The sequence below is a fragment of the Parambassis ranga genome, chromosome 9, assembly GCF_900634625.1.
Source record: "Parambassis ranga chromosome 9, fParRan2.1, whole genome shotgun sequence".
Taxonomy (NCBI): Eukaryota; Metazoa; Chordata; class Actinopteri; family Ambassidae; genus Parambassis; species Parambassis ranga.
The window spans coordinates 11,484,089-11,556,177 of record NC_041030.1 but is presented as its reverse complement, the minus strand read 5'-3'; the positions used below and the strand labels follow the sequence as shown (position 1 = coordinate 11,556,177).

Genomic DNA, 72,089 nt, shown 5'->3' with positions numbered 1-72,089 from the left:
ACCAAGGCTTTGACAATAGCTGGCTTCCTCACACATGTAAGATTTATCTTTATTATATATTATTCTCTCAGCCCCCTCCTGACAGCAGAGCAAGAAAATAATCGTCATCACCATGTATTTTCTGTAGTGTCGTGTAATATGGGAGCAGTAAGAATAACTCTGTCTGGAGTATCCTGCAGGTATTTTAGATTCACATATTTGACACTCTTTATTGTGGCATTTTATTCAACAGCCTCTTGAGGATTTAATGCTACATTGATTTCCATCAAACTCAAGAAATTTACAAAAATTGAGGGTTGCTGTCTAAATTAACAAGTACAAATAACAAGCATTTTTGTCCATATCAGCAGGAGATGCTTGTGCACTGTTTGCAAATAAACTCCTTGTTGGCGGTAACTGAAAACAAAAATGACCCAATCACTTAAAAGCTGTTGTTTGTATACTTCATTCATTAATCTTATTCAAATGTCGGATCTTGTTCATGATCAAAATTATCCAAGCCAGTTGCAGTATGCTTAGAGGTTTGGGTGTGTATGAGACACGGCAGCATCAGCATCTTGTCATCTTTGGCAGCCTAAATACAGGGGCCAAGGTCGAGCGAGGCTGTCACATAAGCAGGCAGCTCACAAACAAAAACCCACCAGTCCCATCTCTCAGGTCTGTGCCTCCACCCAGCTGACAGAAGGTCATTGCCATAGATCTGTCTTTAGGCAATTATAGGCACAAAACCCTAAATTAGGATTTGGCACTAAACCACTTGGTTAGGTTTAGACTCAGGCATCTATGGTCACCCTAATGCTTGCTGTGGGATTTCAGGCTTTGAGACAGTTTTGATTGTTGTTGGCTGTTAATTGTCATATCAGAAGTGGCTCTTCTTTGTAAGATTAATGTGTAAAATAGGTCCTTTTTCAGAAATTTCTGTGTATTGATGCAGGAATGGTGGCAGGTTATCAGTGGTGGAGGAAGTACTGAAGCTTGGTACTTAAGTAAAAGCACAATTACCCAGCAAAATATATACTCAGGTAAAAGTAGAAGTGCTACATCAACAATCCTACTTAAGTAAAAGTCTTAAGTACTTTCTTTTAAATGTACTTAAAGTATTAAAAGTAAAAGTACTCATGCACCAAATATATATTATTGATTTCCATTGCGAAGGATATATGAACAGGTTATAATAATCAAAAAAATCTTCTTAAAATTAAAATGGACAATGTGTAGTTAATTTACATTTTCAGTACAGAAGCAGCTATGGACAGGCCTGTGTGTCATGAGGCAGGCTGTGGGCATCAAGTGAACAGAGAGGCTGGTGATAAAAAACAGGCATTCACCATTTTTACTGTGTAAGTATTCCTGCTTCAGATATATGTTATGAATCATGTTAATCAGACATTAATGGATGGACCTGTGTTAGCAGACAGCAGCTAACTAGTTAGCTAACTGAGCCAGAGCACCGGCATCATGACCGAGGCTCATTATAAAAACACAGCTCGCAGCGTGACACCACCTCCATGCAGAGTCTGACCTCACATCAGTCCAGCACTGTGTTCATATGTAACAATGTAACAAGTAACTACAAACACTGTAGAAATGTAGTGGAGTAGAAAGTACAGATAGTAGCTGCAAAATGTAATGGAGTAAAAGTATAAAGTATGCACTATTATTTTTACTTAAGTAAAGTATAAATACATAAAAAATTACTTAAGTACAGTAACGCAATATAAAAACCTAGTTACTTTCCACCACTGCAGGTTATGATCATCAATAAACACAACATGTAAATAAAATTTTAAAGCAATGCGACCAAATCCTAATCCCATTTCTCTGGGCAAACCTTGCACATGTTACATCACTAACACTCAAAGTAAATATAACTCCAAAACTATGGGATTAATATGACAGTAGACTTGGAGCTCATCTGTTGTTTAGGCCCTGCTGCTTATATGTGATGAAATTTGCCTGCAGTCATGGCCTGGGGCTATGGCTGCCCTAGGGACAAAAGGAGACGGACTGCCACCATCATGTTTAACCACCCCTGACACATCATCAGCCTTTTTGTGCCTCTCAATCTGAACACACACACACACACACACACACACACACACACACACACATATACTAGCAGCAGCAGCAGCAGCAGCAGTCCAGGGCAGCAGTGCTGGAGCACCATCTGTCAGCCTGGTGTCAAGTGGCCCTTGTCTCCAGTGATTATGAGAGCTCCTGCTGCCTCAGGTGGTCCATGGACCAGCTCACCCATCTAGAGGGGCTAGGCCAAGCCATATGGTCTGTGGGGCACAAGGGGGCACCCAGGGGAGGCAGCTCCCCTCCCCTGACACTGGACAGGACAGACAGCAGCACCGGCCTACGCCTGTGACTGTCTGCTGAAATGTCCCAGTCAGGGCTGAAATGAAAGTGAAGGACTTGACAGACATCATTCAGAGTTTCTGAGAGAGTGAGGGAGGAGCACAGAGTGAGAGGTCATTCAAGTCAAGGCCAGACTCCAACTATTATGGAAATGTAGAATGTTAATGAGGGTGTTTGGGATGTTGAAAGGAACATTGAAAAGGGCTATGTGTTTGAAACAGGATTATAATTAGGGCTGCACGTGCAAAATATGGTCAAGAAATAAGGATGCAGAAGAGCACTTCTTGGTTAGAATGCACTTCAGGCTGTGCAGGCTTTGCACATGTGGGTGCAGTTTAGTCTATTTTTTCTGGCACATCTCATGCTCCGTCAGACTAGATAGGAAGTGTCAATGACCACCTTCAGGTCTGTTGTGTGGGGTTTAGTCTGGGCTTTGGTGGGTCCACTCAAGGACAATCAGATGTGTCCTGAAGTCACTGCTGATGTGACTTGGCTGTAGGTCCTTGTCTCAGGTAGCTGCAGGGGCTAGTTTTCTCAAAGGACCACTCTGTATTTGACTGCATCATCCTTTCCTCATTTCAGATCTGTCTCCCTGTACTGGCAAAGAGAAAGCAGGAGGTAGCCAATTCAGCCTATCCACTCATTCTTTTTGGTTTTTAGCCAAATTCAGGTTTGAAACATATACTGACAAGGTAAACAGTGGCAAAACAAACAAATACTTTAAACAGCAAAGATGTACATGCAGAATTTCAGTATCTCTGTGTTTACGTTCCTAAACAGACTTCCTCTCTCAGATCATAAAGACATTCAATAATGCATCACAGTACCAACAATGACCTCAGTCTGTCAAAGCTCGTTGTTTACAACGTCTAGACATCTCCTATACTGGGCAGATCCCTGCGAATCAATATTTCATCACTGTAACCAACAAACAATCAGGCTTGGCACATCCAAAAATTACACACTGTAGCTAAACAGAGTAAGCACACTGATATCCCCAGTGCAGGAGAGGCTGTACACAAGCCTGTTGTTTATAGAGATGCTTGATTCTTAGTCCAATGGGTGGCATCATGACATAAAATGGAGTCAAATCTGTTTTGCTCATCAGATTAGAAGAGATTTACTCAGGCAGTAAATAGAGAGGATGGATGGATGCAGAGTGTGTTTGAGCAGGTTTGATGCCCTTTTGGGGGTGTGTGTGTGTGGGGGGGGGGGTGTCAGTGTGTGTGTGTGTCAGTCAGGCGGGGGTGAGGGGAGGTGGCTAGCTGTGTGTCAGTCAGGCTAAAAGACTGACGTGACACCCTCCACTTAGCCTAGAATCCACAGACAGGTCAGAGATGCCCTGACGAGAATTAACCCAGTCCCCATCCTGTATGTATCAGAGCTACAGAACGTCACAGCATCTCCGTTCTCATCAAGGGCCTTATGGCAGTAGATTACAGATGTTTGCAGTAAAGCTAAAGGGACTACGTCTTATAGTTGCATAGTATATCATTGGTGTTATACTATAATAAAAATCATCATCATCATTACCAACAATTATATCCTTTGCTTACCATAGAGAGTGCAAGAACTAATGTATTTTTAATAATTAAATGTTAACCACAGATATTAGACATTAACCCAAATTTAAATCGATAACAAGCAAAAGAAAATTTCATGAGAATATGTTAAACTGAAAAACAACAGGGGACATTCAGTACAAGTGTGAAGAAAACAGCGACCCTACTGTTGTAAAGCAAAACCGTTTCTAAGAGGTCCAGGTTAATGGAAAGCTGCAGGTTTCAGGTCATTATTTTCCATGGTGGAAAACAGTCATGCAGTTCAATACATAAGTGATATGTAAAGAGTGAAAGAGAGAGTTCTGCCCGCCATCCATTAAAGTCTGCATTCCCAAACCAGCAGTGAGATCTCATCACACGTCTCCTGCTAAAAGGTTTAAACATGAGGGTAATGTTTATTCAAACTGCCACCTCACTCCATAAATGATCCAAATGTTTATATGTTTATTAATCCAGAAATTCCCCTAATGCAGCACTTACAATAATGGAGAAGACACCTCCCAGGAAGTCCTGTGCTGTATTATGAAGGATGTGAGTGCTCACATTTGGAAATGTAGATGTCAGAGTTTGGTGTCCCCGTTTTATTCTGACATCTACATGTGGAACTGCTTAAGAATTTTACAACACAGTTGCAGAAAGAAGTGCAATAAGAAATGCAAATGAATAATGTAAACTCTATATTACAGTGGACAGTGTAACAGGCTGATGTTAAACAAAAAACCTTTATCCTACTTTTATAATTATAATAAGCAAAAGAAGAAATTTGGTTTATAGATTTGTAAAGAAGTACATAACATGGAGATAAACATAATGATTTCAAGCAGTGTTCAATTTACCCTAGATGGGAAAGTCACCCTTGTAGTCAGACACTTTTTATGAATGTGAGATACAATTATTAAATTTTACATGATCATTGGGGGGTCGACAACAATGTGAATTCCTGTTCCTTTCTAACATTCACTGAAATTATGAGTGAGGGAAGGCAGCAAAGATGACTGTGACAGGAACATAATCTTCATACCTGCTAACTGCTCCACAGCCTCCAACAGCTTCATCAACACACGTGTTTCATGACAAATACCACCACATCCACCTGTAACCTTCACTTTGTGTTATTATTTACACCATGGGCTAGGTTGACATTGCAAAGTATACAAATATCAGCTAAGAACTCTTCCTTAACCAGTACAGGTTAAGGTTTGTTGTGTGCAGCTGCCAGCCAGCCTGACCGTCCCACTGTAACTACATTCCATTCAAACCATTGAACATACTCCATGCATTGTATTGTAACAGTTTAAATTTCCATTCTTTTTGGCTTTGATTTTTCACATTTTATTACAGTGTTATATATTCTTGAATATATTCTTTTTGCTGTCCCCACACCAAAACAGCAGTGTGAATCTGTGTGGGTAACATTAAACTGTCCCCATGCGCTCCTCTAATAGCAGTATTACATCTTTTCAGTGACAGCAAAAAGTGATACAGTGAAAACTGTAATTATAATGTCTAATTGGCATATTTTAATAGAATGAAGTAAATTACTACAGCCTCGTGAAATAATTGAAAAACAAAGCAATTATGGCCTACAGGCACCATTCAGTATGATAATTGCAGTGCGGCTGGATCTGACAGCAAACAGAATTAGACTGGGAGGAGCTGGAGGTTTCACTTCCTGTCTTTTCAGGCAACTTCTCACAGTCTGTTTCTTTTATCTGACAACCAATGACAGAGAAAAAAACTGAGATTAAGTTATTTCCAAAACACAGCATTATGCAGATGTTGTCTACATGAGACATAGTCACAGTATTTTTTGGATTTTTTTGGATTTGATAAATAAATAACTATGTATGAGATTCTGAGGATAGTTTCATTCGTCACTTTCAGCACCAGAGACACAACACTGCCAATTAAAGCTGAGGCTGACTGCTGTGGGAGGGCAAGGGCAAAATACCTTCACTGACCCTTTAAAACTGCAGTACCTGTGCAATACTGTGCAAAACGGTAAAAGCGTTTAAGTGTTAACGCGTGTTCACATTTACTATATTTATTGTGTTTTCGTGTTTCACATTGGTGAAACTGATGTTCCTGCTGCCACCATGGTCTGAAGGAGCTGCTGTCATCCTGTCCAAAGGCCTTAAACCATCAATGTGCCTATGTTTTAATTAGCTACCGCTCCCTAAATATGGTGTAAAAAAATTATTTTTATTTTTATACAATTTAAATGTTGGATTGAGGGCAGACTAGATGCTACAACGCTAAAACCACCTTATAGGTACAAAGTGATACCAGAGATAGAGGTATGTTTGCATATTAAGTTCAGCTCAGGTCTTTGAATCACAGTACACAGACACATTTTACCTATCTGTTATCATTTTATATTATTAGTGCCCCTATCATTTCTTCTATGTTAAATAAATCAGGAAAGAACAGCTACAGCTTGAGGTAACACCTTATTCCTCACATGGATCCTGATCCAAATGTGCAGCTAAAAACAAGAAAGCATACGAGTTTGAATAATGGCTCTGATATTTGTGTGACTCAGACCACACAGAGCCAATATACAGTGTTATTTTGGCCTGTGGCAAATTAAAAAAGAATCAACATTAAATAACAACAATGAAAGAGACACTCTGTCAGCTAAAATAAGAACCCGAGGTGTTAATCAGCCCGGATATATTACATAACAGAATGTCTGAATCAGACCAAACACCAAATTCCCACACAGGACTCTCAACCAACTGACCCAGGTTTGATTCGTGTGCTGTTACAAATTTTGAACTTGTATTTTAGAAACAATAACTCATTCCATTTATTCTTGGAACAGATTGGGGTCTGAGTGAGTTCTGTAACAGAAATATTACAGTATGAGATTTGTTTTATTGTTAACGATTATATCCTTGGAATGTATTTTCTGTTAGAATTTTTCCTTTTTTCCAAAAGAAGAAAAGCTGTGCCTCCTGTTGGTCTCTGGAGGTTTTCACCGGTCCACTGAGAGGTCTGTAATGCGTGTGACCAGAGGAGACCTTTATGTAGGTCAGATGTTTTCCAGGCATCTCTGCCCGTTTTATCCACCTAGTGGGACCTTCAGTGGAAAAGTCTTTGCTTGTTTGTCTCCCTCAAAACCTGCAGTGCCCTTTCAGGGTAAGGTGACAACAGCTCTGCCTAATTGTTTGGAAGGGAGCTGTGAGGCAGGCTACCCTGCCATGTTGGGGTCACGGTGAGGACAACAGGGTCAGAGCCCTCATCAAATGTTTCAGTGTGGAGTGTGACTGGTGACAGGAAACTGAATAGTTCTTCACTTTTTGATGGTTTTTAGTTGAAACTCAGTTTCGTTTGCTCTGATTTTTCCACCAGTGTTTTTTTTTCCATGGATGGATTTTACTCCAGTGAAAATACTCACCATGGTAATATTAATTTAGGTACAGTGAAATTTAAATGATGGCTGGCTGAGAGTACAGTGCATCTGCTAAACCCCTGTGTAGGACCACTTTGCCCCTGTACATGTAGTCCACTATGTATCACAATAAAACAAAAGTGTGAATATCTGGCAGCTTGTGGCTTAAATAATGTCTATGGATACTACTAGACCTACAGACAGGTCTGTAAACCCACCCAGATAGACATGTCTCTTTCAGCACAGGTCCTAATGAGTGATCTAAGCAGGACAGGATTTAGTAGCAGGTTATGGTCTGGATCTAATTGACTGTTGTAAAACAGAGTCTGGTTAGTGAGCGACAAGTGCTTCAGGCAGCAGCAGCAGCAGCAGCATCCTATAACTTACTGACTGCTGGTACTTAATATATAATGCAATATGCTACACTGTGCCATTTGTCATTTGAAGCGAGACACAGATTATGGCTCAGGGCAGTGCATCTGTCCTAGAGGCTGCTGGGAAATGGACTAAAAGCTCCTCCAGCTGAGCGGAGCCAATCACATGCTGAACCCTGGATCACCCTCACTCCTCCTCTTGAGCACTTTAGCCTCACACACACAAACACACTTTCTTGCCATCTTTCAGTCTCACACACATTCTTCTTACTTTCAGCCTGGCTTCCTTGTTTCCCCCCTTCTTTTTCTCTTTTAAACACACACACACATGCACAGAAAGAGAGAGAGAAAGAGAGAGAGAGCTGTTCCTTTCAGGGTTATCCCTCTATATATAAGAGTTAGTCATTTCCCTTTTTTGCAGCATTAGCCTGTACAGAGACCAGCAGCAGTGCCTGCCTGGCTCAGCCCACAGTTCCCTACTGGTCTCTGTAGCATCTCCTCTCTGCAGGCAGTCTAAGCCTGGTGGGAGTCTAAATGAACCATATTGACATCCTACTGGGGGCAGTCTAGTTGCTTTGACAAATCCTCCCTGGCATTTATCAATCAAGTCGTCCTCAGTGGAGTGAAGGACCTCTAAACCCAGCCTCCCCACCTAGTGAGAGGCAGAGCATTTAGAGCTGAAAACACGATTCAATTTGTGCCGGGCATCGCTGCCACTCCCCTTTGTAACAATTTATGCACACGTGCCACAAATTAAAATGAGGGGGAGGTTAGGGAATTGTCAGCCTTCAAATGGCTGACATAAGTTACAAGCAAAATTTTAATTAGCCAGGAGGAGTGGGGTGATAATTCAGAGGGGCCCTGTTCTGTCAGGGGGCTTGTCTACATTGTGTTTCTCCTTTCAGCAGGCATCTGGAGACTCCAGTGGGGCCCCAAAAAAAGGTCTACTGAGGATAAAACTACTTGTGATACACAATGAAAGGTAGGGACCCCCTCCACATTAACACCCTCGGCTAAAGTGATACTGAGGATGCTTGTCTGGGAGCTACTGACTTCCCTGCATGTTTCTGCCCATTAACCACACATACATTTTATGTCATCTGCTTCTGACACAGTGGCTGTTGATTTGCATTTTTTGATTGCAACTAAGATGACTTCACTGTGGAAGCAAGTGTTGGAAGCAACAGCTGACTCAGGAAATGTTTTTATATTTCTTACTCCTGTCAGTGTGTGACATCCTCTCCTCTCTGTGTATTCAAAAAATACCCATTTGTCATAGGAAGTCTTTTGGTGGGAAGGCGCAGCTCTCATGTAAACCGTGGGCTTGACGGCTGAGAATCACCACAGCCGTTTCTGTCATGAAGCATTTCATGAAGGCCGTGTCACCACGGCAGAAAGTAATCAGGATCATTAATATTTTAAAGTCTGCCACGCCTTCCCGACTGCTATCCAATCTCAGCTCTTGTTCCACACTGCACTTTATGCCGCCATTATTTATTTACTGATAAAATAGTTGGCAGGGTAAACACCCTGCTGGGGGAGGCTGGACGTGGGGGTGGGGGGGGGCGGTGGGGGTGGCAGGGAGGGGCTGGCAGAGGGGGGAGGACAGAGGGGTATTAGAGATCTGCCCTCTGCCCTCCCTCACTGCTGGCTATCCGAGGTGGGGGGTGGGAGTGTGTGCAGGAGGAGACTAAATACAATATCCAGTGAAGCACAAGTGTAACACTGTGGCAACAATGCAAACAAATGTTGCTTTTCTTCCTAAAAGATGACTTAAATCTATGTCAGTATTTTATGCTCATTCTTTAAATGACCTCCATAGTAAAGGCATCAGGTCTCACAGAATCATCAGGACAGCACCAGCGTTCAGCTCTCCAACACCAGAATGAATCACATATCTGATCAGTGTTTATTGTAAAGTCTATTTTATGAGAAAAGTTGTAGGGCAGGCCTTATTTCAAAATGTGAACGTTTATTTTCTACATAGTTTTTTTTTTTATCTTATCAGGTTTTTTTGTGGTCTAAATTTATGAGTTATTGTGTAAAATGTCTCCACTTGTTGTCCACCATAGTCCCCTGTTGGTGGATGTGTCACTTTATGTTTCCACAACATTTTGCATACTGTTTCCAGTTAGAATTTTTTTTTTGATAACTAAATATACAACATCTACATCAAATGCTCCTTATTCTTTTCAACATTTCTGTTAAAACTCCAGCTTCAGTGTTTGGAAGAAAGATCAAAGACTGGACTCTCCAGCACTGCTCTTATTTTCTTTAGCATTCCTTTTGCTGCCAGTGATTAGAAATGTATTTAAAATAATTACTTTATATCCATTTTAAGAGCTCTGTGTCATTCTGCATGCTCTATACTATTTTAAGTCATGTGTATAACCTGTTGTTGAATTTCTTTGTCAGTGTCTTTCCTCTGTATTTGTGTGTTAGTCTGACTTGTAGCAGCAACACACAGATTTCACACAGAATAACCATGAGGTAGAGCAATACCACCTCTATGTTTGAGAACTGAGATATTATTCTGTCCCACTCTGTTTGTATTGTTTCTTAATGTTGCATGTTAGTCATGTTCACAGGAAAGAAAGGCACTGTGAAAAGGACAGTGTGCATTTGACAGCATCTGCTGTTAAGCAGCCTACAAGGATCAAACCCAGGATAATCCTCAGATCCTCAGTGACATGGAAACTCTGCTGGAAAAACCCATCAATTTAAGAACATGCATGTAGTGTTATGAACAGACAGCTTCAAGAAAAGTTACAGATTAAAATGGTTTATTGCATCCTGAAACCTCTCTAAATTAAAGTGGTAGTTTTAGTTCAGTTCTTCAGTGGTCACTAAATGTACTGTTGCATTTCAGCAGGTTGATGAACAGTTACTTTGCAGCGGTAGGTGCTGGAGCAGCAGATAATGTGAGGGTGACCCTTGTTATCTGACGACAGAAAGTTGCTGCCAAAAGGTTTGCTACTTTATACGAACACAAAATTACCCATCCGAATGCATAAATGCTTCTGCTTATCTTAATTCCAGATAAATCACATACTTTTGTCCAGGTTTTAAAACAATATTGCTACATAAATGAAAGTTCAACAAAGTAAAATCGTCTGCATTTCCATAAATTTCCCTAATGGAGTAATCCCTCTCAGACAAAGGACAAAATTTGCAGCATACTGTTGCGTTTCTGCCTTTCATCCCAAGCTCCCTGATTTTCATATAAAAGTCTTTTTTGGAAGCACTCAGTGACTTGGCAGACAATACAATGCTAGTCAAGAGCAATGCTGACTATGGATATTCATTTATGGCAGCACTTGGAAAACAATAAAATATTCATCATCAGAATACAGACAGGCCGGCTGGAGAACGGCTGCTGAATGGAACTGTAGGTAAGACGCTCTGTGTTTGCTCTCTTTTTATATCAAAAAGTACAAAATGTCTCCAAATCCTGTTTGTCTGATACTTGGAGGACTAAAAGGTCTGCTGCTATGCAATGCACACTGCAGGTATATTCATAGTTTGTTTTCATTATTTGTTGATTATCAACAAAACAATAATGTAAAGCAAAGGACACCAAACTGACTGAAATGTGAGTAAAATTAAAATTTAAACTTGAATATAAAGTTACAACTTAAGTTAAGCACCTCACAACTTCAGATTTTCTAGTATGTCAATGGTCAAAATCATTAACTATTTAATAGCAAGGGGCCCGTTTTACCCATTTTATGATAATGGTACATACACATCTGACTATAGACATCATTAAGTCACTAAATGAAATTTTTTTTTTAATCAAGAAATATCTCAGTATATAACTAAACCTGCATACATTTAGAGAATTCAATGATAACAGTGTTTTTGAAATATGCCAGATAACATATTTAAAATAGGAAAATCTATATAATATTTAATATTCATATATAAAAATCTATAAATGGTCTTATTAGACAAAAAGGACAAGTATCCAGGAAGATTCAGTGGCCTAAGGACATATTTATTGTTTAAAGAAAGAAGGGATAATGTTATGGTGATATGTTAGAAAAATGTGAATATGATTTCTAAACAAAAAAAAAAACTCAATCACAGTTTACATGCCTTATTAATTTAGACTTAGACTCTTCTTTTAAATGTACATTTTTTTTCTCAAAATGAACAAAAGCTCCTAAATCAGGAGTTTAATTTAATTATTTAAATAATTTAAATTTCTTACAAACTCAAAAGGAAATCATGACCATGAACACATCACAGTGCCACTTAGCAGAATCTGATGAAATATTGGCCTGCCATGAACAGAAGAGACCATAAAAAGGGGGTCGATCTAATTATGTATTCTCTGGGGATGCTGGGAGCATGGTGGTAGGGGTGGTGGGGGGGTTCTGGTTAACTAGATTGGGGTAACAGTGAGGGAGGGGGGGGGGGGGGGGGTCCAGCTGAAAACAAAACAGATATATGCCCACAAAATAACAGGTGCCCCCCCTCGCTGCCCCCCCTCAACCTCAGCTGGTGCCACTATGAACCCTGAACCCTGACTTTGACCTTGTCTATAAAGGCCTCTCTCTCTCTCTGTCTACAGAGGTCCCTCGCCCCTCCCCCTTTATTTTCCTCCCGCTGTCGCTCAGCTTCCTCTCAGCAAGTCTTCTTTAAAGCGCCGAGCAGCACTTCAGGGCAGCCCCGAGACAGAAATGAGAGGAGGGGAGGTACAAATGTTACTGTACTTGCTGTGGCGGAAACAATTTGAAAATGAATGATGCTTTTTGAGTCCCTTGAGGCACTTGGGTCTTTCTCACTTCTCCCTCTCTCTCTCCCTGCTTCTCCCTGTTTGTGAGGGAGGTGTGGGGTGAGGCTGAATTAGCATAAAGGAACAAGCACAACAACAGCGGACTCTGAAAGAGCTAACCAGTGGGTGGATTAAGTATGTCATTGAATGGGTTCTGTTGTAAATGATGGGGTGGGGTGGGACCTCATCCCCATCTGGTCTTTTTAAAGAATACCTTGTGGTAATTACCCCCCAGACAGCATTGTGGAGCGCCCGGGCTGTCCGGCCAGGTGCCTGCGAGCCTGGCCATTCACTGGCACTGCACGCTGCCCTGCAGAAAATGGAGTTAAGGTCACCACCTGATTTTGCAGGATTCCCGTTTTACAAGGTTTTAAATATATATGTATGTATAAACCAGTGCAGTCTGGAGAATAAAACTAGCATCAACATTTCTGAGGGGAGATTTTTGTTTGTGTTCATAAAACAGATTATCTAAAAAAAAATCTTGCTGCATAACTGTAGCAACAGTGATTATTTCTGGTATGACAATAAATCCTGGTCTCTTTAGACATTCCCTCTAGGTTCCCCGGGGAGCTCCCCTCTGTTAGCTGAGTTTGTCTGGCTGCTCTCATTCAGAAAGGAAAGTGTCTGTTCCCCACTCTTGACCCTCTTGAGGGACAAGACAAGTCCAGAAAAAGGTTTTGAGAAACCTCCTGAGGGGTTTCCTCTGCTTCTTTTATTTCCACAACTGCTGCTTATGGACAAGAGTGGGAATTGATTTTGTCTCAAGGTATGAGTGGGGATGGAGTTCCTCTCCTCTACATGTTGTTCAGAAGCCTTTCAAATACTTTCAAATACCCTTTGTGTGCTGACCTAACATTGTATACTACTGCTGCTTACATTTAAATCAATTAAATATTAGGAAATAACAGACGTTTGGGCTGGAAAAGACGATGACTGAGAATTTGGACCAAACTCCAAAAAAAAAAAAATTAGACATATGAAGTTTTTTGTTTATTTTTATATTTTTTTTATGTTTACTCTGTTTTCAGTGAAACAATATAGAGAAATATGTGTAAATATTCTACAACATGTCATGAGGAACAAAGCTTCAGAATCTACAGCAACACCGGGGTTGAAACATAGTAGATTGCTTTTTCAAAGTTAAGAAATTATTTAGATTAAATTGTTTATTTTATAGTTATAGAATTCAGAATGAAATACTAATAGTGTAATGTAATAGTATTATGATATATTTCTCTGAGTTTACATTTAAATAATCAACATTAAGAAAAAGAGATATCAATACCAGAAAAATGAGCAATTCAATAATTTCTAAAAACACATTTTTGTTGTTATTATATTAACAAGCTGTATATTTTACTATAACATATACATTATCAATCCCTAGATTTTTTATTTTTTTTTGGTACCAGCTTTGGTATCATGATCATAGTCCTAAGGTAAATAAAAAAACCTCTGAATACATAAAACTGGTGGTGTTTACTGGGACTGTTCAGGATTTGGTCTGCAGCCTCCCAGTGGTGAGGCAAGTGTTGTTCACCTGATTAACGGTGATCCAGTAAACAATTGGTGCTTGACCTTTGCCACAGACACATATAAGGTCCCTGAGCTCTCATCAGCTATTTAGCTGTATTCATGAAGCAAATACCAACAAATACACAGTAGCTGTAACTGCACTACACTGACACAGAATAAATTCATCCTCATGCTTAAAGCTCTGTTATTACGCATTGTTGCATCAAACATTTGTTTGCTCTCAACACATGGCACATTTGTCCATAATACATCCGCAAGATAAGACACATGGTTAAGTTTATGATAATGAGCATATGGATGCATTGCCTGCCAGTGTCATCCAAGGTATGGGGTACATGCAATGCAGAACACTTTTCAGACCACGAGCTGTTCTCTTGCAGTGTTATTTAAGTGTCGTTTTTTTATTGCAGTTAGAGTTAGAAATAAAAAAACAACTATTGGTTAGTGTTAGACATGAAACACGGGGTAAACTTTAAACACATTTTACAAGAAAAAACTATATGGAGGACACAGTTATAGAAACTGTGAGAGCTTTGTAACCCACATAATTTACCAATAAAGAATAACTAACAAAGCATGTTGTTGATGCAGCTGGTGTTACTGTGTAGTATAGTTAATCTGACCATATGACATGAGAGAACATGATGCCTCTTTATGCTATTTTTAGCCCGAATTTTGCCCAGGTTTAGTTTTTATTAACTCTTTAAAATGTATTAACCTATGGAGGCATACAGGGAAATAAGGTGCGTACATCCACGTCATGTTTCGCCAAGATTTTTGCATCTTTAAAGCTAACAACAATCACAGTTCTAGTCCACACAACACAAAAAGCAAGATATTTTATATGACATTAGAGTATTAGTGGGTTACACTGTCCAGTGCCAAATAGGCTATATAAAGCAATGTCTGTCTGGTCCTCAACAATTACCTTCAAACTTACAATAACACAACAGGAGCTTGGAAAATTCTAGGTGTTACTTCTTCAGGTTAAAATGTTGGTGCAGGATGATCCCCCTGGAGGTTTTCCAGGCACTTCCAGCTTGGTGGACAATTGACAGTTGACATATCAAGTCTCAGGTGGAAGCTCTTCAAGCAGGAGAGGAGGATCTCTGGGCTCTCTCAGCCTGCTGCATCCACAGCCCCGACCCAGATAAGCAGCAAACAGATGGATGGAGGCCATTATTGTGCGGATTTACAAATGCAGTAGTGGCAGTGTGTTTACTTAAGCCTAATACTGACATGAATGGTAACAGCATAGCTGTCTCCAAACAGACAGTGATCGGTCTATAGGCAGCCTCCTGTGAGGAGCAGCAACACTATTGATTCTTTATCAGCACAGCTGAGTTCACTGAGGCCGACTGCTCAGAGGTGTCATTTATCTGTTCTGACAAAGTACAGCCACTAAACACTGTCAGAGCCCTGCTGCTCCTCTTCACAAATACCTGACCCTGTGGCATTCAGCGTACATTCAGGAAGCAGCCAAGTGCAACATTGTACACGTTTACACCTCTGTGCCAGAATGGTCTATATAACCTGTGTGCTCCACCAGCCTGTTTAAAGGCCACACCAGAGGTAATACACAGATCTTATTGTAGGATTTATTTCAATATGGTGTTTATTTAAAACAGCCATGCCTCTTAGCAGCTTTGCAGTCCTTGCATAGAAAACCAAAGCTGATTCAACACAGAAAGACACAACCACATAAAAGGTCTGAACACAACAGACAAAAAGTAAATAAATAAATAAATACATATTCACATGGATACTCCAAGGAAGATAAAGTAGTTATAATAGTATATAATAATAATATAATAAAAAGCCATTTAAAGAAATGTGTATTTTAGTGAGGAGACAGAATTATTCACTGCAATAAATCAAACCGATATGATGCAGCGTTGCCCGAGAGGTAAGACCCAGGGCTAAAAAAGCCATTAAACCTCAGCTACACCTAAAAAATGCATCTGTTTATTAATGCAAGAGTCCAGAAGACTTCAAATTAGTTCAAAACTGTTTTTCTTTTTCTTTTCCGGATATTAAAGATGGAAGGTTAGACAACACTACTTTGAGACATTTTAGTATGGCACAATAAAAGGAAAGGGGGGGCAGTAAAGGGAAATCCTAAGCGGAAATTACACCCTCAGCTGTCAACGTCCTATCAGCATGCATAGCTTTCCAGTGATGTAGCCTTCTATTTGGAGGGTTGGACATGGTGCTGAGTAGAGGACAGGCTGACAGAATGAGTAAGTGACCTACTGTGGAGTGTCCTAACATCTGCCTGACAGCCCTCTGCGGGGTCCTGCTGATGATTATTGAATATTGACAATTGAGAGGCATTCCTCAAGGGACAAAAGAGCTGAACAGCGGGAAGGGAGGATCTGAGTGTCATAAATATGTCAGGCAGCCTAAAGTATGTGTAATTAGTACCCCTGAAACCATCATTAGTTTAGAAAACTTGTTGCAGTTTCACCATGGCTCTTTTATCCACATTTTAGTGTGGACTGATTTTATTTTGCTTTGTTTTGTTTTTTTTGTTTTTGTGAACTGAGCGTTCACTGAGACTAAAGGCTTATTCACATATAATATAAATGTAGATATGGATATGTTTTCAGACACAACAACAGTTGTGGTTGTTTATCATAGAGTAAAATTGTTTCACACTTAAAAATGCTATTCTGCTGGAAAGGTTATATTTGACAGAATTACACCACCCAAAAAAAAAATCAGACACATATTTCGCGCAGGGTTACATCGATCCATTAAAAGTTGGGTAAAAATGCAGTGGCCCACACAGGAGGAGAGAGTTGCGTATTAATGTCCAGGAAGCAGAGGGATGGTAGACTAGATATCTCAGTGCTACAGTTTTTTACAGAAAAAGGAAGCTTACAGGACAACTCATTAACAAATCAACAACACAAATATGATTGAATTTTTAGTAGTAAATATTATTTTTGCAAATTGTTTTGTTGTATTGTTGCGTTTTCGGGTGTGTGTGTGTTCATAGTGATAAAGATGCCCAGTGTAGCTCACAGCTTGTACAGAACCCATTCAAAACCCTGCAGGAAGGCACCTCTTAAATAAAAGTGAATGAGTGCAGTACACTCTGCAGAGTCTCCATCATACATCATGTAACAAATCATTTACTGCAGCCAGGGGTGAAATCCTGATTACACACTGACCATCAGCCATTTTAACCTCTGATCTCCACCCTAGTGGAGGCAGTGTGTAGGAAAGACTGAATCCATGAGCGCTAGATAGAAGTCACACACAGTGGCAGGGAAGGGAAGTAAAGGGACAAAAAGAAAGAAACATGCTGTTCCCTGGTCTTTATTGATTCTGGTAGGGTGTTGAAAAGGTCTTTGGTCATGCCCTTACCAAAGGATACTAATTTGCTCGATCAAGTCTGTTGGAATATCGACTGGGAGGAGGCTGAGCCCCTGCCATTGTGTTTCCTTCAGCAGGGAGCTGGTCTGTGAAACAGGATTACTAGAGGTCAGGCAGCCAGTGAAAGGATGTCCATCACTTTCTGGGGGCTAATACAAAGGGGCTGGGCCCGAGGGACATGATTGAGATGTTGAAGTCCAGAGGGGAGGGGAAGCTCCACCACAATCCACATGCAGATTTGCAGCCTGTTAATCTGTATGTTTCATGGTTACAGACACCCGCCACGCTTTGTTTTCAGCCACAAAAGATAATGAAAGGCTACGGGTTTCTCTTTTTTGAAGAAATAACTGTTATATACTGCTGCTGCTAAAGGCTGCTGAATGATCTCTCCCGTCCATCCAGTCTGTGACACTGCTGATAATGTAACACAGGGATTCTAATCACAGTGTGTAGCTGGGACTCTTTGAGAAAGATACTGTCAATGATTTCATTAATACACTCAAAAATAAGATCACATTACTATTTATACTCAAACATAACACATACAGTAACCAAGATATTCAGTTCTGTTACATAGTGTATTTTTACAGTTGAATTGTCTCCTGGCTCTTTACAGAAACCCAGAGTCAAAGCAACAAGCAGGAAACCTTGAGCAGAATCAGGTCGTCCACCTGCTGATGGGCACTCAGGTAAAGAAGGAGAGCAGGTAGGTAGGACAAAAGGAAAGGAAGCAAGGATGAGAAGAACACACAGGCAGTAGATAATACATGAATGAATGACAGTGGACAAAAACACAGCTGACGTTCAACATACAGGAACAATAATGATGGAACAGGGTATTCGTGCCTCACAGAACTGAAGTCAACCATCAAATTATCATAAGCAGTAGATTTTGACAGACATGGCTACAACTGATTTTTTTATTTATTTTGTTGATATATATTTAGTCATATATTTATTATCTATGCTTTTGGGTCATTATTAATAATTAAATATGTCATTATAAAAAATGATTAATAAATGCTGCATTTATCGGTACAATAAAATGTGTGAAATTATTCAAAGAAATGTTCTCTTAATACTTTTCAATACAAAAATGTCCAGCAAAAAAACAAAAATAAAAATGTAAAAAAATATTTTTAATTACTCTTTGTTTTTTTGAGCAAACATTTGTTCTACAATAAAGTCAATTAAAAAGTAACAAAACTATTTAAAAATGACATTTGTTTTTTTAACTATAACAACGTCTTGTGTATATAAATATTCAAGAAATGAATAGCAGTTCAGGCTGTGACATCATAGAGCTTATAGAGCTTTAAACCAATAATACATTGCTGATTAACTATACCTTGTTGTGTTACTGTTGTATTAACACACCTGTTACCAAGTGTTTACTTTTAAATTTGGCAGTAAAAAGGGATTTCTGATCACAGGAAATGGTTCACAGTGGAACATTCAACAAGGAATATAATGTTCAATGTTTCACTGAGTCATACGGATAAATACGAATAACAGAATCGTCATGAAATGTCTGGCATCAATGATGAACTCATAAAAAACAATAAATAGATCACTGAACTTGGAATTATCGCTTTAACTCGTCAGCTTGTTGTTACCAATTATGTCCTCTCACTCAGTCATCTCATGCTCGTCATACCACTGTACAAACATCTCCATTGCAAGGCAGCTTTTTGGGCACTGACAACCTCCAAACCACATGAAACCCTAGCCTGGCATCTGAAGAGACCACAGACCATCACAGACATGTCCCCTTTGTGAAAACAAGCCTTTCTTTCCATTCAGCAAACAGCCAATTAGCCATTATGGAGAATGACTGCGAGGATGTGTGTGTGACTGCTTTTTGAGTATGAGGTTGGAGCCTCTTACCTCTATAGGTGGGACATCTGCTGATGGTTTGTGTCCCTGGATAAGTACTAGCCGAGCACCAGCCCAGCACCTTTTCAACCTGATCACATAGGTATTTAGCTCTCAGGCCTGGCCAGTGTTTCTGTTTGTTCTATGTTCAGAGCAGGTGTTTTATAATCATTAGTGACTCCATTACGACCCCAGCTCTAAGTAGAAGACAAACAGCGGCCATGCATCTATTCTCAATGGAACCATCTGGTGGCAAGGAGGAAAAATGGCTGTGTTTGGCACCAGTGTTTGCCAATGGTCACATAATTGTGTTTCAGAGGAGAGGAGGCAGATAGCAGACAGAAAGAGCTGAAGTGCTGTGGGTTTTATAGAATGTTTCCAATGTCTTTGTCTGCTCAGCCAACATCCTGGTGTTTGTATTCATCCATTTACAGTAGGGCCTTCCTTCACTAAATGTCTTTTTTTTTATATTTTCCTAGAAATGTTTGTGTGGACAGTCAATAAATTTTTACATTCACAGGGCACACAGAGCTGCAGGGCCATTGAAATAAACCAGGCTGCACAATGCTCCCATCACATTTATTCCCTCGAGTGTTTTCAGCTACATTTGCTTCATCATTGTAAGCAAGAGGCTGTTTCTTTAAAGGTGCAGTCCGCGAGAAAAAAACAAAAGAGCAACATGAAAAACGAGTGCAGTTCCCAATTTAATACACAGACTTAAATATTTGAATCTATTTATGAAACTATGTTTATTACAGACATGCAGACTTTCAGCTCTGAAATAAGGATCCATAATACATTATCTAAAGTTTTTAGTTTATTTATGCGTATGAAGCCATGTCAGTATCGTTAAAATGCATTGAGCTGCAGGCAGACAGCACAGATATGTGAATGAGCACTGAAGTATGTGTGAATTTTGCTGAATGTTCGGAAACACAGAGCTGCTTTAAACAAAAAAAAAAAACACACGTTTGCTTTCTGATCATGCTTAACATCGTTTCTTAGGTGGAGTGTGTTGTTTGTGTATCCTCTGTCCGCCGCTGCTTCTCGGGGTTCTGCTTGTTTGTGGAAAAGGCTGTCAATTGTGATAATTATTCCAAACAAAATGCTGCAGCCACTACACATAATTATGCCACTGATGCTAATTACTGTGTTAGTTATTAATGACTCATTAAACAATTACGGTCACCGTCAATGATATGCTAATGAATTTCACATGAAACATGTGTAAAAGTAACTATGCAGTGAGGTGGAGGGCCAGCACAGTGAGAGGACCTGACAGGCTGTATCTGTGTGTTATCACATGCTTTTTTAGCATTGCTTTGCTGTAATTACAGTTATTACCATTATTAATAGCACTACCCATACCAGCATTCAGAAGCAGGTGACAGAGCTGCATGTAGTTAAAGGTGGATCACATCTATAAACAGTAAGGGGAAAAAAAGATGATTATTTATAATAATACACATTACACTACCAAGTAACTTGATCTGTTTTCTTCAATTTACAACACAAATGCATTCATAATTAAAGAGGCATTTTCTTGTTTTCTCACCCCTTTGAAAATGCATTGCACATAAAATCCATTTCATTTTTTGTTACTGTTGTATATTTTAACTAAGCTATATTTTGCACACTGTACAGCTCCTTTATTATTTAAATTAGACACTTATTCTGGTTTTATACTGTTTTTTGTTTGTTTTTTTGTTTGTTTTTTACATGAAGAAGAGAACAAACAACAGCATTTTTTTTACATTCCAAACATAATTATTCAGTTATAATAAAATAAAACTTAGTTTCTGTAATCATTTTTATACCTGATAATGCTGGAGAACTGTCCACTGTCCTGATACAGCCATTAGTATTGCTGTCTGACAGAACAGTAGCCCACATCAACATATACTGAATGCACTTCACTATATTTACACTTATCTTTTTATCTATCTGTCTATATCTATATCTTGTTTTCTTCTAGATTTGCTATTATGTTTTTAAAACCCAAGACAAATGCCTTGTATGTGTGACCATACCTACTATGTTTCAAACCTATCAAGCTAACACTAGCTGCTTCTACACTCAATCACTGCAGACTGCTAAAGCCTCTCTTTAAGGACACCGATGGCTTTGATCAGACAGTATATCACTTGGTGAAAAACATTTTGCATCGATGAGTAAAATGTAATATTGGTGCCGTTATGAAATGTGGGTGGTGTTCCCTCCTCTTTCATTATGTTTCTATACACATCAGCTGCTAAATATTTGGACAGAAAATATAAAGGAGGTACTAATGGATCCTTAAATGTGCTCTGCATGTTTGCACCTTAGTCTGTGTTTTAGTGGATATGATTTTACAGAAGACTGATTGTCTTCTGTGGGTTACAAGTATTAATGTCCAATAAAAAACTTCCATTAATGATGCATGTGGCTGCATTTCGTGTGAATGAGCAGGAAAGAGGGTGGAGTGGTGGTTTATAAGTCACACACAATGAACTATTTCATCTAATGGAGAAATATCTCTCTATTGCAAGTTTGAAGAGTGAGGACCTTGGGTAAATTGATGTATGTCTCCTCCTCCTTCTGGAGCTCTCCTCTTTTTTTTTCTCCAGCAGCATTATGGGTGGTTTTAAAATATTAATATGAGAGTGCATTTAGCGGAGAGCAGCTCATATGGGTATTCTCTCGTGACTCCCCATTCAGGTCACAGGGGAGCGCCTGCCTGTTTCCCTGCCTGCCTGATTTACTCTAAATGCAACATTAAACATCCTCCTTCCTTTTGGAGGCTGCATGCATGATGTTGTCTTTTTTAACTCTCATACTGGAGACGTAGAGTATGAACTCCAAATCCAGTCATAAAGTAGAATTATTGCGTCGATGAAGGCATCCGCTCAGATCTCAGAAGAGCAGCTCCCGAAAACACTGATTGGAATTGACTGGGTGTCATATCTCGTTAAAGCACAAGACAGACAACACCACCCTCAGAGACAAACACACGCAAACACACACACACAATGGTACACACATCATCCCCGGAAATAAACAACAACCAAAGAAGACCATAAACTAACCGATAATATCTGAGAAAATGAAACACACAAGAACTGGAGAAACAACACTATCCCTGTTGTGTTGTCATCACAAAATTTATGATTAGCTCAAAATGAAGATTAGATACACAAACTCACGCTATTGCCTCTCTGGAGGCAGGCTTGGCTGCAGGCATACCTTCAGGCTATGAGCTTTGCCTTGAATTGTGCTGTTGTTTGCTGTTTGTGTGTGGCTGTTATTCCATATTAAATGGAGGCAAAGCTACACGCCGAAGTTATATTTATGTCTCTCTGCCTTGCACACAAAGACTGGGAAACATTTCACCGTATATTCATGTATTTTACTGGCAACAGCTTTGGCTGTGTTTTTTACAGTTTCTACTGTATTGGTGAATGGTACAGTGTGTACAGTGTGTCAATTTACATTCATGGCTGTATTCATGAAACCATGACTTCACATTTCCTGTCCTCACATTTATGTACAGTATTACTACTACTACTATAATAATAATATTATTATTATAATTATTATTAATAATAAGAAGAAGAATATTAATCAAGTAAAGTAAAGCGATATTATCTAGTTTCTTCCATATATTACTGCTTACAAAATCATATTGATTGCACATCAGGTCAAGATTGTGTGAATGGCCCCTCCTACACAACCTTTGTGGGATCAAAGCACCAGCACTGTGTACAACATTCTAGCTGCTTAAAGGTGAAGCTAGCTAACTACTAGATAACAAAATAGTGACATGTAGCTTGTTGTTAGGTGTTATGACAGGGCCAGTGAAGAAAGCACATTGTTGCTGTTGGATGATTTTTTTGTCAAATGGTTTTAAGCTTATTTGATGTTGTGTAGTACTGAGTACATTCCTGAGTTCACGTTCATCTGCCAAGTCATTTGAGTTACGGATCATGGTTGAGAATCATTTGCAATTGACCTAATAATGAGAACATATTGTTAATACTGTCCTAGCTGGGTAATTTAAACACATGGGTTTAGGCTTCATCCCAATATTGTTTTTTTTTAAAAAAAAAAACTATAGAGTAATAGAAATAAAAATAAAGATTCTGTATGAACTACATTTTTGCAGCCTGCCACCTGTATTGTAATAAAGGTGGCAGGCTGCAAAAATGTATCAGACCTTCTCTCTGAAGACATCTTAATATCTGAATATATTAGTGTCAGCTACCTTTCAGGGACTATTACATAAAAACTGTCAACATGGACCTGTGTTATTGAGTCAGTACCAGTAAGCCCGCCTGCCCTTTTCTTCTTCTTCTTTTGTCTCCTGCAAATCCTTACAGGTCTATGCTCCTCTGCATCTCTTTACCTGGCATGCTTCTCATTATTATGCTCCACATATTTGGAGTTTAGAGTGAAAATGATGAAACAAGATTTTTGATCTGATGGTTTTTTTTCTGAATTCCAGCACTGACATTCCCCAAAATCAAGAGGAGCAAATTATGATGTTGATAATTGCTGTTATTAAGATGCTACAAGTTCAATAGAAGCTGCTGCTTCAACTCCGGCCAACAAAGAACAGAATGACATACGGTGAAAAGGCAACATCATATGTAATTTGGTGTAAACAGTGTGTGTCCTACACGCGGAGTGAGTGGAGAGCTATTTTAAACAACCAGACAGCAGCAGGCTAAGAGCCGTGCTGCACTTCAGGTGCTCAATAATTAACTGCATGCTGCTCACAGAGTGCCTGTGGTGTGGTGGAGGAAGTCAGGCAAAGCTAGGAGCAGGGTGTGTGTATGTGTGGTAAAAAGGTAGTAACTTTGAATAAACCCCTCTTACTACGCTTACTAGTAAAGGCAAAAAAACTCTATGTGGTATGTCTCTGATAAAGACATGACATGTTAAGGACATGTCTAGGATCCTTATTACTGTTCCTGACACACAGGAAGTCCCACAGCACACCAGGATGGGGGATGAGCAGGATCCTCGTAGCCTTTGTGTCTGCATTAAAGTTTTAGGTCGCGTGGGCCTGTTTTACACGGCTGCTGATCCCGGACTGAGGCTGAACTGGAAAGCAGCCATGGGCAACAACATGTCAGACATCAGACTGCTGGTCTCCAGGTGCCACAGTGCCACAAACAAGTGTTAAATTAGACCCACTGGGATCTGAAGCTACATACGCTAACATCACCCTGATGCTGTTAAAATGACTGTTGTACACCAGGACTCTAAGGTATGCACCAGCACCTGGGACTGCACAGTGTTCTAACACCTCATTTGGGCAATTGAAGTAGTACTGAGACACACAGTGCTGCAGGATGGATGGATGGATGGATGGATCATTTATCAAGAGCACAATTCCTGGTTTTAAGCAATGATCTGTACATCATACAATACTATTAATTAGTGACAGGATAAAGAACTTTTTATGTTTATAGTATGTCTTGGTGTATATGTATATGTGTTTACTGTATTGGTTCCAGTAGCATAAAACTGCAATAACTTAAAAAGTTTGGAAGTTACACAGTGCTGTGCTCCATTTTGAGTTCTGTGAAATGAGTTCATAATGACAGTCTAGCAGTGTGAACCTCCATTAGCCTACTTTCAGTTCTTTTTGACTGGCATCTGGCTGAATCCTACACACACACACATACACACACACACACAGAAGTCTGTACATTAATAGAAGAAATGATATCTCTTCATTAAAGAATCATCTTTCTGAATGGACAATCCTGGGCTTTGTGAATAGGTCTCCTCATGACCAAAACCACATCAATGCAATGAAAGAGGGGAAAAAAATGAAACATCCAAATTGCTACTTCAATCTCCAAGAGCTTTGAAGTGCTGTTTTCATCCCATTTTGACCAAAATAAATGTGTATTTTTATTATAGCATGTGTCAGGAGGTTGCTAATGGGTTTGGAATAAAAGACAACATTTTGATTCAGCCTGGCGCTGGTGGCACAGAGACCCTTTTTACTTCAGCTCATTTTTAAGCCGGAGCACCGCTGCTCCCCTATCATTGGTTGATCAAGTCAAAGATGACGACCCACTCAGTGTTAATGCTTGTCTGCAGTTAGAAGTGATCCCCATGAACCAAATCAAAAGCTCAGCTCCCCGCTGAATGCATGCAGTGTCTTACTCTGTTAGGGATCACAGCAACATGTCCATGTGAAAGACTGAGGGCGGCCAGCCAAGGTTACTTTCTCCTCCTCAGGAGCAGACTTCACTGCTACTGAGGGCAAGCTTATTCACTCGCTGGGACAAGTCAGAGCTGCAGAACAAAGATGGGGAGCCAGTGAGGGGCCACTTTTAGCTGTAAAACATTCTACTCTGGCTGTCATGATGTTACTCTGGAATCCTAATTTCATTTCACTGCATTAAATGCAGGAGAAAAGCATTTATTTCTATCACATTTTTGTGTGCAACTATGTTGTTTTTATGACTCACCTTCATTTATTTTCCAAAGGTTCACATCATGGCAGCCCTTTTTACATATTTACAAAAGTAAATACTAGAATATATTATTATATTATGAAGAAAAATGTACATCATCCCAGTATCCAGAAATATAAATACACATCTGGTATTAGAAAAAAATCAAACTGCTAAAAAAACTCTGTTTAATATGTAGTTATGACATCATCAAGTGTTTACCAATTTCAGAATTCCAGACTTTTTCAAACCTTGTTTTATATTTGAATACAATTAGCTGAGTTTTTATGTAGTTTTAATAATCATTTCTTAACATACTGTTGCCTAACCATGTTTTCAGACATGCAACTAAGTTTCCCTTGTGTTTGTGCTAGTGAAACCTCTGTAAAGACACAAGCTGGGTTATGAGTTAAGTTATCCTTGCATCTGAGTGAGTTGTGCGGATACAAGCGTCTAATTCATTCTTATGTGAGTGAGTGATTTAAACGTGGTTAGAGTTGTGCTTTGTTATTACAACTATGCAAGGCCAAACACTGACTGACTCACAGTCAGTGATAGTGTCGTCTTTGTGTGCTTGTGTGTAACTAAGGTTTCTGTCTGCATGTGAGCAGCAGTTATCTTTGTGTGGGCTAGAGTGGCTGACTTAAAGTCAGATGAGGTGAACTGTTGTGAATCTCATATTTTAGAAAAGAGAAGCCCACAAACATATTTCCACTCCCTCTTTTCTTTTTCCTAACTAAAATCATCATCATCATCATCATCATCATCATCAACTTACCTATATAGTTAATATAATGTTAATACAAAAATATTAAATTAAGCCTAAATATACGGTCAAATACACGTTTTAACATGTTCTTGTGCTATCCTTAAGCCCACACTATAATCAGTGACACAAATATCAATTTATTGGGAAATCACTTTTACTGATATGATAGAAATATAAAAAGTAAAATCTATAAACTGTCTGATCTAGTCAGCAGGTGATCTGTGTATTAATATAGTTCAAACGTGCTCTGACCAACAAGTGGAAATTGAACAAATCACTCTTATATAGAAGGACAAACCACAGTGAGGCTGAGGTTTGCTCTGACTTAACATAACTGCTACGTATACACTTCGCAGAAATAAAGATAACACTAAGAGCAGGACAGACTTTCATCCATCTTTGACGTTCAGATCAGCTCAGACGGTCTCTCCAGCAGAGCCCCTGCAGGTGCCTCATGTGATATCATTTAAAGATGGAAAGCTTTAAAATAGCCTGACATTTCTGAGACAATTAAAATGATAATGCTTCACTTTGAGGTCACATCAGCATGCGGGTCTCACTGCACTTTGCAGGATTTGTAAGGAACGACTGCAAATCCGTGTGAGCTGCATTAAAGACAAAGCAGTCGTTGGGCTCTGTGCTGTAATTTACAGACATGATAACTGTTGAGTCAAATGGTTTATATTATTTTTTTTGCCCACGGCAGTTATAAGGCAACACAGCCACAGCAATATACCAGGCTGAACCTGTTTATGCATTCTGTAGACTAATGTCAGTCAGGTGATTGATAAAGGTGCTGCCTGTAAGGTAGGAGAAGTGCTGCGTCTCACATTACACGTGCGTGCAGTTCAACTCTTTGAGCAAACTTTTGTGGGCTGATGAATTCATTGCAGAGAGCTCCTGGAAGATATCCTCTGTCCTGCAAAGCTGGCAGTATGCTGCCACAGAGCTGGGTTTCCACAAGAAAGCCAAAAGGAACCAGAGCGTTCGATTCATTCAATGAAATGCAACTTCATGAGACATTTTGCATCCTGACAGATTTGTGCAGCAGTTTGTGAGCATGCATGAGGATGTAGGAGGGCAAACTCCTACATCAAGCAAGTCTAACCATTAATTTTGAATCTGATAATATTCATGAATAAATCCCAAAGAAATCAAAGCACTGACAAAATGAACATAATCTAGATTTCTGGTTTGTCAGAATGTGAAAAAGCTCTACACAATTCAATGCTTTATATCTTATGCAGCCTATTTTCCAAGAGAGCTGTTGAAATTCAGTAATGCACCATTAAGTATTTTACCACAGTCAGTTAGCAGATGTTCATTTGTGGAGAGACTGAACAAAAACTTGACATTGTCAACTATCACACAATCAATCATACGCATCCTGCAGGGAGATGATTAGTGGCTGACAGCCTTCATGTAAACAATGTTCTCCTCTCTCGCACAAAGCACTGTTTGCCCTTTTGGCAGGGAGCATGAACTGATAATGAGAGCTATTTACTCTGTGCTCTAAACTTCTGATTTTATCTGTTGCGGATTCAAAGGGGCTCTTGAGCTTTCACAGTGTTTGTTGAGATGAAAAATAGCAGAGAGTGCTGTGCCATGTTTGAGGCCTTCTTCAAGGTCTCCACTGGCTGTTGTCTCAATTAGTCAATCTTGGCATCTTTATACACCACCCCAGCCCAAACCGTCACATGTTGTTTGAAAAGTTACTTCCTGTGTGAGACCATCATAAATTCAGTACCTTTTAAAGGGGGAAGCAGGTAGAGCATAAAGGATATGGACACCCTCCTGCTCGTTTAAGGGCTTTAATTTATGCCTGTTTCCATGGTAACTATCTCCCCGGCCCTTGCTAAAGCAGTCACCTGACAGAGGTCCATTAGTAACTGTATCTTCTGCCTGTTAAGGAAATGCATATCAGTGCATAAAGGCTGCTAGTCTAAACAAAGCATCTGTCAGATTGTCATTTTGCCACCTTTAAGTGATGCCTTCAAGTCTCTTCAGGCACAGACTTAGTGCTCATGAAGAATGGCTTCTCTTTAGGGGACAGAAACCTGAAGTAAGTAGTGAGAGGTCTGTTTAGTTTCAAAACTCTGGAGTCTTCTTGGCTGAGAAAAACTTGAGGTTAGCACACACGGTATAATCAAAGAGGTGTTCTTGGTCTTATTTTCACACTACTCTTACACTTCTTTCTTTAGTATGTTGAACAAACAATCAGGGTTACCAGATTGTTTGCACTCTCTTGGTTAGGTTTACACATTAGAACTACACAATAAAACCCATTGGTTAGGGTTAAAAAAATGATATGTCTGGGGTTTCTATGGCAACAACATGACTCCCTGCCTGGAAAGGAGCATCTTTGTTGCTTAAGCATGTTAAAAACAACAAAGCTACCTTCACTGAAGTGATACTTTCAGACCATGTATCTATATGTGATCCTGTGAGACTGGTCCAGTTTATCAATAAAACCAACTCAGAGGATTGCCATTAAAGCTGGACCCAAACACAGAACACTGACTCAGGGCGAACAGACTCAAGTTCCTGCAACACAGAAGGTGATAACTCCTCCTTATAATATCAAAAGAGTTTTAAAGATATTCATGTTCATGAGAAAACCTGTCCTGATTTCCATAAATGTGCTAACATTCTAAAGTACAGGAAAAACACATCCTCACCTGCAGACACCAGAACACAGCCCTGTAAATGTAGGCTACATTACTGAATTTTGTGAATACGGGCCCACTTCATCCTGTACACTGCCCCTCCCTGCAGTGTGTGTGTGTGTGTGTGTGTGTGTGTGTGTGTGTGTGTGGTTCAGCCCCGCCCTCAGTCAAACACACAGACCGGCAGCTCTTTAGACAGCAAAGAGCAGACGATAGAGACAGAGAGTCCCACATTCCCCATGACCAGCAGTTACAGACAGGGATGTCCAGAAAACAAAAAATAAATGAATGGTAGGAAGATACAAGGTGAGGACTGAGGAGATGTGTGCTTAACAAGACTCGACTTCAAGTGAGTCAGTGAATTCATTTCACATGGGATCAACTCATTCCCTGCAAAATCAAATTACAAAAAAAGCAGTGATATATTTTTTGTTTGTTTTTGTTGCCAAAATTGATTTTTAAAGAGGCACAGCAGACATCTAATTGTTTTATTGACCAATAGCATTGACTCTGCATGAAGCAGCTCTTATTGGAAAATAAATAAATAAATGATGTTATTGGCAAGACATTCACCATGTAAACTGAAACAAAAAAATAGGCATCGGCAATAAGTTGGACAATATCAGGTTGTTGGATGTTGATGATGAGTTTGAGCCTCACTTGCAGTCAGAGTAGATTACTGCTACAGCACAAAGATCAAAACTGGTTTCTTTGCAGGCTGCTGTCCTCAGCACTGCATGCTGCTAACACACACTCAATCCTAAACTCAGGATGCACCTCCTCTGCTCTCCTACTGGAGGTTTGCCTGCCAGCTGCTGTCGATCAGACACAGTCGTGCCCCGGCAGCCACTGAGATTCTCATATAAGACTTTTTTTTATTTTTTTTTGCTACATATTCCTGCAGGTTTCAAAAAGAGGTGGTAAGCTTTCTGCAGCAGGTCTGGAATCAGCCTCTGCTATAAACATGTCACCCTCTGATTTGTGATTGTGGCGCTGCCATGTTTTGGTGGGAGGGCACCAAGTTTGAAAAACATGCACAAGCACTCATGAAGCCCACACTGCAAACAAATAACCATACAACATCAATTACTGCTCAATGAATATGAGTTAATGAGCAGTTGAGTGACAGAGAGCAGCCACACTTCAGGATAATGGCTGCTGTCTGTGGCAACAAACAGCAGCGTGTTAGTCAACATGTCGGGCAACAAACAAACAAACAAACTATTGTTACATAATTGCTAGCATAGCCCTCTATTAATAATTCCATTTTCCTTCAAAACAGCATGTCTGAAAGAAGGATTGTGGTTACATTATTCCTTCATATTTCTAAATAAACAGCCTGTGGAATAACACACTGACACACAATCATCTGCAGACAGTGCTTCCACTGCAACATACAAGAATCTTTATTTATATCAATAATTAGAATAAGCTTAATATTGCAGGTTAGATGAAGAAATAACCTGCATATATATATATATATATATAAGGTTTACAGTCAAACAAAGTGAGCAAATTAATTTATAACTGTCCTGTAATTATTCATCACAGCATCTTATTCAGTACCTGCTTGTGCCATATGTTACAGTCCTTATATTCCACTGGAAAAAGGAAGAAGTGATTTTTCTGTCACACAAAGAAAATTTAGGAAGGAGCCACAATATCACTGAATAACAACACTACATAATTCATTTATTTAAGGAAATTATGTACAGCTAAATAATTTTGAATTGAAATTCTCAGCAGGAGCCAACCCGAACAGTTCACCCAGCAGCTGTGCTCTGATAGGAGGACACAAACACATCACGACAAATTGTAAAAATACTGCAATAAGGCTCGTTTGGAGGCCAGAAGAATCTGACAGAGGGTGAAAGTTGTATTTATTTATTGTCTCTGCAAATGAACGCCACAATAATTAGTGCATTTCTTCTTTTTATGGTCACACTTTAATATCCGAAATTAAATTTTTTTATGTCATTTTTTTTAAACTTTCTATAATTTTCTGCAGTTTAACTTTTATCTGTTGCTGATTCATTTAATGATATGAGACGTGTAGCCTCTTTCATGTTACCTCAGCGTTAGGTCTGAGAATAGAGCGCGGTGTGGGAGCTGCTGATTCTGTTTCAGAAGGAAAGAAAAGCTTAAAAAAAACCTGCTGCAGCCTGATAATTGACGGTGACTTCTTTTCAGGCGTGTTTTCATGATCCTGCAGGCTCAACACGTACAGCCACAGCAGCAGTCTACTGACCTGGAAACAGAGAAGTGACCAGCGCTGGACATGGACATGCTTTTCATGGGACAGCAGTGAGACGCAGCCTGACCTTCACATCAGAGGATGATGATGTTTGACAGGCAGCAGAGCGGGTATAGAAACGCGTTGACGTTCAGTGCACTTCTGTTTTAGAATAAGTGAAATAATGTGATATTTCTGTTGCTATCCATGACGGTTTGGACGCCGTGTTTTGCTTCCATTCTACCTTTGTGATCAGATTAGAAAGACTTAATCTGCGCTCACAGCGGTTTTTTTTCAATATTACTAATGTATATTCTATTGGCTGAATTTGACAGATGTCTAAACCTCGTCAATCCGACCCGCTTGATACTTTCACTGCTGTGGGAGCCCACTCTGCTTTGATGCCACAGACTGGGGGGAGAACCCCGGCTCACACAGGAGAGCATCAATGCGGGTCATACACAGCCTGCATTGTTTTTCTCCGACATTTAAAGGCGATGGTACATTTAAAACAGAGATACATGTATTATTTAAATTATTTCGACCTAATACATTTTTAAATAAAATATTAAATTATTTAATATTTTATTCACGTTTATTAACTTTTTTAATAAGAATCCAATAATTGTATTCTATCTTTTCCCCCACAACCTGCCTATAAAGCAGAATTGATAAAAACAAATTCTCTCTCTCACACACACACACAAACTACAGGAAAAAGACTTGATGTGTTTTTCATTTTTCCCCCTTTGTATATGAATATAAGCCACACTCATGCACAGCCACACATGCACACATTTTTTTTTTATTTATAGAATCTTCACCAGCATCCTACCACCAGTTCTTGGTGTGAGTATTAATAGCAGTGTCTGCGTGCTCTGCAGAGCGGGCCCAGGACAGCAGACCCAGTCATCTATTTCTATTGTGCCAGTGACTCCTATTCATGAAAAGCTGCAGGTGATAATATATTTAGTGAGAGAACACGGTGTTAAATAAACAGAATGTGTTTGACAACTGTGCGTTGACCGGACGGTCACATGCAGGCCTGCAGCGTCCCTGCTGTTCACCCACGGACAGCATGACACTGAGGAAAGTCACAGCGTGGAGCTACAGTGACCTCTACTGGACAATACCTCTTACTGCAAGGCGAGAAGTGACGCTACCTTTACAAGGTGCTGGGAGACTTTAAGTAAAAGGCCCCTCATATAAACCTCTTGTGTTTTTTTTCTAAACATGCAAAAACAATCATATTTCTATGACAGCATTTTTAACAATGCATGCATGAAAGTTTGACTTTTTTTATTTCCTTAACACCTAAATTTGGGTTATGTGGTTTCACCAACTCAGTCTCGATGATAAAATGTTGCCAACCCTGCGGAGCATGTTGTTGCATATTGTTTTAATATGTCTCCAGACAACCATGTCACAGAAGAAGTCTACATACCAGTCATAACATATGGTGTAATGACAGGTGTGGCCTCCAGTTCGGAATCTTTTAATATAACTGAGACCTGCAGAAAGTGAAAGCAAAGTAGTCGCTCAGTTCTTCACTGTGTACAGAACAGTAAGAAAACTAGTGATGGCCAAATGAAGCTCTCTGAAGCAGTGAAGCGAAAATGGCTCATTACTGGAAGATTTTCAACACATTGCTCTCTGATGGCATCTGGTGGCAAAAAGTATGAAGAGCAGCTTAAATATACAAGTTGAAATAAACTGCCTAATTTTGGTTGCCCAATTTACAGAGTTGAGGTAATAGCTTCATGTGACAAATCTGTCTGATCTATCGCTGTGGTGCTTAGAACATGTATGTTTTTTCTTCCTTTATGTTTATTTGAATAAAACATATTTTTGATTGCTAAACTTTCCAAGCAAAGGGAGACCACACCGTGTGCGTGTGGTCTCCCTTTGCTTGTGAGTTATGTATTTCTTATGTATGGCTTTGACTGGGGGGGGTAAATTAACACATAACGCATGAGCGATTCACAACAATTCACTTCCTCAAACCATTGAATCAGGTGGTATGGAGGCAGTGACGTCTTCACACGTGACTCTGTCCAAACGAATCAAGCCTCGATACTGAAGCGCTTTCGCTCAGGCTTGTGTTGTTTCTTTTTGACACATGCGCCAGAGCCTCAGCTTCAAACGGACCATTGCTAAAGAAAACTACAGCTCAGAGTGTGCAGGATGGAGGTATGTTCCATTTATGTACAGCTACAATGCATTCACCGAGGTAAACACTACCGAGATAAGAAAGCAGGAAGATATTTGAAAGTCGTGAAGTCGTGGTGTGAAATGTTAGCATGTGACATTCTTGATTGATGCTATTTGATTTACATAAAACTGAGATTGGTTACAAAAGAAAGAAAGTCCAACATATTTTACTTGAAAAGTGAAAAGGGCGCCGAGTTCGGTTGGGAAGAACCATGGGAACAACAAACAGAAAACTTCCGGTTTGGGCGTGGACCTTCAAAATAAAAGAGCGTTAATTTATAAATCGCAAAACTCGCTATGATACATTTTTTAAATGTATGTAGGCTATGTGGTAGCATTTAAGGCAACGCTAAGAATGAATTGGGTCCTGTAGAGCTGTAGTTTAGAAATAAAAAGTTCATGGTGTTAAAACCAGTTTTAAATCCAGTTCATGGTGTCGGCCCTGCAGTTTTTAGGTTAAAAAGTATGTTAAACTAATTTCTAAAGAGAACTGCAACTGCACATATTACTCCGAATTAAGAGTTGATATGAAAACTAACTGAATCTGTCATGTCCTGTTAGTTTATCACAGACATCAGCCTCGTCATTGATGAAACTAATTATGAAGACCCCAGAAGATTGAAGGGGATTTTGTCCTCTTACAGCCCTGAGAGGAAAGGCTCCTGTTATAAAGTGAAGGGAAACATTGAGCAGCTAAAGCACCTCGTTGTCAAACTGGAGTCAACAATGCATCACTCCAGCACTGCTACAAGAGGACGGACCCGTCAGCAAGATGCACATCGTGTCAGCCCTTTGGATGTATCTGCAGATGTCATGGAGTATATTGAGGAAAAATATGCAGATAAACTTAAAACAATACAAGGGAAGAGTATTGAGATTAAAAAACAGCCTGTCCCAAGAGCAGCACCCGGAAGCACAGTGCAGCTGATTTTCAGACCTCACCCTGACTCATTGTCCACTGCTGACAGGCTTTATTCTGACCTAGTTCGGCAGCGCTTCATTACATTCTACCAGAGAACTGCCTCTGACCTGCAGGTTACATCTGTGAGTTTGAGGTCACATGACCAAGCAGACCTGAAGGAAATGTTTCCACACATCCTCTTTAAACCTAGCAACAACAAGCATGAGTTTACAGTCACAGGACCTTTTGCACACATTTTTAACCTAAAGCAGCTTCTCTCAGAGAAAGCACGGGATTCAGGTAACAGAGTGCAAGCTGACATGCCATACAGCGGAAGCAAAGCTCCTTCACCCACACACAGCAAGGATCCTGAAGATTCATGTCCGATCTGCATGGAACCGATAGCAGAAAAAGAGAAGAAGACCCTGCGGTGTAAGCATTCATTCTGCAGAGACTGTCTAAAAAGAGCTTTTGAATACAAGCCGGTGTGCCCGACCTGTGGACAGTTGTACGGCACTTTAACAGGTACCCAGCCTGAGGGGGGAACAATGAAAGTCACCACACATTCCTCATCTTTGCCGGGATATAAGAATTATGGAACAATAATAATCGAATATCACATTCCCAGTGGCATTCAAAAGGTAAGATAAATACAAATAGGTCAATGATGGGACATGGCATATTTTGTATGTAAAAAATGTAGAGTAATTCTATGGTTAATGCTAGGATACAAACAAAATCAAAAACATGTCTTCTGGTTTGACAAATCTCTCCTGCGTCCTCAGGAGGAGCACCCAAACCCCGGACAGCCATATGAAGGTGTATTCCGGACCGCCTACCTCCCAGACTCCTCAGAAGGCAGGATGATCCTGAACCTGCTAAAGCGAGCCTTTGATCAGAGGCTCATCTTCACCATCGGTCGGTCCACCACCAGCGGCAGGAACAACATGGTTACATGGAATGATATACACCACAAAACCACAACACACGGAGGACCCACTCAGTAAGACAGCATTACACTGATCACTCATTTTCTGTTGATTCACAAAGCAGGCTGTATGAAAAGAGTATATGAACTGACTGACATCTGTTTTTGCAGCTATGGATACCCAGATTCAGATTACCTGAAGCGAGTTCAAGATGAGCTGAGAGTCAAAGGAATTGAATGAAGGATTCTTCATTTTTTTTCTGATCAGCATTGTCCTTGTGTAATCATTCCTATTGCATTATTGTTTATATATATATATATATATATATATATATATATATATATATATATGACACACATACATACATTTTTACAATCACTAATTCTAGAAAATATATATTTCATGTAATCATATGCAGCAGCAGAGTATCACCATTTTTCCGTCCTTCAATGCTAATATGATTGTAGCTGGGCTGTCTGCTGCATCATCAGCCTTTATGACTGTTTGCTGCACAGCTGCATGCTAAACTGTGCTCTACTCTACTGAAAGATTGTTTGTATTATTCTAAAAAAGTTTGTATTCTACAGATATTCTGTTCACAGGAAGGTCATTGTTATCCAATAAAGGTCAGAATCTAGTATTAACTACCACCGGAATTTGGTGAGCAATTAAACCTGAGTCATTGTAAATCACAGAGAAGTTGTGTTCAAGGTCCACGTTTCAAACAAAAGTTAAAATTCGCTGTTTGATCAGGCACTTCCAAGCTCTTGGTTTATTTTCTAGGATGGAACAAAGTGCACAGATGAGAGGTCCCTTTATTTAGATAACATAATTTCTTATTCATTCTGAAACTTGAGTTTCTGATGCATAAAACTCTTGACCACCTTTTCTCCCACAATCACTACTCAATCACCCCCAGCCCTTTGCTACATACAGTATCAGAAGGCTTTCTTTCACAAGATTCAAGAGGTTAAGTAGTAAAAACTGTGTTAAGACAGAAAACAGTTGAACAAACATGAAAACAAAAGTTTAGGCAACATGAAATTAAGAGCAATGTGGTTCATGTTGGAAATGATTTTTTGAACGTTTCATACACTTTGAAAGACTGCAGCTCAACATGACAGAATCTGAAAAACAATTTTGACAAACTGGCATTTTGCCTGATACCAATACACAGTTACATACATCAACAGGTGTAATGCGAGTCCATCTTTTGATTCCTCTGATTAGACTTTGGTGTGTGATAGATAATCCATCTGATTTGCAACTTTATTAAACACAACAGGTTTTTAGTTTGAGAGTACTCACAGGTAGCTGCACATTAAAGCTTTTTAGGAAATGCATCGTACCCACAGTCACAGCCAATGATATGCTAGCCCAGCTCAGTGTAAGAGACCGGAAGCAGGGGCAATACACAACTCACTTTAACCAAGCCAACCAGTGTGAGCTAGCCGGTCAACAACATTACTCAAAAGGAGTTTGTCTGATTTAGTTTGTTTTAAAGTGACTCCAACACAGGAGAAGTTTTAAAATTGAGATTCATCTTGTGATGGCCTTTTATTATTTCCAAACCAAGCAGTAAACAAATTCAGAAGATGTTATGTAGAAATGCACTCTGCTTTAACCCCCAGAACCCCAAATGCAAAAAAAAAATCAAACTGTAAAACCTAAATCACTTATGTGACCCATGGTTTGACCAAATCTTAACTAAAAACTGTGATTTTGTAAAAATCAATAATCTAATAAAAGACATTCAACTTCTGTTTTCCCTTTCTGATTAATATCTTACTTTTTTTGCCATGAATAGAGGTGCAAAACTTGGGGTTCTGAAGGTTAATCCCCCTTGAAATATTTTATAATATTCAAATCTAGGAATTAGTGAAGCAAAATATATCTCTATTTGATTCTTTGCCAAGAAAAGTAACAGACGTCGATTGAGTCAACTTTCCTGCATTGGATGATGCCAATGAAATACTTCAGTTTGATCCATGCACTTTTACACAACTATCAGATGTGCTGGGGATTTTAGCAAACACAATATGACGAGAAATCCTGATAGTGTGCTCAGACTAACAGGTTTGCTTTAAACTGCTGCTTTTATCACACATGCACATATTGGACAGTGCAGCCACACTCCTCCAAGCTGTTATTGTATTATAAATGAAAAAATATAAAATAAACTGGTCAGAGGGCATTTCAAGGATGGGCTGAATTCACAGACTTAAAAGTGGATGTATTTGTTTTTTTTTACATCATACTTTTGAATTCAGTTGCACCATTCAAACAGTTGCAGATCTTGCTCCATTTTAAAATATCATCCTAAAGGTTACTGAGGTTTTGGCTTTTCATTTAAAAGTTCTCCAAAATCTTTAACAGGGTAAAAAAAAGTCCATCCTCCTTTCCTTTTAATTTTGCCATTCAGTTGCAACAATTAACTATTTTCACACCTTCAGGTCCTGACGGGATGGAATGTTGGGCAGCACTGAGCGTTGAACACCATCACCTCAGCAAGACATTCATCAGAGTAAATGTAGCTGGCAGCTGGGGCCCATCTTAAGGGAGCTTGGATTTTTTTTCACCTTTGCAGAATTCTCTCCAAAGACATGAAAATCAGGTGAACTGCGACCTCTAAACTGCTGTGTGTATGTTAGCACTGTAACACTGTATCCTCTAAGTAAGCTGGGGCACTTTTCCTCAGTGTCCCTGCACAGTATAAGCAGCTGTATACAATGAATGGAGAGATGGGGTGAGCAAAATGTTGTATGTAAAAGATCTCGCCACATTAGTCTTCTCTCAGGAATTGATATGAAAGTAAAATAATGATGTGACGCCAAGTCATCGGTTCTGTAGACAAGATCATCAGCTGACCTTTCATTCCTGTTCCCCATTACTGCTCTCTACAAAGATTTATACGCTGCTATTGTTACCGTGAGCAACCACTACTGTCTCTTAAAGAAACCATTTCAAAGATGAACCCAACAGAAAAGAAAGAAGATATGAATCGACATATTTCTGTCCCACCAACATTAATCACTTCATTTCAAGTTCCATGAGAGGTATTTTAACAGAGAAATGATGGGGGACGAACAGGGTCATGATCAATGAGGAGAATTACCTGGAAGGAAAAGAAATGCAAGAGAAAAAGGGACATGAATAGATGGCAGCTCATTCCAAAAGTCCAGGCAGGGGTGAACCATAAGTCAGTCAAGCCCCAGTGTTGGGGTTAGTACTCTGAATCCTACCCCAAAGTACAATGCCACTTAAATGCCACAACTGCTTGCTGTCCTCTTTATGGGAGCTTCATTTAGTAAAAGCAGCCACCACAGCCCATAAGAGCTCGTTCGAGTTGGCCTTCATGCTCTCCCCCTCCGGCTCCAGTTCCAGCAGCTGCCGCACTCTCTTCATGGCCAGGTCGTATTGGTCATCTAGCAGTGGGGCAAAGGCATTTTCCAGGACATCAGAGGAATGGGCTAAGAAGATAAGCGCAAGCAGCCGTTTGTCCATTCTATGTGGGTCATTCACCCACTTGTCCAGAACGGCCTCCTGGACCTTCTTGATGAGCCGCTGCTTGATGTTGTTGTTGGTCAGTGGATGTGTGGTCATATCAAAAAGCAAGAAGTTCTGCTTCTCAGTAGTGAGGACACCTTTTTCCACCAAGTTTTTGGCCAGCCGCTCGCGAACGTTTCTCAGCTGATAATGAAGTTTCAAGGGGTTCCACGTCTCTCCTACAGATGAGCCAATAAAAACAGTCAATGCTGTCATGAGAAGAAGACATGCTGATGCACATCTATAATAAGCAGTGGTGTCAAAAGTACACACATTTATTACTTAAGTGGAAGTCTAGATACAGGAGTTTAAAAACTCACGTACTGTACTGTACTGTACTGACACAACATTTCTACTAAGTTAAAGTACAGAAGTATAGGGTTTGAAAAATACTTTAAAGTATAAAAGTACAAAGTGACTATTCAAAAAAGTCACATTGAAAGCGAAGTGAACTGTAGTACTGAGTGCCATCAACAAATGTTACAGTGAAGAAGATATGATGACCAGCCATACGCCTAGATATTGTAAGGCATGTTTTTAAACACACTTTTTTAAAATGTAAAAGCATTCCCAAGCTTAGCTGCTTAAGTAGCATGAATCTGTGAGGACTAGAGATGTAACAACATTGAAGTGGAACACTGGCGCAGCCTTCCTATCATATTTTATTATTCAATATGCTCAATAAATATCAAAAGCCACCAAATTTAGCCACTAGGTTTGTTAGACAGTTTCATGCCATCAGTTCCAACACTGGGGCTGGCTGTAGGTATTAAGTGAAGAGAGAGGCTGCTAAATGGATGATAATAAAAGGCAATAAAATAAAAAATAAGCATTCTCAATTTTTACTGTGTGTTTTAACTCAAAACTAGCCGACGGTAAGGAAAGTTTTTCCTACTTTAGTGAGTTAGTTACGTAGTTGATGTTAATCAGCCCATCATTAATAAATTGACTTATGTTAGCAGACAAAAGCTAACTGATGAACCAGTACTGGCATCATTATTGAATTGACATTATAAAAAAACAGCGCGGAATGACACCTTCAGTCTTCATCCACATCTAGACTCTAACTCAGTCTGGCAGTACAGTTATGTTTCTCTCGGCCCGCAGCATTCAGCTGTCTGTCCGGTTTGTTAGCCCAAAAACTTGTTTAAGATCTTGTATTAACGGTAAGAGCTCTCATTCATGCTACTACATATACACAAACACGCAATGAGGCAAGCGATCAGGAGACATCTGTGTCATAGAAGATCTTTGGAGCACTGTGAAGATAGACGATAGACTAACATAAAAACATTTTCTAAACGGCACGCGATCGACCCGCATCCGAGTAAAAAGCCTGTCAAAATGTAATTAGTGGAAAGTACAGATATTTGCGTGAAAATGTGACAAATAGAAGTAACAAATAAATAAGGAAAGATAAACAATACATGACTCCATTATCATCATTGGTTATTTAATAAAAATGAAGCCAAAATGGAGATGCCTTTTGTTAAAAACTAAATACCTGGGTACCTATGAAACTAAACTAAACTACCAGTGTGGGGTGTTGTGGACCCAGTGAAGTAGTTGCACTCACCACTGAGCAGTTCAATCCAGCTCTGCACAGTCTCAGGTGGTTGGGTGTCTTTGATGTGTTTTAAAGCTTCATCTAGGAGCACATCACCTGTTGGAGCGTCTGACTTACAGATAACCTGAAAAATTAATTGATGTTACAAGATTGTATCATTATACAGCTGTTTAAGCACATACATGCAATAACTTGTAAACATTTTTATCACATGCAAATTTGACAATTCCCTTTCACTGCACAGCAGGATCAAGTACTTTGTAGAAAAGAAACATTTTCTACCTTCCTGCTCAGTAGACCTTTTCTCCTCATGCCACAAGCCTCCAGTTGAAGGCGTCCTCGCAGGGCCAGTTCAATCAGCATGCACCCTCGCAACCCTGATGAAATGCAGTCATTCCAGAATGAGGTGTAACCCTGTATCATAAACACATAAACAGAGTCCAGTTGTTTCCATGAGTTAACATTCCATTACAAAAGGAGTACTACAAGAAGTTAAAGACTAAATTACAGGTCACAGGTATTTTCAGCATCCTTTCCATTCAGGTAAAATTATGGCAACACATTTGGCATCAGAAGTGTGTAAACATAAACTTATCATGATGGCATTAGTCTATAGTGTGTGGTTTGTGTAAATCATTCTACAGCTAGTATTTCTGTAACACCAGCCCCTTTTACACAACTTATTCACGGCAAAACTGTTGGGCCTTTCAGGCAGTGGCGGTACTTGTAGCGCCAAATCAACCACAGTGTGGAAGGGCAAGCTGGCAGAGTAGTTAAGAACACACCTCTGATTTTGCAACGCTGGCATTAATTTTTGAAAGTGTACACAAAGGCAGCAGTATGCATACTTTGTTATTTAAAAGTAAGAAAAAAGCAGGACAAATATGGGGTCTCATTAATCGTGATAGAGGACAATCTCTGTATGAAAGGGACCATTGTTTTTCCCAAATTAAACTTTTAGCCATACTCTAAAGATGACAGAAGCTGCCAGCATCAGCAGATAACATCTGCGATCATAGCAAAATTGCAGTCTGTGCTCTCCAGTTAGGGCTGGCAGAGGAATACATTAAAAATTATGGAAAACTGAGTATAAGGGAGGCAAAAGCAGCAAGCTCATGAACCACAAGTAGTTCAGTGTTTTGACTGCTTTAGAAAGGCAGGTATCTTACTCCAGTGTTCTCTGTATTGCTAGCCTAACATGAACCACTATCATCCATTAGCCAGGGTCTGAATGAAGTGTAAGCTGTTCTGACAACCAGTGATAATAGCATATCACACCATCATCCTTGGTTGAGAAAAGAGCTTGCTTGTGTGTCAAAAATAGCCATAACCAACAACGGGGAAATTAGATCGCATTTACCAGGATCACTCAATCACAGACTCATCCTACTGTGTAAATGAAACCAACCAGAACACAAAGTACTCATGTCTGTACTTCTGACATAACACAACACAACCCTAGGCAAACTACTCTTACAAGGTCTTGGTCAATACACCTCAGAACCTAAATAACTAAACATATAATGTGTCATTCTTAATGTCACTAAATTACTTTTGACAGTGGTTACCCGAGGGACCTTCCCGAAGGGATTAACAATGTATATTCTATTCTATTCTATGACTGGTGGTTAAGTACCATAATCATGCCAAGACTGGTCAAGCACATGTGCAAAACTTCTCCGTACTGCACTTAAATTAGTAATACCTGCAACTCCTTGACAATCAATAATCAATAGTAATAATCAATAGTGCACAACATATCACTGTTAAGATTTCTGCCCAACTTGATCATGATGTGCCCTGGTGTCATGCATACACTGGTAACCTTAACCTTAGGAGATGAAGGCTGCTGCAGTTTTTGGAGAAAAGTGTCACCTCTCTCCAGGACTGTGGAGCCCCAAGGTGTGATGGGAAGCCCCTGGCTTTCACATGATTCAACAGCTGACTACATCAACAATCTGTTTTTTATTTTTCAATCTGGAGAGATTGATCATTTTTGATACTGAAGATTGATCATGTTCCTGGAATGCGGTCAATTATTTGAATTAGTCAAACAACATGAACCAAATTATTAGACCAAAGACTGCGTAGCGTTTGTATACATGTCTGTAGTCCCTGTAGTTTGAGCTGTTAGTTGTTGACCAATTGTTTTTCTACTGTGCGTTTCTGACGTCAGCCGTGGCACACCACAGCAAACACTGAAGCTCAAACTGGAACGCTGGTCATAAGAAAAAAAGGCAACCACCAATTTTTATGGTTCAAGAAAACACGACTTGCAATGATTATGTTGCATAAAGGGACATGTATCCTGACAACTCACAAATCATATGTACAAACATCACAAAATCCCTATCACGAGTCGGTAGCATATTTACGAACCACCGCTGTTGATTTAATGTAAAATATTGTTTACTGACATCGCTAAACTCGTTAAAATAAACGTAAATAACATGGGGTGCAGCGCTGAGGCCCGTTGTTGTTGTGAGAAGCATGCTAACTGAAGCTATGCGGGCTAAAGCTAATGTTAGCTTGGGTGACATCCCATCGTCTACCGTTAATGTTTATTTTAGCCGTGAGTGTCTGCCTTTACCTCTCGGTCCTTCAGCCCTAACAGCAGCACCTCTTCCATCAGGGTGAGACGCGTTTCTTTGGAGTCTCCGGCATCGTCGTCGTCCTGCTCGTCTCCTCGCCGGTGCTCCAGGTCCTCCTGGTCGGACGGACGGTCTCTGTCGGCGGCGTTGCGCGAGGCTTCGGTCCGCCTCTGCACGAGGCCCGAGCTCCTCTGAGTCAAGGAAGTCATGTCTGCCGGCGAACTAGCGAAACAGCCACGAATACAACACGCCTCGGACGACGCAGCCCGAGATGTTTTCACACAATTACTTGACAACCATACAGCAGCGACCCAGAGTGTTGTTAAAACTGTCCACTGCGGCCTGTTGACCCTGTACACGTACAGCAGTACTCCCCTCTCCCGGACTTCGTCCCCAGCTGTAGTCTATCTAATATGGCGCCGTGCGGTGCCTGTGCTACCGAACTTAACCAGTAGGTAGAGGCCTAGACAACAGGAATACATACATAAATCTTTGACTATTAGGAAGATATGAAAAAGAAACAGCTGAAGACAAGAACAGTATGAAGTCACTGACCTTAAAGAATAGCCTCTGAATAGACCATATGAAAGGTCAGAGGCTGGAATAATACCATAAGATTAGAAGAAGCACAGGCTGTGTGATTTTAATGTGGAAAAGTAGTATACAGCTGAAGGATGATCAATATGACACATATAATGCTTAAAGTCTGATAAAGACTGGCTGCTTTGTATGCCTGTCACCATAGTAACAGTCCTGCCTGCCTAATTAAGACACCTGTGTGATTCTCCTTTTCGAATAGAATAGAATAGAAATACTTTATTCATCCCAAGCTGGGAAATTTCACTGTTGCAGCAGCCAAATGCAGTCACTCAAGCATACCAAAAAAATAACAAATATACCTCTAACGGTAAAAATTAAACTGTATAAACATTATTTACAGCAAGATAAATATAAACACAGGTGCAGAAGCAAAAATGTGCAATTAGTAATTCAGGTATAAATATAAGTCTGAATCGGATTGTGCAATTTGGTACCAAGATATGAAATGATATGATATGATCTCTGTAGCTTAAAGGGCTCGTTGAAGGGCTCTCTCATAGACTTCAATGTTAAATGGCTTTTGAATTTTTATTAATATTTTGAAAACAAAACATATTTGAACAAATCCAAATACAAGTTTAATAGCCCTTGAAGAGCTTTCTGTAACTGAAAGCATGTGGAACTAGTTAGTCAAAGTTGAAGGTGGTTTTGAAGGTTTGAATGTTAAAAAAGACGCAGAAATTGCTTAATATTTGAAAAATCCGGACCCGGAATGTCCTCTGTAAGATGAACATTTTGATAGTTGAATGGCTGAAATCAGTCAATGTATGCTGAAGATATGCTGCACCAAAAAACGTATGGAAGAATAAAAGGAAAGAAAGAAGAGAAGAGTTTGATTACTTTGTAGCAATCAAACTAATAATATCTTCATACCAACAGCTGGATTTCTCTTGTGGTGGTCACAGGTTTAAAAACTACAGTATACATGTAAGATAATGTGTCTTCTAAAATTAAACCAGTATGTTATTAAATACATATTTTGCTGCTCTGTTCTCTACATATCAAAATTTTAATTTGGTTATGAAAGAAATGTTGCCTTTTGTTCTGTAGCTTCATATACTGTATGACATTGGACTCATCCCAAGAACTCCAACAATACACGGATAGACAGAGAGCAACACTGTGCAATAACATTCTAATTACAGACTTCCTTTAGCCATCAAACATCATCCTCCTTTCAAAACATATCATCAGAGAGAGCCCAGATTTTATTACTTAGTACAGACATTTGAGGTCTCGTAACCTCAGGAACGACTTCCTGAACAAACCCGAGGAGATAAGAGGGCACACACTGCTGGCATGGTGTCAGTAATAGTGTTAGTATGTTCTTTTAGGCCAAGTATCTCATGATCACATCTATATATAAATTCAGACACAACTGTGTAATAAAATGTGTGTTTTTAATTGTCTGTTTATTTGGGAAACGTACAGTTTTTTGTGCTGCAAATAGCATTTTGTTTACCACAACAGACCCCCAACAACATGTTTACACAGCCAAATAAAAGTTAAGTGTAAATAGTATCAGCACTGTGTCCATCTCTCTCATGTCTGCATTAAAAATGCTGCCAGTTGTTGCACATTCCTGTTTAACTAATGCTATTAATTAATGCAATACACATAAAATAATGATAGTGAGGAAATTGTCTGGACTATATAGAGCCCCTCTTGTGGTCACATGACCCGGTCTGTTAGTCCGTTATAGTGCCTGGCAGGCGGAGCTGAGGGTAAAACAGCCGGCTCAACAGATTCTGGGCACTTTGACTCCTCCCTCCGCCTGCAGAGGAGAACAGGGCGGCCGAATGAGATCTCATCAATACTCTAAAGCTTATCATCCATACCTGTGGATTAAGAGAAACGCAGAATATTAAAGAGTGCACTTTGAGCTGGTTTCTCTTCCTTGGACCGGGGTTCCTGCAGTGGATATCAGTTGAATGGAGTTTTGGAGTCTGAAGCCACTTTTTTTTCCAAGCTGAGCGTAAACGCAGCTTTTCGCTACTTTATTCTCGCACACATTCTCCGTTAACACTTGTATAAGGGGATTTTGTGAATGTGTGTGTGTTTTTTTTTTTTGGGAGAATCATCCAGTATAATCAGTGTCTGTGGTTCACTTAGAAAACGTGGAGTATTGTTTTGAACGGGATTGAGGAGCCTTCGAAATGCATGATGTAGCCCAAAGGTACAGTAAACTCATGCATTATATTCACTGGACTGTTTGACAGATCTAAACATGTTGGTATATATGGAAACAGTAGCAGCGCAGCTTCCCCGCAGTATGTTTGAAGTGTTGGCTATTGTTTTCACAAAGGCACAGGATGCAATATAATTATAGTCACGACGCAAAAGGAATCAACAGCAGGCCTATCAACACAAACACTGCGCTCTGCCCCTTTCATTCACACTTTTCTCACAGTCAGTTGATGTATTATTACATCTGAATTCAAAAAGGAGGGAAACTGTGACCTTCACTGACCCAGTTACTTTAACTAAAGTTTTACAGCAAGAGACTTTGGCCTTTTGATCAGTCTTAGTAGAAAAAAGGCCACAAAATAGGACGGTACCAGTCATTTTCTATGAAAGCCTCATACTTAGAGTCTGACTGATATCAGTCAGCTGATATGATCAATTATTAATAGATATAACAACAGTAAATTTGTCGATTTTACTGAATGAAGATGCCAATAATGCATAAAGTATGTTTAAAAACTATACTAGAACCTGACCAGTGTATTAGTATTCTGATATTATCAATATCAAATGTATACAATGGCTGAGCCGTTAAGGTGATCACTTGCTGTAGTTTTGTATTGCTGGAGAGTAAATAAACAATGAGTCACATGTTTTGTCTTCTCAGTAAAATTAAACATATTAAACAACAATATCAGCATGGGCAGGTCTGGGTAGGTTGCTCATGATAACTTAGCATTGGTCATGTGGTGAGGAGCCAAATTAAATAGACAAAACACAGCCGGTAAGCTGATGTGTTCCTAATAGCAGCAACAACAGAGCCGAGTCTTTAGACATGCTGTGTTGTGTCAGATAGTTTTCATTTTATGAATGACTGTCAGTGATCATGCATCAGTTTGACACACTTCAAAGTCAAAAGCTCATCTGATGATTTTTTTTTCCACCCTTCTCTGAGTTGCCCAAAAATGGGCCGTCCTCAGCACATCTGTCTGTCAGACACATCTGTTGGCTTTCTGTCAGGATTAAAATGCTTTTAGATCAGCGTACCTTCTGCCTTCCCTCTGACGAGGGAACCTCTGCAACTCCATTCAGTGTTTTCTTCAAGCTCCTTTGGCTGCAGCTTCGAAATGACCTCAGTATGAAATAATGTGATAGCTTTTACATCTAGAGGCTGCCATCCAGACTGCTCTGATCATTCCCAGCCTGTCTACCACCTTCAGGAACCAGACACTCTGAAAAGACTCAAAATGTCACAGAGCAGCTTGGATGAGAGTCCTCTGTTTTTGACACATTATCTGACACTGACAGATTAAATGGAGGCTAATGTGGTGGAAGTTTAAGGGCTGGAATGCAGCGATTTTAAAGAGAGAGTTCTGCTTTTAGCTGCCAGGAAGAACCAGGCTGGGCCTGAATAAACTCGACTGGGTTAGGTGCAGGCTTAAAAGATACATTGACTTTTTATGTCGCCAACAAAGCAATAGTCAGGTCATCCTTTTTGTAGTGTTTGATCTCGTCCCTCCCTGCAGCTCAACAACAAAACAGGAGGGTTATTTCATATTAAAAATGCAAGTCCTGACACCAGTAAATAAGGAAATAGGGAACATTTTAAGACTGGACCACTTAACAGCCAGGGATGATTATTGTAAATATAACCTGTTACAATACATCTATAGACTTATGAGTCATTTTAGAGTTTGAAAGTTAGGTGTGTACTGGAGGCATTTGTTCAGTTTACAGGGAGGGGAACTGCATCAACAACAGAATGCAGGTTTTTACAAGTACAAAGTGCTTTAAGCATAGTCCTGTTCCACATAAATGTTAGCACATGAGCCTTCCTATTGTTAGCACATTCTTTGAATTTTATTTTACATTCATACGCAGGGATTCTAAGGGTTGCGAAAAAGACAGTCTTTTAGGTGAAGAATGGGTATTATCGGTCTGCAGTTAGCTGTGACCTCATCGCCTCTCATGTCACCTCACACAGCACTGTCTGTGCAGGCACACTCACGACTCTTTATGTGTTTCGAAACCCAAACAAGCAATCGGAGCACTGCACTCCCATCACACCACAACCATGTATGTTACTGTTCCAAGGTCCTACAGCTGCACAACAGAATGCTCAACAAGAAAAAATGCTTAAGGTGAAATGATATCAGCTTGAACCTGATTGGACTTGTTGAACGTAGACAAAAGGAGAGGGCTTAAAGGGAAAATAAGGGAAACACCTGGATACTTTTCGGATAACACACGCAGCTCTCTGTGGCTATAAGATGTGCACTGTAGAAAAAAACAACACTGCCCATCATATTTGTATGCATACAATGACTTTTAAATTCTTTACTTGAGTTCCAGACAGAATCAGCCCGCTCTGCACTCTCTGCACGCCGTTCACATAAACTGCTGACAGCAGCTCACCACAGCCTGAAACAATAAATAACTCTAATCCCTGGCATGTTCCAGTGCCCCCGTCTAGCCGCAGAGCATTGAATCTGTTTCACCCCCAGACAAACTATGTCCTGTTACAAGTCATATCCTGTTGTACATTTATACTAATAGAGGATAAAGAAAAGACAGACTGATAGAAGTGTGTCAGAGTTTAGTTACTTCTCAGTCATCTGATCTGACATGGATTGAGCTGCTCTCTTTGTGGCAGTGTGTGTTGTCACACAGGCCCACCTCTTCTTTGTGTCCTGACTATTTCAAATAAAATGAAGCCATGCATGTTGAATCCTCCCACAAGTGTAATAAAAAGTCTTAAGGAAGGGTGTAAAGTTGTGATTGTGGTGCACGTATACTTTGTGATGTCAGCAGATGTCGGCAAACAGCGCATAAGTAGGTAGCCTAATTGTTATAGAAGGGTTGTGACTGGTATAGTTTGATGATGGTATATATCTAATGCTGCTTCATAGTCTCATCCTTCAAAAGTGATCAAATTGTAAGACAGCTGAAAGTGCAGTGTTTATATAGAAGCCCCTTCCTGTAGTTGTGTGAGTAAATGCATGCAGGACTCACCATTGTATCAGAGGAAATGGGCGAGAAGCTTGAAGCAGGTGGAATATAACACATTTGTGCTATAGTTGGGTTGTATTTCATTATTCTCTCTGTGTGTCTGCACTGAATCTACATGGGACAGCTGCTTAAATTCCTGATCACAACAAAGTTTGTTCAAAGGGTAATATAATACATAGCATAACCTAGGCTGTGCACCATGCTGCAAATCCTGGTGCCTACTCCTCTCTTTGCTGGATTTTCACTGCATCATTTGTGATGCTTTAAATTTAGTTCTATAGGATACTTTTCAGCAGTTTCTTTGTGAAACACATCCCATTTAAACGTTTTGACTGTCGACAGCTGTGCGTCCAGACGGAGCAGGGCACATGTGGGTTTGTTTCCTTCTTTATTCTGTAACAATGTGACATTTGGGATGTACTGGAATGGGGCTTTTTCTAATCTTTGGCCATATGGCGCCTAGAGGAGCAGGGGGAGGGGGAGGGGGGAGACATCTAGGTCAGTCTATAACACAACAAAAAGCGGGTCCTTGTCAAACTATAAGGTAAAGACATGTTGTCAGCAGCAGTAAAACACCGGCAGAGATTAGTCTTCACTGAGTGCACATCTTGAGACATGCAGAGGCTTTGAAGTCAGTGGAGGTTGTAGGTCACAAAGAGGTGCTGTAAGGTGCAGCAGCACGCTGACTGTCTTCACTCCATATGCCTGGATCGCTCAATTCCAAACAGCTACTGTGAAACACACACACACACCTTTGTCAGATTTTGTCTTGACCTACCTTTTGACTGGGACAGTAACATCTCAGCTTATTGTGGATGAAATCTCTCAGCAGATAAATCTGCCTTAAGTGCTATTCTTTTTTTTAAATCAACCTGTCTTACTGTTCCTGCACCATGAGTTTTGGCTGGTCTTAGAAAGTTCTGACCTCAGGTGTGTTTCAACCAAAGGAAATCAGTGCTTATCTTTGTGTTACTTATGCTGGGTTATAACAGCAGGTTCATATTTATAATTTTCATATTCATAATATTTCAATGCCTCTGTCATTTATTGTTTTATTTTGATTTGAAAGTTAATTGTTACAGAAGTTTACATTGGGTCATACTGTTTGACGTAAATTCAATGATAACTTAAATTTAAAATTTGATAAATTATAAATGGGTCACAAAAGCTGTTGGTTTGGACAATAGTCACAACACGGTTGTATTTGTATGTGGCTTCATGTAGCACACAGTTTGATGGTGACATCATAGAAAACAGTTTTCAATGAGAATGCATGTACTGACTGACTGAAGTTACTCTTTCATGTGCAGTGAGAGAATATCAGGTAGAAAATAGTCCAAATGTCTCCTCCTCCCTCATGAGAACACACTTGTTCTTAGAACCATGAACCTCGTAAACTGCCACACTGACTGCTCTTTTCTGGGTTTACACTGCAGCACACAAGAAAAGCCTCATGAACAAAAAAAACATAGTCAGTGTTGGTGGACTAGTCCCAGTATAGACTGCAGGTCTTTAATTCTTTTACAAGTGTTGAGCAGTGAGCCAGAGATTATGTTCAGAGGGGGGGAAGGGCTCCATTTAGAGGGATTTAGGGCATTACTGTAAATGTCATGTTAATACTGTTGTTATTTAACTGTGTCAACAACTGATGAACTGAATCTGTCTGAAGACAAAAAATTAAAGATTTTATGGTTTATACAAATTCATCATTTACACCTAAATGTGTCATATTTGATATTTCAGGCTGAGAACAGTGATTATGTTATTGATACAGGTTCAACTGTGAGATAACAGCCTCCAAGTAAAGTTTCTTCAGCAGGCAGGTGATGCTATGTTAATGATGACTTGAGTATTCTAGTATTGTCATTTATTTATATTTTTCTATTATGTTATTAATTATGTAAACAGTGTTTAAAAATACCACTAAGAAAGCGCCACACTGCCTGTTAGCCAGCTAGCTATTACTTAGTTCCACTGCATGCATGCATCAAAATGTTTTGTCAGTTTTAAAAAGAAGAAACAAATGTTGGTCATCACAGTCACACATGTATTATGTATCATGTAGTGGAGATGTTAGCTGGACAAACATAATTTTTTGGCGGGGAAATTGGCCTCAACTGAATCATTCCCTTATCTCCTCTGTTCATGTTCAATCACTCTTAAGAAGTATCAGTTCAAAAGTGAATGGTCAAAGTCCCTTTGTGGTGAACTCAGTCAAAGGACATCATAAGGGTAACTGCCCTCTTCGCCTCTGGATGTCACATTTTGAGATTCTACTACGCCCTCATCTCCAGTGCTTCCCTGTAAACCTACACCACTTACTCCAGCCCAGGATTCTGCTCAGGCCAGAGCAGGGCAGGCCCTGTTTGCCTTCAGTTCAGTGTACAGAAATAGTAAAGACAGATTGCTCCAGAAAACCCAACCATTTATTTGAAACCCAAGCTCTGCATAGTCATTACAGTGTGGTCTCATGGTAGCCTGCGTTTCTGTCTATATCTGCCACAGATGTGGCAGCACCCAGCTCTAAGTGTGTAGATGGAGGGTCAACACAGATTCCTCAGGACTGCTTTATTCTGAAAGGCTCTGCTGGTTTAGCCTGTTTCAGACCATTAACAATGAGCTAAATATCGCTGTCAGCCATTTTAAAAGAAGAATACCGGAAGTTACAGATATTTTTAGTTTTTCTTTTTTTATTTAATCATCCAGACCATCATTCAGTTAGCTGATGTCTTTGGAGCACAGTGACGCAATAGAAAAGATTAGCAAGAGAGGCATGTGGATGCTACAGGGAGGAGCAACAGTAAGTCTTAATTCATGAATTTATTTGTGTATATTCCAGTAAATGGCTTTGTGTAAGGATTTGAACATTTAAGACCTAACCCTGCACCTATCCTCCTGCCCCAGGTATAACACAAAAGGATTTAAATACTGATATCTTTTCATTCAACTTTTTCTTTACCTCTTAATATGTCATGTTTCTGTGATCTCTTTAGGTGATGGCCTGATCCTGCAGACAGCACAGCAGACACACAATGCCAATCATCCAACATTTTCCTCATTGGTTCATCTTGAAGACTCTGGGCAGAGTCTGTGCTGTCTTCTCTGCAGACCCCCACTTTCACACACTGATTTGAGGGAGTCAGTTTATACTGGTTCCTTTGGCTATAGTAACTGTGGGGTGTGTCAGAGTGACTGTTGGAGAGGGATCCCCAACAGGCCCAAGATGCCAGGATGCCCATCACTCAGGACAACGCCCTCAGCATCCTCCCACTGCTGGAGGACTGGCGCAGGGCTCAGACCACGAGATCACAGCAGGATGACAACCTGAATCCGGACAGTTCGAATAATAAAGTAATTCATTCACACTCACATCAACTCTAGTCATCAAAAAACGTGTTGTTATGTTTTCTCATTGATAACTAATATCACATTTAGTTCTTAGAAACAAAAGTCTGCTGTCTGCAAATGTTAATTCAGCTTCATTAGCTGGTTGACTGATGTCTCTTTTTCCTTCTCCAGCATGTGGATCAGGACTCGGACCAGAATGAGGAAGGGGGCAGCGTGTGCAGTAGCAGCAGTGTCAGCAGTATTCACATGGAGGACATTTCCCTGTGTCTGGCTGCCATTCAGAAGTTGGTGGAGTACATTAAGTTCAACTTTATGGAGGGTGACCCACCTCCATCACCCAGCCCGTCCTCCAACAGGGAAGGGTTAGATGTGGAGGTCTGTGCAGTTTCCATCAGTAAAGAGGATGTGGATGGAGCAGAGTTTGGACTCAGCTTTGGGAACATACCTATATTTGGGGATCCTGATGGAAGAAAGAAGGGAGGCCCAAGAAGGAGGAGGGACCAGGGCCCCATTATGGATGTGGGCTGTATCTGGGTGACAGGGGTGAGGAAGAAAAGCCCAGCAGCCCGCTGTGGGGGGATAAAACTGAGAGATGAACTGCTGTCCCTGAATGGGCAGCTGATGGTGGGGGTGGATGTCAGCGGAGCAAGGTAAGATTTCTTTAGAAAGGAAATGATTGTACTTAATGCCTGAACATCCCTTTATATTCACCCTATTACATTAAAATGCAATGAATCCAGCATTGCCACAGGTGAGGCTGCTATAGAAATATATATTCAGAGATGTTAAATGGCCTGCTACCATGGAACATTACAGCATTTTTTCTGCTGGAGACAGATCTGTTATGTCACATTTTATATGATACTCTCATATTATAGCCATTCAAGCAGAAATGGAGAAATGGTGGAATTGCTGCCGTGGCTGTCTTTTGTAGCCTGTAAGGTTTAATGGAACTCATCAAAATGTGCATTTTCTGAGTAAGAAATGAGTGAAAATTATATTCAAAAACCTTCTGAACAGGTGTCAGTAATCCTAAAAATCTGTATTGAACAGATTTCCACAGCTGTGTGGTTCTTGTGTTCCTTGTGTTAAAAAAGGCAAACACTGACTTTAGTATGAGAACAAAGGGCAGTTATGATTTGCTTTGAGGTACACTGTCAGAGAGAGAAATCTTTTGATATTTTATGGATAATTATGCCTGTAAATGAGTAAATAATTGTCATCACTGATTTCATTTCAATAGGTATAAAAGCAGGAAATCCTTGTGATATACTGGTGACCTTTCCAGGGTGTACCCCGACTCCTGCCCATTGATAGCTAGGATAGGCTCCAGCCCCCCCATGGCCCTGTAGCACAGGACAAGGTTTAACTGGTCTGTTTGTGAATGTGTCCCTTCTTTTTGAACATGGATTTATTTGGCTCTGCCAGGTTTCCCATCAGTCTGTTTTATACATCACAAATGGTGCATTCAGATCCCGTATGAAAATTCAAATTCCAATCACTCAGCTGTTTGGGATCAGGTCAGTGAAGAACTTTTCAGCTTGGCTGAGAGAGCCATGTGACTCAGGATACTGAAGCAGTCTCATTTAGCTTGGTCAGCATGAATTCTTTGTTAAAGTAATTTGTTGTGACAGATTGCACTTAAGATGCAAAGTATACATCAACTCTTCCTCTTTGCCTTCTGGTAACCTCAGCCAGCCAGGGCCTGCATGGAAAGCAGATCTGTGGACCTGGTCCAAGCTGGAGTGTGTCCAGTGTGTGGAGAGCTTTTATAACTCCTAGTGGTTGAACATGACATTCTGCCCTGTATTACAGACAAACCTATGATCTTGCTAAAGTTAGTGAGTTGAGGATACAGTGATAGTAGTGTTCCCAGCATGTGTGGTTTGAGTCTTTCCCACAGAATGCTTCTGTAGTTTAAAGTAAATGTGTTGTTTGTCTTTTCATTTGTATTAAGTGACAGGCTCACAGCGTGGGAATACAGTGCAACCACAATGACAGCTAGCATCTATTTAATAAATTATGAAGGATGATTCAGCTTCACTCTGTATCAGTTCAGTAAACATGGCTGTTGTAGCTGTGCAGACCATCGTCAGTGAACATACTGGCAAATCCTGGCCCATCTAAAGCGTGATTTGATGCCAACACCATTTGGCCACAGTCTCATGGTCCCTTTGTTTGGTGCAACACCTTTTTAAGGTGGAGAAAACAAGAATAGTCCACATTTGAACTGTGCTAATTTGTAGTTAACAATAAAACCAAAGCCGATACTGTGTTTACACTGAGGAACTAAGAGCAACACTGCACATGTTGTTCTCTATAAAGACAGCTGGGAAAAATTGTCAGAGCAGATGGGAAAACCACCAACCCAACAAGTATTTAGTAACAAGGTCCTGATTTCTGCCCTCCAAACATGCTACTTGCTACATGGAGAACAGTGCATGAGACAGGATATTCCAGCCTTTAGGTAATGGCATTACATCTTTTCCAGTTACCTGGCTGAACAGTGTTGGAATGGAGGCTGTATCTACTTGATCCTTCTGCGGCGGGTCAAGCGAAAGGCTCCTCTCCCTCCCAGTGATGTTGGTGAAAGCATCAGTACGCCTGTGAGCCCTGACAGCTGTGATGACCAGCCACAAGACAGAGCTGCTTCAGAGTCCTCCGAAAGCTCTGCGAACTGCATACGCACCCGCAAGTTTGGTGTCATATCACGTTCGTCCTTTAATCGCGACAACAGGGACAGTACCGACTCAGAGATGCGGAGCTGCACGAACGGCTACAGCTCCTCCGCTCCCGTTGAAGTGGACGTCAGACCTCCAGGAGACAACTCAAGGTGTATCCTCACTACACAATCATCTGCTGAGGGAGACCCGGATGCCTTCCCTCAGCTGAGAACTGCTTCACAGTGTCTGCACAGTGGAGGAGCTGCAACCCTGCCTGCAAGATGCCACAGTCAGTTGTTAGAATGCAAAATGGATTCTTTCAGCAGTGAACCTTCAGACCAGGTGAGAAACACTGGTGAGAAACACTGCACACACCCACTTCAACCCCTTTGACCCTAAAGTGTTTTTTTGTTGTTGTCCTACAAACTCCTGTTAGTAAGACTCCTTGTTCACTGCATCTCCATGGAAACTGCACAAGCCTAGATAGAAGGAGACACAACACAAAATCTATGATTGTGTTGAAGGCTGCAGATTTGGTTTTGATTTTAATCATAGATTTAGTTGTATTTGCTGACCGAACTGTACATCACTCTTTCTGCATTCAAATCCTATAAAGTCCATTTTTGTGGCAATTCTTTAAAGAGCATACATTTCAGTTGCATGTATCTTATTTCAGCTATCCCACCATCCTGCTACAGCCTGTTTCTGTAGAGTGTGGTAGACTTGTCCGTGCTTGCAGACAAACAGCGATCTTTGTCAAGGTCGACTGTAATATAAAGAGTAAAACAGTTTTTACATATCAGTTCACTGGTGTAGATCCAGCAGCCAGGTGTTCAGTGGTGCACAGATGTCTGAGAGGATAAATAGGATCACCACCCTGCAACAACTGGTCTGAGGGAACCAGAGAGCATGATGGGATAGTAGTTTACTGGAACATGTGGGTCAGGGGATTGGAGCAGACAGCTGGTGTATCATCCTAGCACATCAGGGGGATTGTACATGAAGAATCATTTCTGTAGCCAGCTTGTTTGTGCCCTACATGCTGATGACCTGTCTTATTTTAATCCTGCAAGGTCTACAAGTTGTCAAAATGGCTGATAAAGCTCTGAGCAGCGAGGTTAAGCAAGATCATAGGTCATGTACTAATCTGCACATCAACCAGCAGCACTGTGGCTGGAACATACAAAGGGTTAATGCCAAGAGGGAGCCAATTTTATGAAAACATTACATTTGCACACTTAGTCCAGCAGCTGTGGAGAATATGTATCTTGTGTTTGTAGAAGTCAGCATCTTAGACATCCAGAAACCCGTCCAGCGGTGACCACTGAGCTGCTTCTTAATGTTGAGTAAGAGAGAGTAATTTCAAGGGCCAGATCAGGTTAATACATCTTTTTAATTTCAGTTAATTAAAACAAACAGCCACACATAGCTTTCTAGGTGAGCTGTTTGCATGCCTAGACATGAATACGCTCACATGGTGAACTGAGGCTATAGTCAAGCCTGTGCCCTTTGCTGCATTTCATCCGTCTGTCCATAGGTGTGTTTTCAGCCTCCCAATATTTGCATATGTTAAATGTGTTGTGCTCTTGGTTTGTAGCCCAGAGAGGGCAGCCAAATCTGGAAGATGCATATGGTGAAGGGTCAGGAGGGCCTTGGCATCCAGATAACAGGGGGACGTGGCTCCAAGCGCTCCCCTCATGGCATCATTATAGCTCACATAGAGGAGGGCGGCGCCATTTTCAGGTACACAAATCTTGCCCTCTGTGGTCTATTTGCATTTTATAAGAGAGAGTGTTCTTCAGTACAGTAATATTAAATGCAGCTCCATTTAGTTCTGTTGAGAATGCATGTGTGTGTTTCAGGGATGGCCGCCTTCATCCTGGTGATGAGCTGCTGATGATTAACGGTCAGTCTCTGGTGGGTCTCACCCATCAGGAGGCTGTCGCTATCCTCCGCTCCACTACTGGTCTGGTCCAGCTTGTGGTGGCCAGCAGGGTAAGTGCACACAAACACACACGTAGGTTCCTCACCATTACCTCAGTCACTGTATGCTGATGTCTCCTTCTCTTGTCCTGTCCCTGCAGGAAGAATCAGATGTGGGTTTCGAGCGCTTCCCATCCACCAGTCTCCCGGACCTTGTCAGTACCTGCAGCTCCTCCTCCTCTCTGTCTCAGATTGCTCCTCCACGCTCCCCCCAGACCTCCAACAGCAGCAACAGTCTGCACAACTCCTATCTGGTAGACACAGTGCATGTTTTTTTTATCTAAAGTGATGCATGATCTGACATAATCATATCATACATATAATTGTTTGTGTGTGCGTGCTTGCAGTTGACCAGCCTAGAGAAACTAGATGATCAGAATCAGGGCGAGACACCCAAAGGATCCTGTTCCAGCCCCACAACCATGAAACTTTGCAGCCGCTCCCAGGGTTGGTGCTTCACTGTCTGTTATGAAAATAATTTTCTGAGTGGAAACATTTGTTTATGTCATGACATAAATGACTATTTTTGTGCAGAGAAATGAGATCAATGTGTTTCCTGGTTCAAGGTGGGAGCAGTCGTCTGGAGTCAGTGGGAGAGGATGATGAGCTGTTTGTGGAGAACGGTGTGAGCGGTTGTGAAGTGACCGAAAAGCCCCCACGTGGTCGACGCAAACACTCCTTACCACAACAGCTAGATAGTTCTGGTGTGAGGCAGGTGGGTGAATGTATACATCGTACCTTGCGTTGTTGTACCTTGCTGATGAAGTATATGGAAGAAAGACAAACTGGGTTTGGTTGTTCTTATGTTGTTCTTATGTTATGTATTGTAGACACTGACAGTACAGTGAAAGACTTCCTGGTGCAGCACCATTTAAAGGCACGCATACCTTTATTTTGAACCTGATACAAACAAACCTTCCATTTGGTGATATACTCAATGTTAGGCATGTCATATGTGAGTAGGCTGTCTAAGAAAGAGGTTTAGGCTTTAAAAGAAATGAAGCATTCAACCAAAACAAATAACCTGATATCTGTCTTTGTATGTAATTGTTTAGTAATTTGGTTATACAGCTAAATTCATTCTGTCCCCTTTAAAGAGACCTGATCTTTATACACACAGTGATGGAAAAAAAAGATGGAGAGAGAGGCGAACATGCAGCGTGGTTGGAACATTTCAAGTACCTGTGTGTACTAAAAGTAGACACAACACGTGATGTTTCAATGACTCTTCTCACTCTCAACATCCCACCCTAAAAAAACCCATCTCAAGGCAGATCAAAGCCAGGCTGACTGTCATAACAACAATGGTACTGAGAACTGCTCTAATTGCTGTGTTAATGAGGCAGTAATTGAGAAAAGGAAATAAAACGGAACACGGTAACATTCAGCCTCTCGCATGGCTGTGAGGGTGAAGTTCGGTCATCAACAACAACTGATGCAAGTGAGCCTTCAGAATAAACAGAGGTCTCACTTAAGTTTTGTTTTTACTGTTTTCATATTCATCCCTCTTCTAGGAATATCAGATAATTAAGAAATCAGCTCGCTCCCTGAGCACCGTTCAAGTGGAGTCTCCATGGCGACTGGCGCAGCCATCCATTATCTCCAGTATAGTCCTGATGAAAGGCCAGGGCAAGGTGAGTGCACTCCTTTGTATGCATGGAAAATGCTCAGAGTATGTGTCTATAAGCTCACCCAGCACATGTATACTGTTCAGCTGCTGTGTTGATTTTTGTGATTATTGTGTGGGGCTATCACAGAATCTTGTGTTTTATTATGTTTAGGTTTTGTTATGTGCAGATTTGTACGTGAAATGTACACCATTTTAAGTTGATATTTTAAAGTTTTACAACTTTATTTCCTCCTTCACATTAAAAATATGGTAAGGTAAAATAAAAAGAAATAACAAGATGCTTGAAAACCCTGCTTGCCGTCATACTTTCTGATGTTCCCTGCCTTCCACAGGGTCTGGGATTCAGTATTGTTGGTGGGCAGGACTCTGCTCGTGGTCAGATGGGCATTTTTGTCAAAACAATCTTCCCTCATGGAGCTGCAGCAGCTGATGGACGACTGAAAGAGGGTAACAATTAACAATTTTTGTTGTGTCATTGATCTGACAGAGTATATGGTTAGAAAAAAAAGTTTGTTGTATTGTTTGTATATGTTTTTTAACACTTGTGTGTTTCTTCTTGTAGGAGATGAGATTCTGGAGGTAAATGGAGAGTCTCTCCAAGGACTCACGCACCAACAGGCCATCCAGACCTTCAAGGTACACTCTGTGTTTTTAGTTTTTTTGTTCTGTAATAGTTTTTTACATGTTTAAATGTTTTTCTTCAGACAAAAGAAGGCCTTTAATCTAATTGTTGGTCCAAATTCTGAATCTCCTCTCCACCAGCAACTGAAAAAGGGTGTAGTGACTCTAACGATTCGAACACGCCTGCGCAGCCCCAGCCTGACTCCATGTCCGACCCCCACCCTACTAAGTCGCTCCAGCTCACCCAACTCCAACGCCAGCGGAGGTACACCTATCCCACCAGGCTTTGAAGACGCTGAAGGCCGCAAAGGCCCTGGTCCAGGTCCAAAAGACTGCATCATCATGGAGGTCACACTTAATAAAGGTTAGCTGGCTTGATGCAGTCGTTTTGTTTTTACCTTGTCTTGACAGGATACATTTATTTAGGGTCAGTAACATAATTAATACCCTCCAGTCAGTGGACTGACCACAACAGGACTGTGGTATGGAGCCTAATGACTGAAATCTACATGGGACAGAGAGGGGCTGGGCAATCTGAGGGGCCCTCACAGTCAATAAACTAAAGCAATTTCAAATCCAAACATAAATTTAACCAGTCTTTGATTCTGACCACTTGTTGCAGAGTCTGGTGTTGGTCTGGGGATTGGAGTTTGCTGCCTGACCCTGGAGAACTCTGCTCCTGGAATCTACATCCACAGCTTGGCTCTGGGTTCAGTGGCCAAGATGGATGGCAGGCTCAGGTAATAATAACATACAGCTGTGCTGAAGTAAATGTGCCTGTGATATTAGTGGTTGTATAATGCAGACAAATGTGTTTTCTATGTTGGGGCTTTGACACCTCTCTGTGCAGTCGTGGAGATCAGATCCTGGAGGTGGACTCAGTCAGTCTGCGCCATGCTGCTCTCAGTGAGGCCTATGCCATCCTCAGTGAATGTGGTCCCGGGCCGGTCAGCCTAATTATAAGCAGACACCCAAACCCCAAGGTAAGAAATTCTCTTATTTGTAGTCAGAAGGTTGCATCCATTCTCTTTTATCCATAGAAGAGGCTGACCTCTGCTGGTCTCTGTTCAGTCTTATGCCACCCACATGTTCATGGTTGGCTGCTGCATTAAAGGTAGGGTAGGAGAAAACTCATTGAGAGTCAGCCAGATTTTGAAAGTAAACACACGACCCTTTCTCTCGGAGTTCACCTCGAAGCCACGCCTCCCAATTACATACACAAAAGTGCATCAGAATGAAATCTCCTACCCTACCTTTAAGGGGACACTATTTCTAATAGTGGCGAGGGTCTCTCCAGTGTTTTAACAAGCTTACTGATTAGAATAAAACTGTTTTCTTGTCTTAGGTATCAGAACAGGAGATGGATAACATCATAGCCCGGTCTACACACAGGGACAAAATGAGCAGGAACAGACACTCGTCTAATTCTCAAGGTCTGATCCTTACCTTAACTCTGCACTCAGGTGAGCTTCTGTCAGTGTTATAACACAGTATGCTGCTTGGGTGTAATCTCTGCTGTAGGTCTGTCCTGCAAGAGCCCCCAGCCAACATCAAAGGAAAGGCAGGGAGACAGCTCCCCTGCTCTCAGCTGGACCATGAAGAGGTTTCTGGAGCCTGCCAGCAGAGTAAGACCTCATTCATTGTTCAGATTGACTCTGTCGTGCAGAGTCAAAGTGTACATACCTTTATTTTGTTCTTGAAGCAGGAGTCCCTGAGCTCAGAGTCAGAGTTATCCCAGTACTTCTCCCAGGACATTTCCAGCCACTCGTTCCTGTCTGAATCCATTCTGATGAGCTCCAACAGCGATGAAGCGCTCCACCAGCGGAGCTGCAGCACATCTTTAGATGACAGTTCACCACAACCACATGGTAAAAATCCATCCATTTACAGTGCTCTGGTTAAGAAGGCTGCATCTATCAGTTGTTGATTATGTATGTTAAAATAATTTTATCTATGAAAGGTCAAAACTTGACAGGTTTTTGACTTCTAAAGGTTAATTGAATAACATTAAAATGAATAATAATATGAATCTTTGACATATTTGTTTCCACATATATATTATCTGCATCTTATTTTCAGCCTTCACCCCCTCTCTGACAGAAGTGGAGAGTAACCCTGTGTACAACACAGCACAGGACAGGACCTCTGTCCCTCCTAATCACACTGCAGGGGCTGTTTGCCAGCCCATTACCGTCTCCAGCCCTGCCTCAGTGCGGAGCCCGCTCCTCCGTCAGCGGCGGGTGATGTGCTTTGAGGATGAACTGAGCGATGATGATGACCCTAACAATGTAAAAAACAACAAGCTCTTCAACAAGCCAGCAAAGTACGAATCTGTTAACTTCAGCGATGCATCTCCAATTTCCAAAAGAAGCGACTCGGCAGTTGTAATTGCTACATCATCATTAGATGTGGACAGTGAGGATGGTGGTGATCTGCAGAGCAGTGGGAGCAATGATGTAACATCACCACTCCATGGTAATGTTACATCAGCCTGTGGTACTTCCCCACAGGCTGAGGAGGATAGTCCCAATAATTCGGTGTTACCTGGTTCTGAGTCCCCCTTCATGCCTATCCGCAGCCCCTTTGACAAGGTGAGCAGCTCGGTGCCGACTAATCTGACCATCAACAGTGAGAACAGTACAAGTCCAGATGAGAGACAGCTGGAGTCTAAGCGCTCCCCCAAACTCGAACATAAAGCAGTGACACGGGTTAAAAGTATGATGAGCATAGAAGCACCAAACCTGCCCCAGCTGCAGAAATCCAAAAGTGAGGACCCCTCCACAGGTGTAGCCCCACCCCAGCCCCCATCCACTGCTGCAGCATGTGGAAGAACCCCCAGGACCGGGCTGGCACCCCATCAGGTCTGCAAAAAGGGAGACACCAGTGAGCTTGTGGGTGTTTGTACCATTGAAGCTGTGACCCTGAGGAGAAATGAGGAGGAGTCGTTTGGGCTGGACCTGGAGATTATGTCAACCCCTCTAAAAGTCATCATTGCCGGCCTAAAGCCAGGAGGCGCAGCTGAGAGAGTATGTCAGAACTATCTTGATATCAGTGAAGGAACAGATTTTCTTTTGAATCTGTTGCTGAGTGAAACATTTAATTAATTTAAATTTTTTTTTTGTTTTATTGTACTTCCAGGAATCTCAGGGCAAGCTGTGTCCTGGAGATGAAATTGTTAAAATTAGAGATAAGTTAGTGTGCTCCTCTAGCTACCAGGAAATCTGTGAGCTCATGCACAACCTTCCTACAACTCTGTCATTGGAGGTCAAGAGGCCAGTTTCAGGTAAGACCTGTGGTTAAGAATCTTATTTGTTTCAGCGTTCATCCAGCACCAGTGTGGAGAGGATTGTTTTTTTCTCATACAGCCCACACTAGAGCCTCCTGCAGCCTTTCAAATACAAATGAATTAATCTCACAGTTAGTAAGTCCTGTTAACTGATGAGACAAGCTTAGTGCAGTGGTACATTGAAGTAAACTTCCCTTGGAAGTAAAAGTGCAGATGAATATGCAGTGTGGACCCTTATACAGATATCCACAGTGGCTATTCTAATGTTCACATCGCACATAGTCCTGTGGCTGAATTAGTGACATCACCAGGCTTAGAAGGTTCATCAGAGAGGGATCATTTACCATGCAAAGTGTAAATAACTACCCGAAACAACAAGATAGGGCATTTTGTCTCCATCAGTTGTATGATCTGCTGTGGTCTGTCATCACATCTGACTGGTCTCACATACAAAGTCCACAAACACATCAAGACAATGTTCTGTGAGTGCATGTGGATGAGCAGTGTCCACAAAAGAGCACATTTGTTCTTAGCTGTATGTTAACAGATCTGCACTTGTCAGGTAGATGCTGGAGTGTTGTATCCACACTGTGAGGTCACCCATAGGCTTCTAAAGAGCAGTGTTTTTATGTTTACTTTGCCAGTGCTGGGCTCAGCCACCTGCTGTTAATCAGACAGACACATTTCCTTCAGTCCGTAATGATAGAGAACCATGACTGCAGAAAGCTAAACTGGGATAGAGATCCATCAATACTGTTCTCTGTGTGTCAGTGTAATTATGCTGCTTGTCACTGCTGTTAATAAGCTATTAGTCCCAGGATGCTAAATAGAACACCATGTCTTCCCCTTTTATGCCGACCTAAGACGTAAGATCAACCCTCCCTCACTCACTTCCCCAAAGCAACCTGCAAGCGTCTGGCTTTCTATCCATGGTGACTATTATACACAGTATTTTACCTTTAGTCACTAGATTTAGCCTTCATTCCTGTAACTCCCTGTACGCTTTCTACACCTTAATTTAAGGAGTCTTCCTGTTGTTGTGCTACTAGTACTGTAGTCTAGTGTGAATCACAATTTAGAACAGACATTGCTGTGGATTGCTTATTTTTTGATCACAGAGAGATTTATCTACGTGTTATTATATCATCTAAATTTCCATTGTAAGAATTGCCTTTACTTGAACAGAAATTAGTAAAAAGTACACTGGAGGTAACACACCAGTTCAGCTTCTTTATGTCCTGTTTAACTCAATCTGTCCTATCAGGAACAACAGTAGAGGAATTCTATAGGTGACATCATGAAGCAGCCACAGCAGTGTCTTTAGTGATTTACCATCTGAATAAATATAGAAAATATGTAATCAATCAGCTCTGCATCTGTCTGACCATAGATGTTTAGATACAAACTAACTTTTCCTCTTTGACCAAAAGTTGTCTCACCTAATCTAACAACTGGAGCTCTGTATAGAATGTAATAATAATAATAATAATGCATTGGTCTTATATATGTAGTGTTCTACCTACATGTGTTTCTGCATGCAATGTCTCATTAGTTATATTCTGATTAAATTATATGCATATATATATATATATATATATATATATCAATATAATAATAATATATTTGTATTACAGAGGTAAGCCACACCACAGTATATTAATGTGGGACATAACTATCCGGTGCAGGTTATTGTGGTCTCTGTGGATCTTATACAATAATATTAAACTGACCAAAGCTGTGTCTCAATTCATCTGCTGTATACAGAATAGACAGTGGACTCTAGTATAAGGAGTACACCTTATATATGACTTTTTATTGTGTGCATTGTTAAAGTCAGAAAACGACAAAATTACCTCAATTACCTCAAATACACACGGCAAAAGCTATAGAATTGCATGCTGAAATCTATAAAATACAACTGGATGGAGTAGGGCATCCTGGTACATTTTGCATGTCATGTCTTTTTCTTAGAGTAGAAGTATGAACATTTGAACATAGTCTGAGTGTTGATTACAGCTGTGTTGGTAAGTGACAGAAGAAGCACTGACTGGTGATGCAAATAGAGAATCTTCCTTCCTCTACCAGAAACGATGCAGACTCTGAATTGAGACACATAACATAATGTTGACAATGGGTAACTAAAAAAGCAACAATTGATCCTCCCATGCAGATCTGACTTACTTCTCTCTCTGTGCTTCCAGCTGTAGATCATCTGTCCAGTTTGATGATGTCATCAGCGAGCAGCGATGGAGCCAGCAGGCTGAACCCAGCCAAATCTGTTCAGGAAGCACCTGATGCAGGGCGAGGGAGTTCCAACCACACAGATCAGACAGACTATGACTTTGAAATCCCCATCACCAATATAGATGATATTTTATCAGAAGTGAGCCTCAGCTGTGAAAGCACCAAATCCTCTTTGAAAACACCTCCTAATGAGCCTGTATCCTGCTGCTCAAGCCAACATACTGTAGCCATGTCTGAGGAGCAGTCCATTCCTAAGGACTCCCCAAGACGTGACGAGTGTCTCCACATTCCTGTGGAGGACAACAAAGCATCTGTTTTCACTGGATCTAGTCCAGAAAGGCCTGATGCTGGTTCTCAGCGTATGTACCCCATAGGAGATGACAGTGAGTCAGACAGTGACAGCAGTCTAATGGTAAATGTGGTGGCTGATGCTGATGGTATCAATGAGCACTCCTCAGACAAGGAGGAGGTGGAGTTTTTTACCTGTGATGCCCAGCAGCCTGCGGCCAGTGAACATTTAAACCAGTCACCAAAGCATGTAAACGGCCAGAATAAAAACACAGATCGGACCTCAGATCTGTTACACCTCCCTCCTAAAGGCTCACCGACAGAACGCTCTCAGCCTTCCCCTACAAAGCCACCATCTCTGTCTTCCAATATGGAGTGTGCCATTAATAGTGCCAGAGTTAAAGCATGTGTGGGATCCAGCCCTGCACCCCTCAGTGTCTACAGGAACCACACCTCAGCAGATACACACAGTGCCACTGCAGATACACACAAAGATGCCTCAGAAGTATGGAATACACAGACACCCTCAGTGGGAGCGGACACCTCAGGTTCAAGCGTCAGATTGGATGCAGGAGTTTCAGCATCAGTCATAAACAAAGAGAAAGTCTTGGCATGTAGAGCTAATGCTGATGCTAGCCCCCTACTTAGGAAGAGTAAGGAGCTGAAAGTCCTTGATAATTCGGATTGTCCTGTGTGGGGTAGTAACTTTAAACTTCAGCTTGAAAGTGGTCCTCCTAAGCTGAAAGGCTTGAGTATAAAGAGTAAGAACAAACCACAGGATGAGCCTCTTCAAAAACCTTCCAACAATAACAGTCTAGTTTCCTCGGACACCAACGCTTCCCTAAAACACTCAACAACATTTCCACCAGTGGCAACCATGTCCAGATTTGTGGAGGCCAATAACTACATGAACACTGACAGAAGGCAAATTACAGCAGAGAAGGACGTCCACTCAGGATCCAATGCCAAATCACAGTCGCCTGTCACCCAGAGAACATTCATAGAAGTCAGACTGGCTTCTTCATCTGGGTCATCTTTACCAATCACAACACACAGTGAAAGTGTCTTTTCAAAAGACTCCAAAAACTCAAAAAGCTATTCAGATTCAAGATTAGCATCCATGCTCTCTCCTGCTGTTTCCACTGCAGAGAAAACAAACGGCATGGTCAGCAGCATGGTGTTTCATTCACTGTGTTCTATGAAAGCAGCTCCTTCAACCACAAGTACCAGCTCCAGATCTGCTGTGGAGACAGGTGAGATGCTGAAGTCCAGCACATCCAGACTGTACATAAAGACCACTGACAGGCGGAGCCTCCCCACTGACACCACCACCTCTGTGGGCTACAATCCATTCTCTGTGCGGCATAAAATAAAATCATTTGAAAACCTGGCTAACTTTGACAAACCTGTGGCCAAGACCAGCGACATTCAGTCCTATGCTCTGGCATATGGAGCCTCACTTAACCAAAGGATAGCAGGTTATATAGGGCTGGTTAATTCTGTTGACTGCCGGGTACGACAAAGGAGTTTTAGCGCTTATGTTGAAAACCTAATCCCTGCCACACCCTGCTCACCTCTTCATAGTAAATCTCCTGAGGCTGAAGTTCAGAAAGCTGCAGATAGGACTGCGCTACACACCCCTCCCGTGCTGCGGAGGAAACAAGGAAAACTTCCCCAAAGCAAGTTGCGGCAGCTCAGAGCTCTCAGTATGCCTGAACTGGAAAAACTATGCACAGAGGACTTTACCAAGGGACATGGTACAGATGTGGATAAAACAGATCCTACTGTACCTACAAAAGCCTCAATGACTGAGAACTCTGCAACACCCAGAAATGTGGATGTAAACATGGTGAGCCAGGTCAATGCTGCAACCACTGAAGAGGCTCCTCAGGGAACCCCAGACACACACACACAACAGCCTGGCTGGTCCATTAGGTATGAAGTCTCATACTATGAGTCTTTTATCATTTTCCCTTTAATGATTTTTGTATAAAAAACTGTAAATATCTTGTTTTGCCTGCAGTTTGAAGGAGCTGATTTCTTCTCCTGTGAGTCAGTGTAAGCTGGAAGGCCTGCTGTCCTCCCTGACTGCCAAATCATACATGTCAGCCCTGCTTCAGCAGACCACGGCCCTCTCAGAGGTGATAGCAGCCTAAAGGCACATTCCATCGTCTTTAATGTATCAGATGTCATTTCTCTTTTTGTGACTCTGTGTCTGAACCTTGCAGGTTAGCAGTAACACCCACCTTGTTGTCCTGGGTAAAGAAGAAGGCTCTGGGCTTGGTTTCAGTATAGCTGGTGGAGTCGACCTTGAGCAGAAGGAGATAACTGTAAGTATAGAGATGATCAGGAATGTATCGTTCAGATGCAGTGCTGGAGATAATTCAGAGCTATGTGCGCTGCAGTGTGCCATTCAGCAGTTTTTATACTATGGTTAAAGCAGAAACTGCATATGAATATGAGGGTTTTTAAACTAATAATCACTGTAACGTGTGCCCAGGTTCATCGGGTCTTCACCAAAGGTGCAGCAAGCCTTGAAGGCACACTCCAAAGAGGTGACAGCATTTTATCCATAAATGGCACAAGTCTGGAGGGCAGAACCCACGGAGAGGCCGTGTCCTGTCTTCATCAAGCCCGGCTGTCCAATCAAGCCTTAGTAGTCATTCAGAAACACGAGGACAGCGATCGGAGTATCTCTGACAGACAGGCCTCCGCTGTCCTGCCAAAAAGTGTGTGTTCTGCCAGAAACAAGCCTTCAGAAGCAGGAGCAGGTAAAGACTTTACATCCCACAGCAACCCCTTCATGTGGTCCCATTTACAAAGTATCTAACCTCTGAGTGTTTGTCAGCAGCAGGTCCAGATGGTGTTTTAACAGTGGAGCTTCACAAGACTTCTGCAGGCCTAGGCTTCAGTCTGGAGGGAGGGAAGTCCTCGAGCCAGGGAGACAGGCCTCTCACTTTCAAATGCATCTTTAAAGGTGATCCTCTTTTTCAATCAATACACTTTAAAGCTAAACATTAATCTATTTGCATTGAACTGTAGTCCTCTGTCTCATTTTGGATAATTCAAGTGTGCACTCACAGATAATTATGATGGAAACATGTATCTGGTTAATCTAGCAAGCTAACACCAGCTTTCACATTTCACCAGGAGGCATGAAATGAAGCCAATAAACATAATGATGGCTTTTAGCTGACAATGGTATAATAAAAAAATAACAGATGAAGCTGATTCACATGATTATTAATAATTGTTGGATGTTCCACCCATGCTGTTCCACATTTATTCATTTATGGATACATTTTGTAACTGAGAGAGAACAATGAGAGGTTGTGTGTATTAAAGCTGGATTGTTGCACTCCTCTACAACAGGAGGAGCTGCAGAGCTATCTGGTCTCATTGAAGTCGGAGATGAAATCCTGTCTGTTAATGGCTGTTCTTTGGAGGGCCTCATGCACCACGATGCCTGGAAAATAATCAAAGCCACTAATGATGGACCCAACCACCTTGTCATACGCAAGGCAAGATAACTGAACAAGGACACACAAAGCTCCCGAGAAGCTCCACTGTGAAAGTGTCCTTATAAAGAGGGCCTGGAGGAGCAGTAAAAAAAAGAAGAAGCACTCCTTTGACTGATGGACTTTGTGCTTTGTGTTGTTTACATGTGTTTCTATTAAACAGGTCAAATTGGAAGACCGTTTTTGGTGTACAGTGCTGAATTATGAATTATTTCTTGAGAGGTGCAGTTTGTTTACAATAAATTGACTTTGAACACTAAAGGAAACACTGTCAGTGCATTTTTTAAACACATTATCATGTGTGTGTGATAACAGTAACTCCCTTTGAGTCAGTGCAGCAACATGAAGACGCTGTCATCAGAGGAACAAGCAGCAATTGTGCAAAAAGTGTCTGTTTATATGCTAACATAGCTGACTTGAAGAATACTAATAATTTAATAAATAAACAGTGTTAAATCACTGAATTAAATCAAGAAACACACATGTAGGATTTCACTTAAAACAGAAATTTGAAACACTTAATGTTCATTTTTTACTTCTACCAGCAGATGTCAGTAAGTGCACACAGTAGTCTCAATGCCACTGACAGTACTATCACTTCTAGTGTTAAGAACCCTGATTAATTATTGATACTTATATATATTTAAATGGAAACATACATGGAAATTAATTACAATTTGGATGGAAATAGACAAAGAATCATTAGTCTAAAAAATGTGTAATTGGAACACTGTTTGGATACCTCCAGTCTTTCCACCAGATTTAAGCTGCGGTGACTTACTTCTATTCAGCTACAACTTCTCTTATAGGTGGAGTTGAGGTGGAGACTCTGACCTGTGGAGACAAGTCAAGCTCTTTCACACCCAAACTGGAAAAACTATTTATGTATTAACATAGCTGTTTTTGGCAAGATAGCTCTGGCCACATAATGTACATGAATGCTGCACTAAATACTACAATGGTGCAGTCATTATATTATATTATTATTATTATTATATTATAGAAAAGGAAAGAAAGAAAAAAACAGAGCCGGGCCTGCAGGTACTGATGTCGCCCCATGTCCTGGAAAATTCCCCAGCAATGACCAAACTGAGCTCCCACTGACTGCAGCTAAAAGATGCCATTACATGACAAGGTGTTGAGTTCACCTTAATGACCATAATTACCAAATATCTGGTGAAGTTAATTTCAGATAATGACAGCACAGATTTATGCTTGACATTCAGTACAATACCTCACCTTTACATGGAATGATTTAATAATTTAAAGTGTAATGAAAGCTGTGGAAAACACTGGCACTAACGTCAGCAAATTCCACTCCACTTGGAGCCAACAAACCAAATGTGTCCTCTGAGAGGCTCGGTGTGTGAGTCATTAGTGACACATGTTAATGAGCCACGATAAGTGCTAAATGAGTTGAGGATGTGAGCTCCGGTTAATGTTATTTTTTTGATTTTGGAATTGCACAGAAGTCAGTCACTCTGGACTGCTGCATATAATACAATAAAACCAGTTAACATTAGCTACTCCCCATGAAGTCACAACAAGTCTTGTATATAACATACCAATGGATGGATGTAATTAAGTGCAGTTAAGATGCAAATAATGTACTTTTTACTGTATTTCTGTTAATTAAGCTACTATAAAGACATATATTCAGTGGAGATTGAGCCATGAAATACACTGCCACAGGATAAACTAACCAGCAGCACAAATTTCAAACTTGCTTCCCCATTAGGAGATTTTTGGCTCGTTGGAGGCAGCAACTCAAACCGTTGCTATGGCAAACATGTGAGCTATGCTGACATACCCAGCAAACATTACCCGCTGCCTTCTGCTGAAAACAAGGATCATAATGAGAGAAAAACTAAAACAATGGAGGCTAAAGTTAGAAGCTGAGAAGAGACTTGTGGTTTTTTTTACACTAAAAAAAAGATGAATTTAGTTTGATGAAGTTCAGTTTTTCTGTTGTTACTTTTCCTGGTTGGATTTGTTTTAATCTCACAGATGCTGTATATTTAAATGGATATTATTTAAAAAATTGATATTTAGATATACTTTAATAATTGGCTGGTGCCATTGTGCAGTCCTGAATCTTATGTGGTGGGACAGAATAAAACATTTTGATTCAGATTTAGCTTCTCTTCCTGGACTGCTGTGTAATGTCTGCAGCGACAGCAGCTACTAAAATGATTGACTGTTATAATGCAGCTATTTGATCTGCACTTATTATATTGTGTTGTTCTTATAGGATTATTTGCATTCAATTGTTTTCCCAGTAGTTTCCAAAATTTCCCAAAGAGACAATAAAATACACCTGAATTCTGATTCTGTCAACAAATATAGTGAAAAGACTGACAGGTTACAAACATTTAATGATTTCCCAAAGCTGGACACTGCTTGATGAAGAGTCACAACAAAGAGTTCATGTGGCTCTGCATGCAGCACTAACACATAACAGCAGGTACAGTTTAGTTTATGCTTCTTGCAGGATTGTGGGATTTTAAGTGGATACAGTGGCATCTAAAGAAAGGACTCAAAACTACAAACTCCACACATATTATAAAGCAGTGAGGGACACACACATTATATAATAGATAATCATGTTGGTTTTAGGTGACTACAGTCTGATTTAAAGAATAAGTACATACTTCAAAGAAGACTTCTGTCACACATCTGTTCTCAAAGAATCAAACTAGAAACCATTTAAAGTTAGTTTGTGTAGATGTAAGCCTCCATTTGATTTTCATTGACTGCATAAATAAACAACAGAAAAAAAAGTGCTGCCACAGTAAATTAGTAGGTACGGTCTTGTAGATAAACAGCTGCAAAGCTCACGGAACTGAAGTATTTCACTGCTTAATGAAACTGGTCTGAGAAACAATCTGTTTGGACTGTATGCTCTGTGTTTCTGTGAGTCAGTCTACAGATCAAACAGCAGACAGTGAGAGGGACGGCAGACCGCTCACTGTCAGAGCATGGTGACAAATACCAGCGAACGATGTCATGGAGGCAGATGTGTGATGGATCTGTCCGTGCACACACATGCCCTGCAGCAGTACCACTCTTCCATCATGCACCTATACAGTGTGAATTTGTTTGGCTGCAGTAAACAGTGGCTCAGTTGCTCCTCTGTTGTAGGCTATTTCTGACAAAGTAGTTGCTCAAGATCAAGATTTTAAACACATATAAGCTCACTCAGAGGTGTGTTAATAAGTTTTATTTATGCAGCCACTGTGCATGTGCATCAAGCATGCATGCATCTTTGAAAAACACACAGGACAGTTGTGCATTCAGTACTGAGTTATAATTCCCATTAACCAGGCTGCATTAACTCGTGCTGTGCTGAAGCGGCTCATTGTGAGCCGGGCTGCACTGCACCTTTAAGAAGGAGGTGGGCAGCGCTCCGATGACGCAGGAGCCCTCCTGAAAAGATGCTTCAAAACTCCAGGCCGGAGCCAGCGTGTGTGTGGTGGCTGCAGACTGAGCTGGAAGATTCTCCCGAGCCTGGCTGGCAGGATCAACTGTTGAGAGAATATCTTGAGCAGGTTCAGGAGCCTTCGAAGGGACTCTCAATGCAGAGT

At 40.7% G+C, this 72,089-nt stretch overlaps 4 protein-coding genes across 6 annotated transcripts in view; 3 read left to right on the top strand and 1 right to left on the bottom strand.

The window, feature by feature from the left end:
* The first annotated feature begins 33,442 nt into the window (after nucleotides 1-33,442).
* On the top strand, nucleotides 33,443-37,074 carry LOC114441414 (E3 ubiquitin-protein ligase DTX3L). Its single transcript, XM_028414335.1, has 4 exons — nucleotides 33,443-33,576; nucleotides 34,159-35,139; nucleotides 35,284-35,501; nucleotides 35,598-37,074. The coding sequence occupies exons 1-4, from the start codon at nucleotides 33,571-33,573 to the stop codon at nucleotides 35,665-35,667; spliced, it is 1,275 nt and encodes a 424-aa protein (XP_028270136.1). The 5' UTR covers nucleotides 33,443-33,570; the 3' UTR covers nucleotides 35,668-37,074.
* On the bottom strand, nucleotides 36,227-43,554 carry golph3a (golgi phosphoprotein 3a). The gene is made up of 4 exons (XM_028414336.1): nucleotides 43,131-43,554; nucleotides 40,823-40,954; nucleotides 40,550-40,664; nucleotides 36,227-39,152 (listed from the first exon to the last, which is right to left on the bottom strand). Exons 1-4 carry the CDS (start codon nucleotides 43,338-43,340, stop codon nucleotides 38,728-38,730), a joined length of 882 nt encoding a protein of 293 aa, XP_028270137.1. The 5' UTR covers nucleotides 43,341-43,554; the 3' UTR covers nucleotides 36,227-38,727.
* Nucleotides 43,555-45,531: 1,977 nt separating this feature from the next.
* On the top strand, nucleotides 45,532-68,766 carry pdzd2 (PDZ domain containing 2). Of its 2 annotated transcripts, none has more exons than XM_028414952.1 (26): nucleotides 45,532-45,907; nucleotides 51,918-52,275; nucleotides 52,444-52,922; nucleotides 54,764-55,277; nucleotides 56,533-56,678; nucleotides 56,798-56,930; nucleotides 57,020-57,172; nucleotides 57,266-57,365; nucleotides 57,485-57,633; nucleotides 58,433-58,552; nucleotides 58,881-58,995; nucleotides 59,111-59,184; nucleotides 59,311-59,533; nucleotides 59,792-59,909; nucleotides 60,020-60,152; nucleotides 60,515-60,602; nucleotides 60,691-60,794; nucleotides 60,875-61,037; nucleotides 61,249-62,195; nucleotides 62,308-62,452; nucleotides 64,657-66,922; nucleotides 67,011-67,128; nucleotides 67,216-67,317; nucleotides 67,488-67,758; nucleotides 67,839-67,964; nucleotides 68,360-68,766. In XM_028414952.1, the coding sequence occupies exons 2-26, from the start codon at nucleotides 52,156-52,158 to the stop codon at nucleotides 68,515-68,517; spliced, it is 7,065 nt and encodes a 2,354-aa protein (XP_028270753.1). In that variant the 5' UTR covers nucleotides 45,532-45,907; nucleotides 51,918-52,155; the 3' UTR covers nucleotides 68,518-68,766. The 2 variants fall into 2 exon arrangements, with proteins under 2 accessions (XP_028270753.1, XP_028270752.1); XM_028414951.1 differs by having other exon boundaries at nucleotides 60,872-61,037.
* A 3,202-nt stretch (nucleotides 68,767-71,968) lies between these two features.
* Nucleotides 71,969-72,089, top strand: part of npr3 (natriuretic peptide receptor 3) — a 13,897-nt gene continuing 13,776 nt past the window's right edge. The window contains exon 1 of one of the 2 annotated variants that reach the window (XM_028414405.1): nucleotides 71,969-72,089. This exon is cut by the window's right edge and continues 867 nt beyond it. The gene's annotated coding sequence lies outside the window, so the exon portion shown is untranslated. The other variant, XM_028414406.1, reaches the window with a different exon arrangement.

Bases quoted from the DNA above. Each gene is read 5' to 3' on its own strand.
- LOC114441414 (XM_028414335.1), top strand. The intron at 35,140-35,283 runs GTAAGATAAATA...CTGCGTCCTCAG, and splicing joins TTCCCAGTGGCATTCAAAAG to GAGGAGCACCCAAACCCCGG. The intron at 35,502-35,597 runs GTAAGACAGCAT...CTGTTTTTGCAG, and splicing joins ACACACGGAGGACCCACTCA to CTATGGATACCCAGATTCAG.
- pdzd2 (XM_028414951.1), top strand. From the start codon at position 52,156: ATGCCCATCACTCAGGACAACGCCCTCAGCATCCTCCCACTGCTGGAG. The intron at 56,679-56,797 runs GTACACAAATCT...TGTGTGTTTCAG, and splicing joins GAGGGCGGCGCCATTTTCAG to GGATGGCCGCCTTCATCCTG. The intron at 57,366-57,484 runs GTTGGTGCTTCA...TCCTGGTTCAAG, and splicing joins ACTTTGCAGCCGCTCCCAGG to GTGGGAGCAGTCGTCTGGAG.
- golph3a (XM_028414336.1), bottom strand. From the start codon at position 43,340: ATGACTTCCTTGACTCAGAGGAGCTCGGGCCTCGTGCAGAGGCGGACC. The intron at 40,955-43,130 runs GTAAAGGCAGAC...TTTATGATACAG, and splicing joins TAGGGCTGAAGGACCGAGAG to GGTTACACCTCATTCTGGAA. The intron at 40,665-40,822 runs GTAGAAAATGTT...TTAATTTTTCAG, and splicing joins AAGGTCTACTGAGCAGGAAG to GTTATCTGTAAGTCAGACGC.